At 40.1% G+C, this 53,406-nt stretch overlaps 1 protein-coding gene across 1 annotated transcript; it reads right to left on the reverse strand.

Moving 5' to 3' along the window:
* Positions 1-2,450: 2,450 nt before the first annotated feature.
* On the reverse strand, positions 2,451-48,787 carry LOC110591371 (alpha-fetoprotein-like). The gene is made up of 16 exons (XM_021702284.1): positions 48,703-48,787; positions 47,509-47,560; positions 47,228-47,369; positions 45,459-45,670; positions 40,054-40,186; positions 36,722-36,819; positions 35,558-35,687; positions 30,356-30,570; positions 28,586-28,718; positions 26,877-26,974; positions 24,102-24,240; positions 21,372-21,598; positions 12,697-12,829; positions 5,924-5,960; positions 4,826-4,853; positions 2,451-2,547 (listed from the first exon to the last, which is right to left on the reverse strand). Exons 1-16 carry the CDS (start codon positions 48,785-48,787, stop codon positions 2,451-2,453), a joined length of 1,959 nt encoding a protein of 652 aa, XP_021557959.1.
* Positions 48,788-53,406: the final 4,619 nt, after the last annotated feature.

Below are 53,406 nucleotides of genomic sequence, written 5' to 3' on the forward strand. Positions count from 1 at the left end.
TCTGTGTCTGGAGGTCTGCGGGAAGTTTGGAGGCCCAAAGAAAGAATCGGGTACTGCTGCAGGTGTGCCTGGACTAGGAGCTAAAGGGGCTTCCTTTGCAGGAACCCAGTGCAACTCTGTGCATGATTTGGGCAGCAGCGTCTACGAAGCTGAGGACGGGGAGCAGAGAGCAGAGATTTGTGCGAGGGCATAGACCTGCACTCAGCTCCAGGCTATGCCGCCACAAACAAAATAAAAAGCTGGAGAAGGGGTTGGGGACACAAATGGGAAAGAAAGCTGCACAGGCAACTAGCCCTGGAGAAAGCACACTGGGCAAAGCAGTGGAGGAAAAAAGTCCACCTCCCAGAAGCCTTGCCAGTCCGCCCCTGGAGTCAGGAAAGCCCAAACTTCCTCCTACAGTGTTTCTTCAGCGCCCTCTACTGACGAAGCACATCATGCAAAACGTAAAGGAAGCACATTTAAAGGGTCCATATCCATTTTCACAGAACCAACAGCTGTGAATGAATTTGGAGCCCAGAGTCAATAAAATACTTTTGGTCTATTAGCAAAGATTAAGAAATGATACTAAATACTCAATAAATTACAATGAGATAACCACTCCAGCTACTGGTAGAAATACGAATGGATATAACTTTTCTTGAAAGCAATTTGGTAGTTCGTCCTATAATTCAACTTATAGGATCTTATATTGAAATAATCAGGCATACAAAGACATTATGCAAAGATACTTATTATATTGCTATTGTGGTAAAAGGAAGAAAATAACCTAAATGATCAAAAATAGAAAGAAATGATTAAAGAAGGGAAAAAAATTTCCCCAAGAATGGTATGCAGCTATTAGAATTATGTTTCCAAATAAACTTTAATTATAGAAGAAAATTATTCTTACATATCTAAGTAAGAATATACATACAAATACTCAAAATATCTCTTACCCGTAAAATGTTTATGTGTGTGTGTGTGTGTGTACACTACATACAAACCAAAAACACATTAAATATGGTTATATCTGGGTTATAGAATTACGGGTGAATCATTTCTTATTTTTCCATGCTTATTAAATATTCTATAATCAACACACGTTACTTTTCAAATTTGGAATAGAAAAGTTATGATTAGAAAGTTACCAACCAGGGGCGCCTGGGTGGCTCAGTTGGTTAGGCGTCTGACTCTTGCTTTCCACTCAGGTCATGATTGCAAGGTCTTGAGATGGAGCCCCACATTGGGCTCTGTGTTCAGTGTAGAATCTGCTTGAGATTCTTTCCCCTTCCTTCTCCCTCCTCCTCTACTCCTCCCCCTGCTCACACACTCTCTCTCTAAAATAAATAAATAAAATCTTTAAAAAAGAAAGTTACTAACAAAAAGTAGCAGTACATGTAAGCACAGAGTTCTACTAGATGCAAAAACATCAAAGTATTTAGTAAGACATTAACTTCACTTCTGTGGTAGTTTTAAAATATATTCATAAAGCCTTTGATATTCCTCCTTTCAAGAGGTAGGACCTAATCCTCCTCACCTTGCAAATGGACTGGACTTAGGGACTCAATCCTAATGAATAGAGGAAAGCAGAAGTGACAGTGTGTGACTCTGGAGCTAGGTCACATAGCACTGTGGCATCCTCCTTGCTCACTCTCTTGGATCATGGGCTCTTGGGGAAGCCAACTACCATGCTGGGAGCAGCCCTGGAGAAAGGCCTGCATGATGGGAACGGAGACCTTTGCCAAAGTCTGCAACAACCAAGGCCTCCTGGCCCCATGTGCTGGCCCCAGTCAAGCCTTCAGATGACATAGCCCCATCTAACCGTTTGACTACAACCTCCTGAGAGACCCTGAGCCAGAAAACCCAGCTAACCCACTCCTGGATTCCCGATCCTCAGAAAACCTGTGAGATAAGAAATGTTTGTTGCTGCTAAATTTTAGGGTAATTTGTCACATAGCAATAGATAACCAATACAATTTCTGAGACAAAAATTTATTCGGAAGCATCTTTGCATAATACGAGAACATAAACTTTTGTCATAAAACTCTTTATCCTTGTTCTCGGTGACTCGAATATTTCACTACCAGTTACATATTAGTTCAAATTCGATCCCAGATAATGTTAATACTTACTAATGGTAGAGGACCTGTTACATTCATCTTTGTATACTTCACTGTACTTAATGTTGTGTCTTGTGTATAGGATGCGCTTGATAAAAATCAACTGAATAAAAGACTTAATGACCTAGTGGATCAGTGAGTAAAAGAGTGAGTGAATGAGTTATAGGAAATATTTTTTTCTAAAAATCTCCTGTATACATGCCTCCTTTTCACAAATCTGACCCGGTAGCTAAAGAAATATAGAATCTTTTCTGTCTGGTTTCCCCAAATTTGGTGGTATGTTTTATTATCTCTTGGCTATATGAAATATTCAGTTAGGCAGTGTTGCTATGGAATTTTGTTTAGGGCCATTCATGTCGGTTTCAGGAACTGAAGGAGAAAGAAGTCCATTTTCAAGGCAGTTGATGAGGTAGAAAAGATGGCAGGCGTAAGTGTGATGTTGCTGTATCTACATGTGAAAGGAAAGGAATGGGATGCAGTTAGGACAAAACCCTCAATGGCACCCATTTGTCTTCTAAATAAGAATAGCTAACGCCTATTAGATTGAGCCATTTGAAATTGTCAAGATTTAACCTACAAAAGCAGCAATTTCAGATTACTCACACCAATAGCACTTGCCACTTGCCAAGAAGTGTTTTAAGCTTTACATATATTAGCTGATTTAGTGTTTATTATAGTCCCACGAAGAAATGACCCTTTCAACCCAATTTTATAGATGAAGAAGAAAACCAGCCATGGAGAAGATAAGAGATTTGCTAAGGTCTCTAGTAGAAGAGCTAGGTAGGATTTGAATCACGCTCCAGAATCCACCATTTTAACCGCTATCATCTCTGACCTCACTCTCAACTACACTCTCTCAGTCGCAGTGGACAGGTGACAATCTACTTCAGTGGACAGTTGTGGGAGTTGTAGGAGCAACACGTGCCAAAGGTGGCACTTTGCATGTAACACGTGTGATAAATTTTAGCTGTTGTTGTAATTAAACTACAGTATGCCCCCAGCCACCGTTGTATCCCTATCTTCCACTAGGTCTTACTGCCCACAACTACTTACCTTTTGTCTTAAAACCAGCCAAACTGAATCACTCACCATTCCTCGAAATACCTCACACCCCACCACATCTCTATCTGTTTAAACCCTGCCCAGTTTCTAGTCCTTGGCCATGGTCACTCCCTCCGTGACTTTTCCTGGTCTCTGTGACAATGTGTGATCTTAGACTCCCGGGCATCACATTATCAGTCAGCTCTGCTCTTGTGACACTGAGAGTTTGAAATCTGCCTTTTGTTATAATTCCTTATGTGATTGTGTCTTGTATAAATTCATTAGTTATCTGGTTTTAGTATATTCGTGTCATGCTCTATAGCACCTAGCAGTGTATGGAATACATAGGAACTTAAACGTTTCTTTGGATCTAATTTGCTAATGTATATGAACATGTTGAAATCACTGGAGTGAGGAAAAACTCTTTAAAATCAAGTGAAGTGGGGGCACCTGGGTGGCTCTGTCGGTTAAGCATCTCACTTTGGCTCAGGTCATGATCTCAGTGTCCTGGGATTGAACCCTGTGTCAGGATTCACCCTTAGCGGGGAGTCAGCTTGTCCCTTTCCCTCTCCCCCCCCCATCCCTCATCCCACTTGTGTGTGTGTATGCTTTCTCTCTCAAATAAAATAAAATAAATAAATAAATAAAGTGTACTATAATGAGGATTAAATTTTTTTATAATCAAAATAACTCACTTATTTAGTAAGCACTAAAATATTACTGCTTAGTTTTTGTTATACACAAAAAACAATCTGGAAAAATAAAAGTCCAAATGATTAAGTTCATTATGTCATTTATGCCAAGATTTCTGGGGAGAAGACTACTGTTACAAATCATCACTGAAAGCTCAAATTAATAAATATCAGGGTCCCTGGTTCCATTGTCAGCATCATATATATAGGGTAAAAATAAAAGGTGAAGAGATGGGAAAAATGGGTTAAGGAGGTCAGAGGTCAATTTAAAAATTTAGAGAAGAGAGCACACATATCAAAAATATATAATATATATATAACATATATATTATATATATACATACATATATATTTTATATACATATATATTAGAGAAAAGAGATATGAGAGAGAGAATGAGATGGACAGGAAAGAAGGAGAAACTGAATGAACATGTGAGGAATTCTTCCAAGGCTGAGGCTTTAATTGCAGAGTCAATGGTTAAGGGAGACAACTGTTCACGGAAAGAATCAGCTATTGTCACCTCAACACTGTGAAGAGAAAACCGCCAACAATTTGCAACGAGTGCTTCAGAGAGATTTCTCTGGCATTGAGTCTCCAGACAATGATGTTCCCTGACATGACAAAGGAGCACTAATGCCCTAGTGAAGAGCCCAGTTTCTGGAGCTGAATGGTCTAGATTGGAATCCTGGTTCCAAACCACCAGTGAATACCTGGGCAAGTTACTTAACCTCTCTGCACTCAGTGTCTTGGTCTGTAGAATGGGAAGGTTAATAATAGTACATGCCTCATTAGATTGTGATGAGGACCAAATGAGTTTTTCCCAGGTAAAAACTTAGAACACTAGCACCATGCTAGTTAGCACGGCAGCCGGCGACAAAAATGAGCCGGAAGTTAAGTCTAACTATGTGTCTTTGGGACACAGGCTGTTGCAAAAGGAGACTTATCTAGCACGTAGGAGACTATGTACGGCCCACAGGACCTATTCCTCACCTCAGTCCTGACCTTGTGGAGCTTTGCTAGTAACTCAAAGACTCTTGGCAAACAGAATGTTAAATATTTTCTTGATTTCATAATGCGCTCAATGCCGTAGGCACAAGGCAAAGTCCTGATTAGTTCTAGTCTAACTGATGGCGAAAGAAAGAGGCAAAAAGAAGGAAAGACATGTTTTCACCAAGCTCCACCCGAAGGTAAACTTTATGAAGATAGGGATTTTGTTCTGTTCTGTTTGGTCACCCATATGTCACGAGCTCCTAGAACCGTGCCTTGTACACAGCAGATACCCACTAAAAATCTGCTCAATGAATGAATGTTATGAGTGGTTCCAAGTACCTTCCCAGTTCCACACCTTCAAAAAAAAAAAAAAAAAGTCAAGGCAATTATAAAGGTAACTTATTATAGAGCACATTCCATTTAGTTCAATGATCATTTCCAGGAGTGGTATAGACAGAAACTTCAAAGCTGCACTTGGGTCTTTTTCATTTTGGAAACCCAGCAGCCAGTTCCCAGCGAGATGTGACAGCCCACTGCATCTACCTGAGGTTTTGAAACACCCCCTTGATTTCATATTTCTGGTGCTGCTCCTGAGAAGCTGAAAGCTTCTGGGAGAAAGGAAGAATGGAAGCTGGTTGTATGAGGGTTACAAGAAGTAGATTTCTCTGCTAAGTAGGAAAGGAGAGATTTGGTGTAGCCTGGCGAGGATCCTTGAGTAACATTGTGAGTGGCTGAAAAATGATGTTGTTGATTCGTATTTTGGATATTAGACATGAGTTTCATTACTCATGAAAAATAAAAGGCAGGGGGCGCCTGGGTGGCTCAGTTGGTTAAGCGACTGCCTTCGGCTCAGGTCATGATCCTGGAGTCCCTGGATCGAGTCCCGCATCGGGCTCCCTGCTCGGCAGGGAGCCTGCTTCTCCCTCTGACCCTCCCCCCTCTCATGTGCTCTCACTCTCTCATTCTCTCTGTCTCAAATAAATAAATAAAATCTTTAAAAAAAAAAATTAAAAAAAGAAAAATAAAAAAAATAAATAAAAAAAGAAAAAGAAAAGGCAGATCTCAGCAAAGACTCTATTTTCTGGAATCATTTGCCTCCCAAGAGAGACTGGCACTTTTCAATCAGTTTGGACCCCTAGAAAAAAAAAGCAAATAAGTACATCTGTAAGAAAAAGAGAAACAAAACAAAACAAAACATCTGAACATCTATGGTCCCCAAATAGAAAATCTTTAAGACTTACCTGTTATATGCCTGAGAGGGGCTCTAATGTGCCCACAGCTCAAGGTCTTAGACTTTCTCATGGCCTAGTCTCTGAGCTTAAGGACTTAACTAACTGCAATGCCTCTCCCACTCTCAGGACCCCAGATTTGGAATAAATAAAAATTTGCTGTTTCCTCACAAAAATATGAGACTTGTTAGCTGCAGGGTAAAAACATAATCAACATCAGCCTCTCATTGCGTTTTAAAACTTCCCTAGGCGAATCCCATGCTAAAGCATTATATAACCAGGTATAAGAACTCAAGAGGAACAAAATCACCAACATTGATCAGACTATCTCTACTGCCTTCATACCTATTGGTATTGACCTCTATGCTAAGTCCAGAAGTTTTCCCCAATTTTTACCCGTATAGTCTTTATTCAAATAAAAGTCATTTGTGGAAGCCCAGAGAAATCAATAAAAGTTAACTCGCCTTTAGCGAAGTGGGAATGGGACCCCTAGAACTCCACTGCTAAGATTAGCGCATGCGCGCGTGTGCACGCGCACGTACACACACACACACACATCGTAGGTGATAGATGATTTGCACTCCTAAGAGTTCCTAGCACCCTGTGGGACATGGTTAGAAGTCGGTTAATTTAGTCCTTCTTCGTACCCTCAGACCACACCTAAATCATCTAGAGACTGGAACCTATTTGTTTTTAAAAAGAGCACCCCAGTTTAAGGTATCTTTGTTGTTGTTGTTGTTGTTTTTAGATTTTATTTATTCATTTGAGAGAGAGAGAGAAACAGAGAGAGCATGAGCAGGGGAGAGAGGCAGAGGCAGGGGGAGAAGCAGATTTCCCTCTGAGCTGGGAGCCCAATGTGGGGGTCGATCCTAGGACCCCGGGATCACGACCTGAGCTCAAGGCAGACGCCTAACCATCTGAGCCACCCAGGTGCCCCGGTATCCTTGTTTCTATGGCAACCCATGACTTTTTAAATCCTTCTTCGTGGGAAATTTTCCCATAAACTTAACCTCAAGACCCTCATATTTAATCTTGCTCATTGGCTCTGAACCTAACAATAGTGGGGTAAGTCTTATTTCTCCGTATCTGTCCTTCCAGACTTTATTTATTTCATAGTTCCTCAGTAAATTTCTAATTTGTAATGAAACTAAATGTTGGGGTAGGGGGGCGTTTCTGGTAAAGGTAAGGTAGAAGAAAGGCATCTGAGAAACTACTATAATAATGAGAAATGTCCTGCATGAAATAAGGGATGATAACGTTACATCTTGAGGCAAAGTCCAAGGAAGATTTTGAAATATAAAACATGGACTCATGATGTAATGCAGGGAAAAGACAGAGGAAACATTTTCCTTACACTGACATCAAATTAGTCACTCTGATTTCCTATCATCCTGGACATGTTGGTAGACTGCTATCATGTCACCTAAGACTTTGGAAAAAACATCACCAATTTCTCCATATCCCTGTGACATGCTTTTCAATCCTGTTACCATTCTAGATACTCTCTGGACATAACAATTTGCCAGTGTCCTTTTAAAATGTATTGTCTCTCATCTCTTCCAATATCCCAGTGCAATCATGATAAAAATATTATTTAAAAAAGAAGAAAGCCTTATTGATGCTAAAAAGAAAAAAATCAACATAAGATATTGATGAACTATTGAGAAAAAAAAAAAGTCATCAGTATGATATTGACCAATATTTCAAAGTACAAAAATAGGAGCTCAGAATAATAAAATGATGATATGTCACAGCAGTAGAAGACCAGAAAGTCACTGATTTCTGGGTTGCTTTTGGTTCTTGTCTACTGCCCAGCCTGTTTTTCTAACTTCCTAAAGATTCCTGTAGCCACCACCATGCTTTCAATAAACTAATCTTTACTTAGCCAGAATTTGATCCTATTATTTACACCTAAAGAACTCCCATTGACATATCAGTAAAAATACTGTTCAAATAATAGACAATATTAATATTTTAAAATGCAAGCACCCAGAAAGTTTATCTGCCAGGTGCCCATTCTGAAATAACACAGACAGACAGACATATGCACCTATATGTTAAGAATGTGGCCCAGCAAACCATAATATAATCCAAGAAAAAACCATAAAATAGTATTTTAGAAATAGTCCAATTTACCCAGGACAGCCATGAATCAATCCTAGAAATAACTAGATCCAATTGAAAGATTAAGTCAGAAGACTTTTTGAAATATACTTTTAAGAAGGACAGAATATTCTCTTACAAAAACTATATTATTGAGAACCTGAAGCATTGTAGTGGTGTAATGAAAGTAGGTGCTTTTTATTTGCCAACATAGAAAAAGAAAGACAATTAGTAACTCTCAAAAACAGAAGGATATAGTAGGGAATCATAGTCCAAATGTGCAAAACTAATAAAAGTGGCATGATTTTCTGCAGCTTAGGTAAGAAAATAGATTTCGTTTAATCTCTACACCTTTTAACAGGGTAAGTCATTCCATTGGTCAATCCATTCATGGTACTCATGTAAATTATATTCCAAGTAAACACATAATTAAATATACTATTTAATGGTTTCCGGTTTTTAGCATCCACTTATGAACAAAGCATATGAACCTTATATTTAACATGCAGATAAATAAACCCAGACAATGTAGAAGTAATAGTATATACAGCTTTAAAAAGAAAAGCTGGCAAGGAAGTCAAAGGAAGTTTAGACACATTAACTATTTTTGGAGAATCATTAGATGCTGACTGGTATTAAAGGGCCAAGAAATAAAATATAACCAATAAAAGAACTAGAAATACTTTTAAATAAATTAAGAAAGCATCTATGGTTAAGGTTCTTGAAGTTAGCGTAAGTACACTAAATTCATTATATGATGTTAATATTTTAAGAAACTATTACAGTGATGATGGTAATCACTGGAACTAAAAGTGCAAACTTAAAAGTGGTTACCTTTTGGGAATGGGAAAAGCACCCTGCTCTTCTGCTTGAACTTTTACTGTGTTCAGGTATTACCTACATAATTTTTCAAAGTGTGCGTAATGTAGTATAAGAAACTGAACATGGGGCGCCTGGGTGGCTCAGTTGGTTAAGCGACTGCCTTCGGCTCAGGTCATGATCCTGGAGTCCTGGGATCGAGTCCCGCATCGGGCTCCTTGCTTAGTGAGGAGTCTGCTTCTCCCTCTGACCCTACCCCCCCTCATGCTCTCTCTCTCTCTCATTCTCTCTCTCTCAAATAAATAAATAAAATCTTTAAAAAAAAAAAAAAAAAGAAACTGAACATGGTAACCGGGAATGATTTGATCCACATAGGTTGGGATTATCATGTTGCTTCATCTGATCCTTGTTTTTTCTCTGGAGACACATCCAAGATTGCGGTAGCTCTGATAGTAGACCCATCAAATTGTTAAGCACAGACGCCTGAACTGACATCTTTCCACATGAACCTGTGTCAAGTCACATCTAACAGTAGAATCTTGCTTTTTTTCCATTGTTAAATTTCATGTATTATTTTCAAAGCATTATTTCAACCTGCCCACATTTCTGCTAATTCATGTTTACTTTCTTCTATATTATATTCTGTTGGTTGATAGAGAAATATCTCAGGCTGTCATTATCATTCCCCACTGACCTGGCAGAAAGAATTTCTGTGAGTCGAATTTTCTTGCTGAACCTGCTGATGTCTACAATTCATGTTATTATTTCATGGAATGTGAGATGCCTTTTCTTTGGATGATCCAAATTCACCCTGTGGAGCTGAATTTCTTATTTTTCTCTTATATATATATTTCAGTTGTACTCTTGCCAACATTCCAACATCGACTTTGGTCCACCCTTTTTCTCCAAAGAATTTGGCTTGCTTCTTAAAATACGTCTTCCATCTTGTCTAAAAATGCTTTATCTTCCCAATAGCCATAGCTAGTAAGACAGTCTTCAAACCTGCCCACTTTCTCTTTTAACAGGCAGAACAGGTTCACATAATCGACTATTATAATCTCCGAAAAGAAAACAAAGAAAATGCCTGTAGGTCCTTGGGGCGGTTAGTCTTTCCTAGCTAACTTGGAACATGCATAGACTGCCAGTTGGCTGAGTCTCTTCACTTCTGGGGTCTTGGTTCCATGGGGTTCCTGGAGTATCTAGGTATTATTCCTTTGCACTATAGTCAAATCTAGAACCCTTTATTAAACATAGAAGTACAAAGACACGAATTCTTGACAATAAAATTCTAAAACAGTTTGATAATCTATTCCCACATTTTTTGCTAAGCCTGTTCATACACCATAAAGTTATTTTTTAAATATTCCAGTCTTATCTTTATATTTAATATCCCCAAATTCTTTCCCTTTCTTTCATAAATATGTTATTTTCCAATCGTTTCGTTATTTCTGCTACTGTCCTTGGTGCCAGCTTCTTACTGAGAGTTGGGCATATGAAATATGGGGAGGGAAGGGGGAACAGTGTATGATTAGCCGCTTGCACCTTAGCAGAGTGATTCTTAAAGTGGTCCCCAAACCAGCAGCGTCAGCAGCACCTGGGAACTTGTTAGAAATGCAGATTAGCAGACCCCTCCCCAGAACTACTGAATCAGACACCCTGTGGGTGCAAAATGCTGATTTTGTTTTAGTAAGCTGTGGAATTGATTCTGATGCTCACTAACATTTCAGAATCACTGCCTTAGGATAATCAGCCAAGGGTAAACTTGACCAAACTTTAGAGATAGTGCATAATTACAGATAATAAGCATTTTTATCTGAAGAAGTAATTCTGGCAAATTTTAATGAACATGATATATTCTTCAGATAGCTTCTATTTTCTCCTTTAATTTGGAGGAGAAATCCTAAAAGAAAGTAGAGAGGGGAGGGGAGAGAAGGGGAAAATAGTTGGGCTTTCCAACCATTAAGTTAAAGATTGCTGTTAGGCAAAAAGTGTGGGGAAAAACACACAGAAATCTTCCTATCATGCTATTCACCAATAATAGTTTGAGCAAATAATATTCTTATGCAGGAGCAAGAATACTTCAAGAAAACTCGCTTGGGAAATCGCAGGCACAGGCCCTTCTTCAAAGTGTTGATCTGTGTGGCTATGGGGTTGTTACTCAGGGGGAAACATGTTTTCTGAATGCTTTACAAAAAGCAAAAAGGCTTTAAAATAAATAAATAGACTCTAGCAGAGGTGATTACTTCGATTTTGTCTATCAGCGAGTCTGGAAGTCAGTAAACTTTTTCTGTGAACAGCCTGATAGTCAATAGCTGGGGCTTTGCGGTTCATAGAGTCTCTGTCACAGTTGTGTCTCAGTCTGCAATTTCTTAATTCAGCCATTGTAGACAGAAAGCAGCTGTAGACAATACGTAAATAGATGGGCACGACTGTGTGTCAATACAACCTTATTTATATAAACAGGAAGTGGAGTCGATTAGCCCAAGGGCTGTAGTTTGCCTGCCCTTGACTAGACCATAGACATATGATTTTTAACATAGACACATGTACAGTTTAGCTGAATAGGTAGAAAAGAGCCACTGAAGGTAATTAAGGATTCATGAAAATTGGTACCTGCGAAAACATTTCCCTGGGCCACTGCTAAACTTAACCCTGATCCAAACCATCCCTAGTCTGTTTGCACTATAAAGGCTGCTTTATTTTTTTTACCTACAGTCTTGCATTCCTCTACTCAGATACTATAATCTACTATTTCTGAGTTTCTGTTCCTCAATTCATGCCCCTGGGACAGCAGTTTGTCCTAGGTCCCCTCCATGAATTTTTTTTTTTGAAGATTTTATTTATTTATTTGACAGAGAGAGACACAGCGAGAGAGGGAACACAAGCAGAGGAAGTGGGAGAGGGAGAAGCAGACTCCCTGCCGAGCAGGGAGCCCGATGCAGGGCTCTATCCCAGGACCCTGGGATCATGACCTGAGCCGAAGGCAGACGCTTAACGACTGAGCCACCCAGGCGCCCCCCTCCATGAATTTACATGAATTTTCTGTGCCACATCCTACCATGATATTCTTAGAAATTTAACTCCTACTTAAAATGAAAATCATTTACTTGTTAACTGTATGCAAGTAGATGAATTCCAGAAAACAGTCTGCTGGGAGTCAGTTTGGTGGGTGTGCACAGATACTCTGTTCTGTCATTGTTCTCTCCTCTCTATTCTTCAACCCCTATTCTGATGATCTTCTGGCCACTGAGAAAATGAAACCCTTTTCACTGGTTCCTTAGTTAAGCCCCAAACTACATTTGGTGACTATTCCTGACTGTGTCCCAGAAATTTCTAGAACAAAACTACAGTTTGCCCAGACAGGTTTTTAAACTGCTATTTCTTTAAAATTTTATGACATTGCAAGGACACCATTTCTCTACAATTACCCAAGTCTTCAGTCCATCCTCCCTCCTCGCACCCCGAATCCTAAACGTCTCCACTCCACCTGGTGTCATGACTCTGGTATTCATCTCTGTCTGTGTCTAACCCTGCTAGTTTCCTCAAGTAAACATAAATATTAACATATCCTAAAGCCGAATATAATCGATTACACCAATCCATCTAGACTGTGATTTTCTCCTCATTCACTCACAATTGGAATGGAGAACATATATATATTTTTTTTAACTTCAGTAAATCCTAAGCATGCTAAGAGAATAGACAAGGAGACAGAGATACCTCTTCTCGGAAACACATTTCACTCGTCTCTGCTTGGCAGCACTTCTCCACCAGGTGGGCGAAATCTGCAATCATTGATTGGAACTGCATCTCTGTTGCATATGGTTTCTGCTTCACAAGGTTGCTGAGGAGCCTGAATCAGGAGTGGCAAAAATACAAGTACACCCTGAGTTCTAGAAGATCAGCTTGCACACCTGCCTTACTGATTTAAAGCTAGACACCACCCACTCCTCTTCGTCGCCCCCACTCTGATGCTTAGAAGCCCTGAAAATGCCGTGCTGTGTTCACAGATTTCACACTGCCCATCTCCATCTTCGTGTTTTACCCAACATACTTTCCTTCCAGGACACCTCTTTTACATAATTCATACATTACATTTAATTATTTTTATATAATTATTACTAGGGTAAAGATCTTTGTTTTCTATTTTCATTGCATTGGATGGTAAATAGATGATATAGTAAATTAAATCGTTTTTTCCTAGAATATTTTGTTATGAACATTTATTCTGAACCACTAACTTCCAAATAAATATTACAAGTGTAACACACCTGAAGTTGAGGGTCTTTCATATGTAATTAATGATAAGCCAATAAACCAATTTCAAACTATAATGGTTTGATAATCATCTCCAATTTTCTTCACCAAAGAGTTTCCCCCACAACTGTAGTTTCAACCACTTTGAATATTCAAAAGTGTAACCTGGTTTCTGTCTCTCTAGTTAATAAAATAGTATTTCAAATCTTCCAGTGTTTCCTTTTCCCTCTCTCTCTCTCTTTTTTTTTTTTTTTTACTGTTTTAGACCAAGACAGATTTAACCACAGAGAAAATATGGCATGAGGGGTAGGAAAAATGCACTTTAATCAGTATTTTACTGTTTAACCAAAAACCCTTGCTTATTCTTCGTTTTCAAATTCAAATTGATAATACCCCGTGGCCTTATTTGTGCCTTGAATGGGTATAAAAGAAAATATCTCAAAGCTCTAAGTAGCTATTTCTCTGATAATTTAAGCCAGGGGTCCAGTAAACAATTGCAGATAGTAATTATTTTAGGCTTAGAAGTATAATGTTATAAATATATCATATCACAAGACAGAAAACTCCAAAGCCCCAGTTGCCTGGGGTGGGCTGCTCACTCGGCAGGGGGCCGGCACAGTCTGTGTCCCGCTGTCATCAGTGGGGGAAGACGGAGGGGAGGGACCAGCCGGTGAGGGGGGAGGTGCCCGCTGTGGTCAGTTTCACCCTCTGCCCCACACACGCCCTCCTCTTCTCCCAGCTGTCTCAATGTGGGCGGCTGACCCAAGCAACTCGCTGAGCCATTTGACTCCTGGACTAAGAGGCCGCCACCTTTCGCCGCCCAGCAGTGACCAACGGCAACGTGCCCAGCATACAGGTGGCCCTAGCTCAGGCACTGTGCAGCAGTGAGCATGGTCACCCGCAGGGAAGGCAGGCGCCGGGAGCAAAGTGGAGGACATGGCTAAAGCAAACTTGGCCCTCTGCAGCTCTCAAGACCAGCGCAGTCGAGCAGTGCCCTCGGGACCTACAAAAACAGCCGCACCCAGAGCCCATAGCATGCCGATCCCATTAAACAACAGAACAAGACATCCAGCTTAACATGGTAGCCCGCTGGACACGCCTCTTTGAACTTGCCATTTCGACTCCACCCTCTCCCACCGCCCCCAACGCTCACACCCCCACCCTGCCTTGAGGATAGACAAGCTAAAACAAAAGCAGGACTAAAAATATTAGGAAAGCACAAGCTAATGATTTTTTTTTTTTTTTAAGATTTTATTTATTTATTTGTCAGAGAGAGAGCACAAACAGGAGGAGCGGCAGGCAGAGGGAGAAGCAGGTTTCCTGCCAGGAGCCTGCCAAGCAAGGAGCCCAATGTGGGACTTGATCCCAGGACACTGGGATCATGACCTGATCCGAAGGCAGATGCTTAACCAAATGAACCACCCAGGCACCCCGATAATGATTTCTTTTCAGCAACTACCTCAAAAGGAGGCTGGTTTGAGGAACACATAATCGTTGCCCCTCAGCTGGCCGACAGAGCTGAAAGAAGCTAAGAAGATTTTAACTACTCCCACGTTTGCCTCTAATTCTAAGTCCTAGGAATCTAGGGGGGAAATCAGATATGGGAACAAAGACTTAATGTACAAAAATGCTCATTGTCACAATGTATACTGGTTAGAAATTGAAAACAATTTTCATGGCCAGCAATAAGGAATGGTTAAATTCATTATAGTACCCAGATGGTGGAATAGTACCGTGTCATTAAAATGTGGTTTTGAAGATTAATTAGTGACCAAAATGCATACATTATAATTTTTTAAAACTATATCAAAAATCGTGGCAACAGCCAACATATTTACTATGATCCAGGCAATGTGCTGAGAATTTATATTATCCCATGTAATACTGTCAGTTACCTCTTTTTTTTTTAAAGATTTTATTTATTTATTTGACAGAGACAGAGGTAGCGAGAGCAGGAACACAAGCAGCGGGAGTGGGAGAGGCAGGCTTCCCCCCCGAGGAGGGAGCCTGATGTGGGACTCGATCCCAGGACCCTGGGATCATGACCTGAGCCGAACGAAGGCAGATGCTTAACGACTGAGCCACCTGGGCGCCCCAGTTACCTTTTTAATAAGGCTCTATGTCATCTCCATTTTGCATTTGTAACCGTGATTTCAGACCCCCTGGGAATATTATAGTTTTGGGCATATACAGCAAACCAGTGAGGTCAGCCTCCCTCCCAGAAGGCAGGAGGATTGGGAACCACTTGGGAGAACTCCTCCTGAGACCGGAAGTCAGCCTCACAGACTGCCACCCAGTAAGAAAGGCTTGGTCAGTGGAGGACGGGAATGATTTCGTGATTCCCCAACTGAGCCTTCATTAGACTCATTTCTGAGTTACATGGGATCAGGATTCCTATTCGAAAAAGTGCTGTGAGAGAACTTTCACTGAAGTCCTGCCGACCATGAAGACATACACAGCACTGCCCTGGGGCCCGCGGCAAGTGGGTAATAATCCTGGGAGTCAGGGGAAAGGGGTGATTTTCTTTTCACGACAAAACAGAACACAGCTTTGTCATTTCAAGGGACCCCATCTGCAGCTGAGCAGGAGACAGCAGTACCTGGAAGGCAGGACGGTCCCCAGGGGCCCAGGAGTGGTGCTAGGGAGAGCACGCTTGGAGAATTCCTGAGGGTCAAGGGAGTTTCCTCAGCTCTCCGCTAAGCACGGACTCTAGGGATAATTGCTTGGAACCGAAATTTTGTATAAGCAGCTAGTCGCAAGATTGTGCAAAACTCATTAAATATTAGAACCATAGACTGATGGACAAAGGGCAATTGTGGGAGCGTGCGCTTGTATGCATATGTGACATTATATATTCTTATACTACACATATGTTTATAATGGGCACTTCTGCAGTGTTGGAATAAAAGTGTTAATGATTTTCTTCTCTCTGTATTTTCTAAATTTTCTGCAATGATTATGCATTACTTTAATAGCAACAGAAATCAATATTTTAAAAAGAAATAGAATAGTATAAACATTATTTTTTTCTCTCCAACTCTTCTGTACATAGTTAATCTTCTAATTAGACCTAAACTTGATCTCACTTGAAAGAAAATGCTGTACTTGTTTTTAAGTATCTCTGTATAATTCAAGTCTGTATGGTTACATATATCATCAAACTAGTTTCCACTACCTTTGAATAATCATTATCAGTGTTTAAGAAACTAATTAGTAAAAGTGAGAAATACAGGCTATTTTCCATTGGCGTTTGGTGCAATTTGTCTTAGAATGTATTTTCCTACAAAATGATGTGGAGATTCACCGACCAATCCTTGAAAGCATAGGCTTGCTGAAGGCCCAGGTAATAGAAACTACCTGTCACGGGAGCCTACACTGTGGAAATACCCCATCTCCAAACTTGCAACTGGGGCTTCTATGAACTGGCTTAGGGGGTTCAGCACCCAAAGGGCAGGAGCTAGTATAGGAAGGAGACAGAGTTTACTACTAGTTCATGCAAAATCTGGACTTCTCTTTCCTTCTTTTGTCATAAAAAGGGCACAAACTTTGAAGTCAAACTTACTTTGGTTCGACTAAGTAGTGTGATGGTGAGTGAAGTACTTAACCTCTCTGACCTTTATCTATAAAAAGAAAATGTGAACACCTACATTCCAAGGCATTTGTAAGGACCCAAAGTAATGTATTAAAGGGCTGAGTACAGTAACTGGCATAGTCCAGGCAATAAATAATTGCAAAGGTAATAGTAATGATGAATAATTATAATAATAACAGCACATCTTGCTTCCGTTTCAAATTATCGGTTGTTTCCAACCATGGTCTCCTTCTTCCTTGATTCTCTCAATAAATGGTACATTGTCACAGCTCTTCTCCTGTGTATTCATTTATTCATTCAGCAAATGATTGATGAGCATCTTTACAATTTCCCTGAGGATCTGAGCTGTAGATTCAACAGTAACAGAGAAACCTAATGGGAGAGGCAGGAAAGCTCCCTTGTCTATACCCTCTTCTTCTCTCACTTACAAGCTGTGGGATCCAAGTGCCTTCATGGCTTGGCCCCTCCCAAGCCCTCTAGTCTCACTGCAAAAGTTTCTCTCCCTTCCCTTATTTATGCCTCAGTCACACTGAACCACTCCACTATGCTTTCTTCTTTCCCCTGCTGGGTGGGCTGATTTCCAAATACACTTCCCCAGAGGAACCAATAGGAGGAAGACGAGCAAGACTGCTGGGTTTCCAGAACATCAGCCAACAGCTGCTTATTTAAACCAGGAGAAACATCCAAATTGTACTGGAATAGGCAAGGGGGAAAAAGTCTCCCATTATGAGAAGATAGAAGGTCTGGGAATGAAATTCAGAGCAGGGATATCAGGAGGTCGTGTTATCCCTCCTTGGAACTCCAGACATAAAGGCAGTCATTTCTACAACTGGGGACTCTGTGACACTTAGAAGCTTGACTCCCTCCCCACAAAAACTGTCAAACACTTGTAATCTGCTTGCAGTTGAATTACCTCTCCTGCCCACTTCCTCTCTCTCCCACCCTGATCACCCTGCCTACCAACCTGACCACTGTTATTTAAAAATAGTTCCCTTAATTCTATTTTTTAGCTTAAAATTTTTAATTTACCTTTTTACATCTTAAATCCTATTTCTAATTCAATACCATCAACCTGTTTTCAGTTTTTCACTTCTATGATATTAATCTTTCATTTTCATTAAATTTACCCACCATTTCATTTAAAGCACATTCTAGTCTTTATATACTTTCTTAAATCTTCGCATTTCAACTCAATATTTTTCATTGGACCTTAAATTTTTTTTACTTTGAACTTCTATTTCCCTTTGACTATCTCTATCTTATTACATGATCTCAATTTCTACCTTCTCTTCTACCTTGCTCAATTATTCTTTCCCCTCCCGAAGCCCCTTCACCGGTTTTTTTGTTTGCTTGTTTTTGCATTTATGCTGTGATGGTCAGCCCGAATTATAAATGTATGAAAGCCATAGAGAGCCCTTGCCACTATCCCAGAAAGTAAGAGGTTTTTTGTTTTTTTTTCCAATTTGACCCTTGACTCTTGACATGGATTCTCACAGAATATTCCAGAAATCTCTACGTTAACTGTTTCTATGCTACTGTTTTCTCCATACAGAGAACACAGTGAATTCACTAGAATAAGGATGATTCCTAATATTTCATACTTTTTATTATCTAGCCCTTATCTAAGAGCTCAGTGTTTTATTTTATTTTATTTTATTTACTTACTTTATTTTAAGAGGGAGAGAGAGAAAGTGCAGGTGTGAGTAGGAGGGGAGGGGGAGAGGAAGAGGGAGAGAGAGGATCTTAAGCAGGCTCCATGCGCTCAAAACCCTGAAATCTCGACCTGAGCTGAAATCAGGAGTTGGACACTTAACCAACTGAGCCACCCAGGCGCCCCAAGAGTTCAGTGTTTTAAAATTATAACCAGTATTATAATTCCTTGATTAGGGCACACTAAAAGCTATATGTTGGTAGTTAAAGCATATGTGCTTTGAGCCAGATAGCTTGAGTGAATTTTCCAGCTCAACGACCTATTTACCTGTTGCATGATCTCATACCAAGTCTTCTTGCCTTCTGAGCCTCAATTACCTTATAATTAAAATGGCATATAATATTATCTACCTTATAAATTTATGGTAAGGATTTGGTGAGATGCCATACATAAAGCAGTGCCTATCTATGCCCAGAGAACTTCCTCAAGAGAAGGCAAATGTGCACACTAGAAGAGACCTCATTCTCCTACATTCCCACATCCAGCCTGAGCGAACAAAAGAATGGCTGACTAAATGTTAACAATGGTCGTCGGGGGTTTCCTGGGAAGTGTTAAAGTCTAGTTTAGGACTGGCTCACCTTGACAACTGCAGAAAGGATTCCAAGGGTCAGCTGGCTTAAGAATTGCAAGTGCTGTGATAGCAAGCAACAGCCTGTGATTGCTGCCTGGGAGTATGTGTCATTCCGGAAGCCACAAAAACCTTGCTTCACTTGGCAAGATATATTGTTGGACTCGGAATATTTAGACCCTGCAAGTGCATGTCTTAGAGTAAATAAATGAATTAGAAATACAGGAAGCTACCACTTCTAATGATCTTGGGGGAGAAGGAATAATGAGGACTAGGGCTCACTTGCTTTCTCCTGAGGACAGGAGCAGGGGCACTAGAAGGGAACTGCCCCACCGTTGGGGGGTTGGAGTGCTATCAATGCATGCTGCTGATTCAGGGAAACCAGAATTTCACCCTTTGGCTTTTCCTAGAACGGTCACCTTTGGTCATCTCCAAATGGGGCCTCTAACAGCACACTCACCAGAAGCCGAATTCATTCTAGGGGAAAATGCCTGGACCATGGGAGTATCTTGGCTCCAGGCTCAGGAGTGGAATGGGAGTGAAGAGATGGATGATTGATGCTGCTAAGAAAGGAAATTCTTTGTCTACAGCAGCAAACAAGAAGTCTCTTTTCTAAGAGCTGACAATAACTGTTCCATTCAATCCATCTACGCAGGAGTGGGGAGAATTGGGGAAAATGCCAACCACCTGTGAGATCTTAATCACCTTATGCTCTCAGTGGCAAAGGGCAAATCGGCTGCTCTAAAGTTATGTGTCCTGATGCACTACTTCCAAAGCCAAGCCGGTGACACCTCAGTCACCTCAGCCTCAGTCACACTCAGAAATCTGAGTCTCCCAGGTCACTTGTCACCATGCTGAGGTTTCTACACCCCTAATCTGACCCATCTCCTGCTCTCCTGGTCCTCTGTCTCCTTTGTCACTTGAGGCTTTCTCAAGAAAACGTCCCTCTATCCACAGCTTCTCTTCTGAACTTCTCTGTCTTGCTCTATAAGAAAACATGAGGCTCCCCAGAGGATACAGCTTCCCCCAGGACCTTTCAAGGGGAGGCTGTTTTGCTTGAACTCCTACCTTAGTGTCTAGGTCTCTTTTACTCCCAGGATATCCCTTCTTCATCCTCTTTGAAAAGCCATAGCTCCTTTGAAGTTCACATTATCAAATTCTAACATCCCTCATCGATACTTATTCCTGCCCCATATAGAAAGTCTGGTCATTTTCCCTCATTTTTGATGACTTCAGACCCAGTGTATCACTTCTCTTTCCACTATTATCTTGACATTTATCATTTTCTGTAGTTTCAACAACTGTATTAATGATCCACAGGCAGCGGATTGATTACAAAAATGGACCAATTATCCATCTTTATCTGTATCCATGTCCTTTACAATGTGATGTTCCAACTCTTTCTATCAAGAAATGAAGTCTATTTCCATACCCTACTTTAATCTGGGCTGGCCCTATGACCTCCCTTACAGCATCGGTGGCATTGCATGGTTCCAAACCTGGGCCTCGCGAGACCTCCACACATCCACCTTCTCCCAGCTACCATGTGAAGAAGCCTAGGTTAATCTGCCAGAGGACAGAAGACCACGTGCAGCAGAGACAAACCGTTCTAGCCAAGGCCAGCCTTGGCCAGCCAGCTCCCAGCTGACTTAGCAACTGACCATACACTCTTGAGCAAGCCCAGCTGAGAATGGCTGAGGCTGGCCCAGGTCAACAGACTCATCCAGTCAACCCACAGACTCTATTGCTGACTTCATCCAGAAGCCCTTTCTACATAGAACACATGTTGGGAAACTTTGCTCGAATGTATAGACATTGTATTCTATTGGCAACATTTCTCACCAATAGGCTTCAGTATTGGAAAGAGCAACCAAATCCAAATTGCACTTTGCAAAGTAATAACTTATATTCATAAAATTTTCTAATTTATAAATGTTTTCACATGCATTACATCTGTATATATATACACACACATGTACAAATGTTCCAAATTTCCCATTTTAGGAAAAATAAATTAATGTACTTCTCTGTCAATATTTTCTGATCAATAGACTTCAATCTCATTAGCTGATCTAATTGGGGTAGCAACCATGATAGCCATATTGCAAAACTGCAGGAATATCCTCCATTCTACTTGACCTCTAACATAACATTTAGCTGATCCATTCATTATGCAATATTTATATCTGAGCCCAGTTTACAGTTCTCTATACCTGCTCCCTTGTGGGCAGAACAAATTAAAGAACAAATTAAACAAGTATTCTTACTTTTGCTTTTCAGTTTGGAATTCCTCCTCCTGAGCTTTGCACAAATTCTCTTTAAGGTTGATGACTTGGTCACAGGATAAAGGCGGAGAAATATAAGTTCCATTGACTTGCAGATCATCAAAGCATGGCTTCCTGAAGGCGTAGGAGGCATCACAGCAGTGGCCCACACCAGCATTGATAGGCTCTGCCTCATGTCTTCTGCATAAACCTCCAAGAATTAGTTTTGCCTTTCCCACAAGAGAATTAAAATAAGAGCCATAAGGTTTAGGTCATTTTTTTGTGTTTTGTTTTGTTTTGTTTTGTTTTACTCCATAGAAAATAAGACTCATAAAGATTCTCAAATTCTGGTTTCTTCTAGTTCGGCCTGGATTTCACTGTTTGGGAAAAAGCAGGAGTGTCAGATGCAGCCTCGTTCCCAGATTTGTCCTCCCTCTTCCCCTCATCCTCAAGTTGAGTTCACTTGGACTCCACCTCCAGGTTCCTTCCCAGTCCAATTTGTAGACCAGTGTTGACTTAAGATAGGAGTTTCTTATGCTCTTTTAAATTAAAATCAAGCCTCAAGTCAACACCACTGCTAATTTGACTCAGAAGTATAATTGATAAGTGGAGTTCTTCCTTAAGAAGCTCAAATCCAATTTGTTTCTATTTTCTGAAACTGGACATCTGTAAATACCACAGAACTTGGCGTATGGTAAATGCTCTATGAATATTTATTGAATGAATGAATGAATGAATGAATGAATGATGAAAGAAATCTTTGGATCCTAGTTCAGTTATCACCTTCATTTCTTTGTCCTCTTCTAGAAATGTCACCTTGCTTTGCTCCTTGTGTGTCTGATTCTTATCCTGATGTTGTCTACAAGCCCGCCTGTATGCCTTTCCAAGTATGACTCCCCAAATTCCCAATCATTTATGTATTTGGGAATGAAGTAATTGAAGCCAGTAAGCATCAACATTTCATGTATGAGTTTATCCATTTCAAATGTAACCAAAGAGATCACCTAAAAATAAGGCTTTAGAAACATGTAAGTCTAATTGAAAGAGTTCTCCAAGGAAGGCATGACTAGATAACAAAAATTGATGATAAAATAAAAGTTAGACAGGGCTAGATAATAAAATTTTTTATATCTTCAATCAAAAAAATTATGTTTTATCACAAGAAAGACCAATTTAGCATAAAGGAGATGTTTTATCAAGAACATTTAGGGCAGAGAAAACTGTCACCAAATAAGAATTCAGTAGTGTTAAAATAATACCACTTGAGAGAGACCTGGAGACTACATCTTGGAGACATGAGCATACAGGTCCCTGGAGGGATGTTCTCCATTGTGAGGGAGACATAATTTCTCATTTCTCAGGATAGCCTGGAAGAATATCCCTTAAGACCATCCCTTCCCTTCTTCTGATTCCATTTGCACAACTACCCATATTCTCATTCAACTTCCTAAGTATTTTGATTCAGGAAAAAGTGTACTCTAGTTATTAGGCCCAATTATTGATGCCATTGGAAAGACATTTCTCATTGTAAATGAACACAGTGGTGGTATTCTGTCTAATAAACTTAACACTTGTGAGTTTGATGTGAGATAATAGACAATATAAATATTTGATCTTTGACCGCAGTTCCTGACAAAGGTCTTCTGAAGCCCTTGTAAATTCCTAAGTGATAAGGGAATTAACAGCATCTTTTGTTCTAATGAGGTGACTCTGGGTGGGCTCCTGGATGGGGGCTGGGTCCCAGAAAGACCAAGCCATGATTAGAAGCTTGGAATTTTCAGCCCCACCCCACCCCCCATTCTCCAGAGAGGAGAGATGGGCTGGAAATGAATTAATAATTGATCATGTATACATAAGGAAGCTTTTTAAAATCCCAACAGTTTGGGCGTTGGAAAGCTCCCAAGTGTGTGAACCCATCCATATATTAAGAAGGTGACACATCCCAATTCCACAGGAACAGAAGCTTCTGCAGTCAGGATGCTCCCAGACCTCACCCTAAGTATCTCTTCATTTGGAAGTTCTCATTTTCCTTTATCAAATATTTTACCTATCTGGTGAACTTAAGTAAGTATTCCTCTTAGTTCTATGAGCTGCTCTAACAAATTAATCAAACCTGAGAAGGAGATCCTGGGAACCTTAGATTTATAGCTGGTTAGTCAAAATCACAGGGGACAACCTGGACTTGCAAATGTTATCTGAAGTGGGATGGGAGCAGTCTTGTAGGACTGAGCCCTTAACCTGTGGAATCTGACGTCATCTCCAGATAGAGTTGTCAGAATGAGTTAAATTGTAGGACACCCAGCTGGTGTCACAGAAAATTGCTTCTTGTGTGGAAAAACATCTGGTGTCAGAGGTGTGGTGACTGTTTTTTGGTTTTGTTTTGTTTTTTCCTATACATTTGATTAGGATGACTTAGTCTAAAATCAGCATTTTCTTTGAAGTTGTTGACAAAGTCAATTTTGTTGGCTTGAAAATCCAAGAGTTAGACCGTGGAGTATGATCCAGGTAAAGACTTGTTGAATCTGACATCACCACCATTAGAGAAGTAATAGTCTTACCTCTGCTGCTAATCGAGACAATTGGCATGAGCTGGCCTAAAAGAAGGTGGTCTGGGGATAGAAATATTAAGCTCCATTGACAATTCATGATGTGTCCACAAACATGAGATTGATTGCTGGAGGCTAGAGATTAGGACTTCAAGAACAGGCAAACATGAAGTCAAGACGGACTTACCGAGTCCTCCATGCAGGCAAATTGTTGCTCATCTCTCAGTGGGCAACATTTGGTGGCAGCGGCTGCCATGTTCTTTGTGAACGTAACCAACTCTTGAGCAGATAGTTGTGGGGTTTTCTTAGTATAAAGGATTATGAGCCTGAAAGAATAATTTCCTCTTACTCCTGGCAATGACCATGTGCCTAAAATGAAGAATTCTAGAGTTTCCTCAGTATTTGACAATCTCTAGCTTAGGTTGAACAAAACATTAAACAAGGTTTAATTCTTTTTAGTCCTTATTCCAATGACCCAAGAACTTATTCAATATACCTAGAATTCTCTTCACACCTCACACATTACTCCACCCTGATCCTTTGCTGGGGGGGGGGGGGTACTTATCAAGGATACTGTGAGAGCTAATTTGGATGGCTGCAAAATCAGACTTAATAAACAGCTTCTGAAATAAATGTATACACAGGCTCTTACAGCCTGTGTTGGTGTCTACAGTGTGTAGGAATAAGGGGGGCAGCAACAATCAGCAAACAGGCCCTAATTTCACAGGGCTCACATCCTAATGGGTGAGATAGCAGGAACACTCAATGTAGTGACAGGAATTTAGAGTGCTGTAGCTGCACAGAGAATGGCATCTAATCCCATCTCAGGAAGGTCAGGCATGCCTCCTGGAGGAAATGGCAGGTGGGCTGAGATCTAACAATAACAAAAAATAAACCTGGTGAAGAGGAGTGAAAGTAGGAGGGGAGACATTGAATGTGATTGTGGTTTTGTTTTGTGGAGTTTGGGGGTGGTAATTGGGGATTGGAGACAGAAAGAGGAAGAAAGCTTAGTTACAGAATCAGATTTGCTTCATTTTTAGGATAATTATAGTTGCCATATAAAGAATGAATGAAGGTGGGCAAGAAGCAACATGAGGGAAGTAGTAGTTGAAGGCCATTCCAGAAATCCAGGTGAGAGACAATGATAGACTCAACTAGGATAGTGGTGGTGCGAATAGAGGGATATGAGGAAGATTTTAAGGAGAAAGACTCTACTGACCTGGATTTGAAGACAACAAAAAATCAGAATCAATCATTGCTTTTATATTATAATGGAGCTGGGGAAAGAATTTAGCTGTAACATCCAATGAGCAGGCAACCTAATCTGGTGGTTCTAGTGTGTGACTCATGGACCAGCAGTTATCAGCAGCCCTGGGGACTTGTTAGGAATGCAAATTCTCAGGCCTCATCGCAGACTTACAGAATGAGAAACTCTGGGGATGGGGCTGCGTTTTAACGAGTCCTCCAGGCAATTTTGATACACTCTAAATTTTGAGAACCACAGATCTAATCCTTAAACTAGACATTAGCAAATGAACACAATATAGAAGTAATAAGCCAAATATTCTTTCTGAAAGAATAATTTTTTTCTGGATCCATTATTCTGGATATTAATTTTATGTATGTATGTATGTATGTATGTATTTATTTATTTATTCCTTTAAGATATCACTTTAATTCCTGCACAATTTTTGTATTAGTTTGAATAGACTAGGTTTTGTAATAACAAAAAATGCAACTTTGTTGCATGGTTTCAAACCACAAAGGTTTTTTTCTTGGGGCGCATGGGTGGCTCAGTCGTTAAGCGTCTGCCTTCGGCTCTGGTCATGATCCCAGGGTGCTGGGATTGAGCCCCGCATCGGGCTCTCTGCTCAGCACGGAGCCTGCTTCTCCCTCTCCCACTCCCCCTGCTTGTGTTCCCTCTCTTGCTGTGTCTCTGTCAAATAAGTAAATAAAATCTTAAAAAAAAAAAAAAGAAACAAAGGTTTATTTCTTATTCAAGCCATATGTCCAGTGCAATTTGGCATGGTGGTTTTGCTTATCTGGAACCAAGGCAGATAGATCAGCTACCATCTCAAATGTATCTGGATATTGTGTCAGAAGGAAAGGAGAAAATAGAAAAATATGCGCTGGTTGTTAAAGCTTCTGCCCCCAAAGTTTTCACATTTCATTAGCCAAATCAAGTCACGTGGTGTGATATATATATGTTTTTTAAATGGACACAATATTTTGCAGATCCTCCAATCAAGAGGTTGAGTCTATTTCTCTACCCCTTGACTCAGCTTGGCCTTGACTTACTTTGGCTAATGGGACAGTAGCAAATGTGATGTAAGTAGAGTCTTAAAACGACATCAATTTCAAGCTGAATTTATGGGTGAATCTGTATCTATATCAAACTGATTTTTTCCTCAACACTCTACTAAATAGACTATTACAGTAAGACCCTAAAGATTACTAAAAATTGGCTTTTGGTTTTTGACATAGTGATCTTTGAAATATCGTCTCTCTGCACACAAGAGGCTTATGTATTCTCTCTGGCAAATAGCTAAGGTATCTATTCATCTCTACCCTCCATGGTGAAAGTACTAAATTTACTATATGACCAGACTTGAAACTGACAAAAGGATCCTACCACTGCAGGCAAAGCCCTAACTAAATGTCTAGGTGGGAGGGAGAAGACCCCAAAGAGACAGCAGGAAAGGAGCCAGGGCCTGCTTGTTTCCCTAACTTCTGGATATTGGCCGGAATCTGGAAACTGGCTTGGAAAGCCATGTAGAAACACCTAAGGCTATGTGGACATCTGTATTATCAAGACAAAGATAGCTAGGTTAATTTTGAACTCATTTTTTCCTTGGCCTCTGAGATTTCAAGGTTGGTTGTAGAATCTTAGCAGCTCTCAGCATCAGGAGTTAACACAAACTCACTAACAAGCATAAATCTGGACAATATCTTGGAAGCCTACCAGTCATGGAAGTTAGCATCTCCTAATTTCTCGTGTAAATCACAGTGATGTTTTACACGCTCACGGCTTTCACGAACCACTCTTTGGAACATCTCTTGCTGGAAAATAAAGATAATCAGTGTTATCACTGTAACAATATATCTTGAGGTAAGATTGCAAAACCCTGATAGTTTAATGTAACTGTTTTCCTAAGCCCAGGGCTTTATTGACTTAGTGAGCTTGCAAATCTTGAAAAACACGTTCTGGTAAAACAGGAATGGCCATGTACTTTGTGGAGAAAAGAAGTGGTACAACAAGATTGATATTTAGTTTCTGATGATATAAATTCATTTGTGGGTTGATATGGTGTATTATACAAGCATAAGGCAAATCATTCATCGAGCCAAAGAGATCTTTAAAGGTAGTTTACAGATCTAAGTTTGATTGGTCAGAGAGTGTTGGTTATATTTCATAATACAACCTTTTTACATAAACAGCACAGATACAGAGATACAGATATAGGCATAGAAATACAGATACGTGTTAAGAAGTCACAGTTTAATAAAAACATGCAGCAGCCTTTAATATGGTAAAGCACTCCACAAATACACAGTGAAGTGAATCAAATGGAAATCTCGGAACTAACTGCTAGTTCAAAGAGTTCTTCAACTGTGCACATAAAATTCCAGTGGGAAAATACAAGTGACCTTTCAGGCTTAGTTCTTCAGTAGGAGGACAGGTTATCATCCTAACTAATCTGACCCAGTGTACCTGATCTTACTGAGCAGTGTTTGTTACAGTGAAAATTTTACCAGATTTGCAAACTGTTTGCCTGGATTTAACCCTTAGCCTTGTCCTTACTGCCTGTGTGAAGTTGGGCAAGTCTTTTAAACCTTCTACAACTCAATACTTTCATCTACAAAATGCAGTTAATAATTCTGGCATTACCTATGTTACTGGGCTGGTGTGAGGATCAAATAGGACACTGGTTGTAAAGTTGCTTTGTGAACTCTAAACATCCATGCTCCTGCAAGGTGCTATTGTCATAATGATTATTGTGGAGGTCTACTGGGGATGCTGCAAAAGGGTGCTTAGCCACAGGGGAATAAATTACCTTCATTGATCCTTCTTTCTGGGAACAGAAATGTGATAGATATACCTGCTTGAGCCCAGACAGGACAAGAGATGCCTTCAATACTCTACCACTACCCCACCCTCTGTAAATATGTAAGCCATTGCTTAGAATAATATAAGCCAGAACCAACCTGGTTCCTGGTAATCCACGAATAAGTGATCATCTAGTCACATATGTAAGGTCACCTGCTTTTTTCATGTCAGATGCACAAACAGAGCTGTTGCCTGTGAACAGTATGATTTCTGGCCTGAAACAGGGACAGTTTCCAGGACTACTTAGTGGAAATAGTCAATCTTCTCATACCCTAATATGCTGTGCTTTCATGCCATCTGCTACGGGTCCCAGCAGACACTCATTAAAAGGGAAGATGGCACAGAGAACGTTTCATGAAGACAGTGACTCACCTAGGGACCTGCTATAGTATGATGATGGGGCCTTTGGTTTAGATGAAAGTCATATTTGTTGTGCAGTGTTGGCAATTAGCAAGAAGGCACACAATCCTTTTACAAAATATGGCACTACCAACAGCCCAGGAATTTTTCCTATGTCGGTAATCACTTATGAGTAACAAGCTAAAAAATAAAAAGGCATTTACCCCATGGCTATAGCATTCCAGAGGATTTTCTAATTTGCAGCATTTTGCCAATAAATTTTGATATACCGTATCCACTCTTAAAATCACAGGAAGTGCCAATTCTGAATGTCTTCTTGAATATTCATAAAGAAACCTGTATCCATATCAAACAGTAAAATTCAGAAGCCATGAGTTTTCCTTCAAAACCTAATTATGATTATGAAAAATATTCAATATTTTCACTGATTTTAGGCATTTGGAAACTTTGGGAGGATGGCAGGGAGGTTTAATTGACTACATTTTGAGATAAAGAAACAGAATCAATAAAATTATGTGATTTTTCCAAAGTCACACAGGAGTGGTGTCAGATTCAGAACTTGAAACCAAAACAATCTGATAAGCTGATAGTTTCTGGCTCAGGGTCACTACTTACTTTTATGAGAAATTAATTTCCTGTATTTGGATGGGAGCACACTTTTCTCAATCATCTTTGAGGCTAGATTTTATAAGTATTAGAATTTTTTTTTGATAGAAAGTGCTAGCTAGGTATTAAATCATCATCTTCCCCTCTTTTCCAGCTAAGTTTTCAAGCTGGAGTGGTCCAAGCATAATCTATACATTCTTCTGGGTTACAAGAAAGAGAAATCTGGACCCTAGAATGTTTACGAAGGAATCACAAGCACCTTTGAAGTGATCTTATCCAACCCCTCAGTTAGTAGCTGGAACGCAAGAGCCTAAGGAAATTAAGTGGCTTGACCTACATTCCAAAGTTTGTGCATGACAAAGCTAGTCTTTGGAAATCTGGTCTCCCAACTCATAGCTTAATGTGATTTCCAATAGGAAGTTGTGCCTATCGACTTTTCCAGTACCAAATGCAAGTTTAGGAATGAGTGGGTTCAGGCAGTGACATTTACTTTTATAAGCCATATCAAATGTAATTTCAGAAATATAGCTCAAGTCATTCTACAAAGAGCTTTGAAGAAAACTCAAATTCTTATGCATTGTTGGAGTTTAATTGCTCCAAATAATGCTTCACAAAGTGACTTTGGAAATACTTCAATCACACAGCAGTATTGTTTTAATATTACATATTGAAATCAGTTTGTCTTGCACAAATTAATATGCATTTCGGAATGGACACCTGAGATGTTAATATTCCATCTCTCTAATCTTTAAATGCCACACCATGGCTTTGGTAGTAGGTATTAAATTAATTAAAATAGAAGAGCTCACCAGGTATACCAATCTGAAGCCATTCCTTAGGGATGAGTACCTTAGAGCAAAGTTTGCAAATACTTGACCCTCACTGTGTTTTTAAAAATTCTGTATTAGTTGTCAACACTTAAAAATCAAGCAGCTTCCAGCTTCTTTCAAAATGCAGGGTTGCTGGAGGGGAAGGGGGTGGGAGGATGCAGTAACTGGGTGATGGACATTAAGGAGGGCATGTGATGTGATGAACACGGGGTGTTATATAAGACTGATGAGTCATTGACCTCTACCTCTGAAACTAGTAATATGCTATATGTTAATTAATTGAATTTAAATAAAAATAAAATAAAATAAAATAAAAGACCCAACTACCCCAAGCCTACATTCCCATATGCTAACAAGTGGCTGGAGCTGTATAAGTAGCTGCCACTTTTGACTCCACCAAGCATCTCCTCTTGAACAATTTGAGTCACTCATTTACATCATGGGTTAGCCTCTGTCATCATTCAAGTCTACAACCCTTCCCAAAAAGTCCATAAATATAGTACTCCATTACGAAGATTTTACAAAAACCTGTATTACTCTTGCAAGAAATCATCTGGCTTGTTGGAGAACTCTGTGCATACAAATCGGTCTTCTGTAAATCTGCTGAGTGGCAAAGATGGAAGATCAGGTTCATCGTCATTTTCTGAGTTGATAACGCATTCCCCTTGGAATGGCACTGGCAGTGCACAGCATGGGCTGATTTTGCTGGAGAGGACCGACTGCTTGGAACAAGTATAGTTCATAAGCTGGCTCTATAAAACATCAAAAGGAGCAGTTGTTTTTGATGGCTTCATTCTGAACTTATTTATTTTATTTCTTGTTATTACTAGAAAACCAGAGAAGAACTTGGCATCTTCTATTGCTTTATCCTTGGCAAACTGAGACACCCAAAAGGTCATGTATAGTGACTTGTTCTAATAAGGAAGTCTTCTCTATTTGACCTCACTCAAGTGTCACAAGCTCTTTTCACATCTCTCTTTTTTTTTTTAATATTTTATTTATTTATTTGACAGAGAGAGACACAGCGAGAGAGGGAACACAAGCAGGGGGAGTGGGAGAGGGAGAAGCAGGCTTCCCGCCAAGCAGGGAGAGCGATGCAGGGCTCGATCCCAGAACCCTGGGATCATGACCTGAGCCGAAGGCAAACGCTTAACGACTGAGCCACCCAGGCGCCCCTCTTTTCACATCTCTTAAGGAATTTAAGGAGAGGCCGACTAGAGTATTGTTTCCATGGTTGGCCCCACAAGATACAAAGGAGAGTTTTATTGTCTTGTTATCAATGTTATTGTTTTAGGATTCCAGTTTAGAAAACATTTTGTCTCTGTCATTTACCACATATATTGCTATAATATTACTATTATGCTTACATATTTAACATATTTACTTACACACACAAATAATTATGTATGTGTGGATATGAATAAATTAATCTCTGCACTTAAGAAACTCACAGTCTAACTAGAGAGTCAAATAATTAAACAACAATCATAACGCAGTATAATAGAAGTTGTAGGAGAAGTGCATATGTGACCCTTTGGAAGAAAAAAGATGGGCAATCCAGACTGGGTGGAGGTCAGAGTGAAGATCTTAAACAACATGAGTCCTGAAGGACAAATAAAAGTTACTTGGAAACTAAGGAAGAGGAAGAACATTCCAAAATTATTCATCTTTATATATAAAAAATCCTGGAAGTGAGATTATATGACATATTTGGGGAAATGATATGTAGGATCTTTGGGGGTTATTGAGAAAATGTAGTTGAGAAATGATGGGGCTTACTCTGGAAAACAGGGCGGAAGTTCCTCAAAAAGTTCAAAATAGAACTACCCTACAATCCAGCAAGTGCACTACCAGGTATTTACCCAAAGAATACAAAATACTAATTCAAAGGGACATATGCACCCCCCCAATGTTCACAGCAGCAGCATTCACTATAGCCAAACTGTGGAAGCAGCCCAGTGTCCACTGATGAATAGATAAAGAAGAGGTGGTATATATATATATAATGGAAGGTTACTCAGCCGTCAAAAGAATGAAATCTTGACATTTGCAATGACATGGATGGAGCTAGGGGGTATTATGCTAAGCAAAATAAGTCAGTCAGAGAAAGACAAATACCATATGATTTCACTCACATGTGGAATTTAAGAAATGAAACAGATGAACATAGGGGGGGGAAAAAACTCTTCATGATAGAGAACAAACTGACGGTTGCCAGAGGGGAGGTGGGCAGGGGATGGGCTAGAAGGGTGATGGGCATTAAGGCAGGCACTTGTGATGAGCACTGGGTGTTGTATGTAAGTGATGAACCACTGAATTCTACTCCTGAAACCGAAGGCCAGTCATCTCGGACTACATGTGTAAAATAAAAAAGGAAAAGACCAAGAACAGATCTACTGGGAATACCAATTTTTAAAGGGTAGCAGAAGAGAAGAAAATTGATGAAAGAAATTGTGAGAACACAGAGGTTCCAACTCGAAAAACTTCTCCCACCACCTATCATCTTCTAGACACACGTTTGCAGTCATCACTGGAAAAATAAATCATTGCAGTGCTTGACAGCTTTGGCTCTGAAGTCAAACTTCCTGAGTTCTAATCTTGACTTTGCTACTTCCCAACTTTGTGACCTAAGCAAGCTACTTTGCTTCTCGATGCCTCAGTTTTCCTCATCTATAACATGGGGGTTAAAGTAATACTTCCTAAGCTTGTGGGAACTAAATGGATTAATAATTATTAGGAACAAAGAAAGGAGCCTGGCCCAGGTTAAGTACTATAAAAATGTTTGCTGAATAAAAGTGAAATGCTTAGAATTAGCGGCTGCATGCAGAAATTATTTTTTTAAAGTTTGTACTATAGCAATTATTATACAACCCCAGAATGTTGGTCAATAGTGCCTTGAAGTCAAAGAAAGAGAGAGAACCCTACAACGTAAAATTTAATTATGTTGACTGAGTGATATAATAGACTTATAAGCCCTATTAATTCATATCACCTAATATTAAAAATTAACATCTATTATAAAGGTTATGTGCTTTTTGGAATGGTGTATGGATTATATACCTTTGAATTATAAGTTCTAGAAAGTTTCTTATACTTATCAGTGCTTATATCATTCCCTGATGCTTCACAATATCACACCCAACTCAAAAAGCATTAGGAGAAATACTCTAATAATAAGATCATTAAATCAATATGAAAAATAAACAGTAGAAAGGGTGCATTTATCATGATGAGGACTGTCACACGGGTTTCTGTCTCAATCCCTGCTCCAGTTTCATGGACAAGTTCTTGCAAACCTTCACAAAACAGGTCATTCTCAATATTGTTACATTATTTCAGAGATTTTGAAAGGGAAAACAGTGCAATTTTTGGAAGGTAACATAACTGAATACCAAAACCTGAAAGTTCTAGATCAAGTTCATGTAAATGCAAATACAGAAATTTGAAAATTATGTATATATAAAATCCAAAATATAGCAAAATGAGATGGATGTAAACAATCTAAAGATGGTTAAAAATTAAGAAATCTTTTAATATGATTCACCAATGAATAAGTTAAGTGGAAATCAAATGATGATCCTAAGAAAACAAAAGAACATTTACTAATGTTAAGAATCCATCCTAATTAAAAACAGAACAACCTTGGGATGCCTGGGTGGCTCAATTTGTTAAGCATGGGATTCTTGATTTCGGCTCAGTTCATCATCTCAGAGTCGTGAGATCAAGCCCCTTGTTGGTCTCCGTGCTCAGCGCAGAGTCTGCTTGAGATTCTCCCCTCCCCCGAACCCTGCTTATGTGCACACTCTCTCTCAAATAAATAAATAAAATCTTTGAAAAAAAGAAAAAACCAATCTCTAAAATAAGAATGAAAAATCTCTTAACACATACACAATACCTTTCTCAAGTCAGTAACTTTAAACCTGTTTCCATGAAAGTCTGGACCAAGATAGGAATGCTAGAACCATTTATAGTTATTATTTTATTTTATTTTATTTTATTTTATTTTATTTTATTTTATTTTATTTTATTTTTTAAAGAGTTTTTATTTATTTATTTGACAGAGAGAGAGAGACAGCGAGAGAGGGACTACAAGCAGGGGGAGTGGGAGAGGAAGAAGAAGGCCTCCCGCTGAGCAGGGCGCCCTAAACGGGGCTCGATCCCAGGACCCCGGGATCATGACCTGAGCTGAAGGCAGACGCTTAACCGACTGAGCCACCCAGGCACCCCCATTTATAGTTATTTTATATTGCTTGCGAATATTAGCTAATACAATGAAATCATTAACAATTGTTCTGGCATTCCTGACAAGGTGTAGAATTATAAATGGAGTTGCTGGCTTGGCACAGGTATTGTTTATGTGCTAAAGGATATTAGAGATTTTGTTTTGTTTTGTTTTAATTATGACTGAGTCTGTCAGGCCCCCATTTTCTCTTTACTCTTCCCCCCAAGTTCACCTAATTTTCACATAAATAACATTCTAATAGCCTGTCCTGAAAAGCCAGGACTCCTTCTAAGTATGCAGGGGAGTGTTTCTTCCAGCACTAGTTGGGATTCCTGCCATACAGAGAGAAGTTCAAGAACAACATTATGTTGTGTATCTCCAGGATGAAAGGGGCGGTGACCATGGCCACCCTTCCCAGTGGTCGGGCTGAATATGACATGGACTTAACAACCACAATAGGTACCAAAGAAGAGCTGTGGTCTGACCCCAACTCTGTTCCAGCAACGTAAATGGTTGAGGACGTAGACTCCGAGGGATGCTACTGAGTGTCTATGCAATGCCTTTCTATTTTAATTCCTGTAGTTACTCATATCCCTTAATCTTTCATGGAATGGGACTAAAATAGTTGAAGGTGGGGGCTCCTGTCCATAAGAGTCATGGACATCCCCATGAAATTATGATACTAGTCCTTCTTTGTTGCTGCATTTTATTTATCATGATGAAACATTATTCAATTTTCTAACTTGCAGAATGAATAGCAACATGACTTGTAACCTCTGATTTACCAAAGCCTCATCAGGTTTTTGACAGTTACAATTTTTCCTTCTCTGGGATTTAGAGACTTTACACTTGGATGAGGGGCAGTTCGTGCCCCCAAACCTCAGGCCCACATCTTTTTCTTGACATTTCTTTTTTCCTCCAGGCTGATGTGGCCTGGGGCTCTGGGTTGCAATTCTGGGACTTGCTTGGGATTCAAAGGTGAACAAAATATAAACTCAGTTTGGAAGGAAATTAGAGGTCAGCTCTAAAAATTAAAGAATAACAGAATAAAGTGAAGAAAGACAGGATAAGTAAGGAAGAAAGGGAGGGAAGGAGAAGTGGAGGGAGAAAAGAAGTGGGGGAGGGAGGAAGAAAAAATCATTGCCTGAGCTGGGACAAGACAAGAGGGGAGACACGACTGGTAATTCTACTGGTAAGATTGAGAAATGCTCATTATTTTGTTTTAGATTCACGACGTACCATGGTCACCTTTGTTTAAGAATTGCAAGTTTTGGGGCACCTGGGTGGCTTAGTCGGTTAAACATCTGCCCCCAACTCAGGTCTTGATCTCAGGGTCCCGGGATTGAGCCCCATCTTGAGCTCTCTGCTCAGCGGGGAGTCTGCTTCTCCCTCTGCCCCTCCCCCTGCTTGTGCTTCTCTCTCTCTCTCTCTCTCTCAAATAAATAAAATCTTTAAAAAAAAAAGAATTGCAAGATTTTCAAGACTGAGGTGAGTTTTAAGAAAGGAGAGGCTCTCACCCTGCCAAGTACACATGCTACTACATCTCCTTCACAGCACGTCTGATGCAGATTTTTAATATCCACGGCCAGCCTGGCAATTTCAGAAAAGTCAGCTTTGGGTTGTTTTTTAGTCAGCAGAACCAATTCCCTGAAAGAAAAATAAGTACATCTTAAACCGTATTTTGAATTCAATCCTTTCTAAAATTAGTTCTAGTTCATTGAGTAACCAAAATAATAGAAACACATTTGCAAATGTAGGAGGAAGAGAGTATATTTTAAATGCCTTCCATTTCTTCCACGATAGCACTCAGAGCCACACAAAGATCTAAATCACAAAACAAACACCATTCAATTCATAATCATGCAAAATATAGTCATTTTCATCATTGAAATGATCACTTAAGAAGCTGAGTTGCTTAGATGGATAATTTGGAAATTTATCTGACCTGACTTTCCAAGTAAAATTCTTCATCATAAAGACAATAATTCTAAGAGTCTTGGGTCTCCCTTGCTTCTCCCGTTGACAACTGAGCAACATCCCCAAAATGTCTCTGGCAATCGGGAAAATGGGCCTGCCTTATAAAGAGAACTAAGCTTCCATCCAGCCCAATGCTGTCCCAGATTAGGCAAGAAGGTGATATAAGGAAGGATACATCCCTTCACAGGTAAACTTGGACAGAAATACAATCTGGGCCAGGAAAGAGGCACACTGAGTAACATTAAATTCTCCTCACCCCACACTCTTCCATCCCCACCCACAAAACACCACTAGATTTTTCTGTTCTGCATGACACTAGAGCGAAAATCTTTCCTATCTTCCCAGAGAAAAGAATACATTTTGTCTGCCAGGTTTTATCAGGCAGAACAATTAAGAGCCTGTGGAACAATTAAGAGCCTGCATCTTCATGTATAGAATCTTTTGTGCACTAAGGCAGAGATAAGGGGTCTGAGCAGATGGAAGAAACTGAGGCAGGAGACAGTGGATAGAGATGAGGATTGTGTAGTTTCAAGCCCAGCTCTATGTGCCCTATTGAATAGGCAAGTAGCATAGCTGTAGAGAAAGGAACCAGGTTTGCATTGAGAGACATTATTAAATGAAAAAAAAAATGATTTTCAAATGAGTTTGATCAAATGGGGTGATCCAACAGCAACAGAGTTCACATATGTCAATCAGTAACTTACACTGCTTTGGCTACTTTGTGATTGAATTTAATCCCAATTTCACATAAATGGTGATGCCTCAAAGATATTTCTCTAACGTATTTTCTGATGGGTTCTAGCTGTAAGTAGAAAAACACTCATCAAAGAAATGTGTCTGTAACAGCAAAAGTCCCTCTTGTCGTTAGTAAACGAGAAAGAAAAGTAAAAGTTGTTTATCTCCTCAAAATTAGAAAGTCCTTATTGTCTTATTTAAAAGAGACCAAATGCAAAAGCACAATGTGGTTTGTTTGTTGGTTTGTTTGTTTTATAAAATAGCATCTTACTTCCCAGACATCACTTGTTCTAGAACCTCAAACATTTGGAATAAAAAGAAGACATGAAATTGAGCAACCAAAAATCCAGAGAGCCACAAGAATAAATTTCAATAATGTCTTACAGTTGTATTTTGTTTTTATCAAGTTACTAGCTCTGTCATCTTGGACATGTCTCCTACTGCTTATCTAGAATATATGCTCCAGTTTGGCAATATACATTAATAAAGCCCCCCCCCCAATATGTTCATAATTTTTAAACCAGGATTTTTACTTTGGAAACTATCGCAAATAAATTCTTCTACATAAAAAAAAACACAACTATTAAAAAAGAAGAACATGCATGTTTTGTTACAATGGCAACATTTTAGAGACAAATAAAATGTCTCAACAGCAGAATGATGGTAAAATAAATAATGGCACAGGGGCGCCTGGGTGGCTCAGTCGTTAAGCGTCTGCCTTCGGCTCAGGTCATGATCCCAGGGTCCTGGGATCGAGCCCCGCGTCGGGCTCCCTGCTCGGCGGGAAGCCTGCTTCTCCCTCTCCCACTCCCCCTGCTTGTGTTCCCTCTCTCGCTGTGTCTCTCTCTGTCAAATAAATAAACAAAATCTTTAAAAATAAATAAATAAATAAATAAATAATGGCACATTAATTTTGACAAAATGTATACTTCTAATAAAAAGTAGATATATTTAAATCTCGAATCAAAACTAGATATTCAGTGTGATCACAACAATGTACAAAATAAAATCTGTGAATGGAAAAATGAATAAAAGGAAATACACTAAAATTGGTATCTCTGTGTGCTGGGAATATTAGTAATATTTTAAAATTTCAGAACAGCTCTATATTTTCACTTAAAACATTATAATGACCATAGATTATTTTTACTTTGGCTAACTATACCTTACAGTGCTATTTTTAAGAACAAGTTAAGAAATATATACAAAGGCAATATTCAAACCATAAAACTAGCACAATAATTATAATTTAATTTAGTAATTATTATTAGATTTAACTAATTATATTTTATAATTAATTATAAATGTAATTATTGCTTTAATCTTAATTTTGTTGTAGTATACTCATTTAAAATCTAGTACAAACAAGCTTGTCTACTTCTTCAAGAGTCTCTGAAGACTTAACTCATAAACAACATTCTCTAATCATAAACACAATTTTTATACACTTGGTTATGTCATTTTCTCTGAGGAATAAGCAAGAACCATTAGGAATGGACATCCTAGAAGCAGCAATACTGTAAAGATCATAAAGTGGGGTAGAAGAGGGAAGAGCTCTTGGCTAACTTTATAGGGGCATGTTATACATTAAGGAAAATTCTCCACTGAGAAGTGTTAAGATTAAGAAAACTTAAAAGAGTAAGCACAAGTTACTTTAAAAAAAATAGCTTAACCTCCACAAAAAAGTTCATTCTTTAGAAATGTGAAGTAATGAGATATAAGTCTGCATGATCATTTGTTTTTCTGTTTTTCATTAATACAAACCTAAAAGGAGAAAAAGACTGTCCTGCTTAGGAACTCAGAATTGACTTCTGAAAAAGTCACTAGGGGACAAATGGAGAAGGAGGTAATATATTAAAGCTCTCTATGATAATGATAATATCTTTAATGATAATAGCAATAATTATTGAGTACTGAGCATGTGCCAGAAACTGTCTAGATACATTATTTAATTTCTTATCTAAGGTAGATGATGAGGAGCTCGATAGGAAAAATAGGTTGAGAGGAATAGAGAAATAGGGGTTTTGAGGAATATGAGATAAATTTGCACTGAGAAGATCAAAGAAAACAGTAAGAATAAAGTGGCACTGCATTTAGTCTTGAATTCATCAAAATGACTATCAAACTACTACTCATTTCAGTACAACCTTTGGAAAATCCATCTGGTGTCCTCTCTAGTAAAGATGGTCATTTTATGTTGATATTTGAAACCTTTAAGGAGATGCGTGAAAAGTACTTTTATCTTAGAACTAATCACTGATTTACATCTCTTCAATGAAAGAGAAAAGGCCACATGGTTAAAATTAAGTGTGATAGATTGTATTTTCCAATGATGGCTGCAGCGATATCTTCTATCCCGGGCTCTTCTTACAGTGAGACCTTGACAATCTTCCCATCAAGAGGTACAGTGTATATACTCTCCTGTTGTTTTTTTTAAGATTTTATTTATTTATTTGAGAGAGAGGGTATGAGAGAGAGCACATGAGAGGGGTTAGGGTCAGAGGGAGAAGCAGACTCCCTGCCGAGCAGGGAGTGAGATGCGGGACTCGATCCAGGGACTCCAGGATCATGACCCGAGTCAAAGGCAGTCGCTTAACCAACTGAGCTACCCAGGTGCCCTATATACTCTCCTTTTTAAACCGGTGAGGTTTTATGGTGTTTCAACCAATAGTGTATGACAGAAGTAACTTCTGAGGCTAGCTCATAAAAAGGCCATACAACTTCTGCTTTAGCCACTAGAATATGCATTCTTGAAGACTTTGGCTATATGTAAGCAATCCAGCTGCCCTGAGGCTACCATGCTGTGGGCAATCCCAAACTAGCCAAGGCAGAGAGACCACGTGGAGAGACCCTGAGACTCTATAAGAAGAAAGCAATGTTGAGCTAGCCCCCAGGTGCTTCAGCTCCCCAGAGTTCTACCACAAGAAAGATCATGAGCCAGAACTGCCCAGATGAGCCCTTCCTGAACTCCTGACCCACAAAAATCATGAGAGATAATAATATAACTGTTGTTGGCTTGAGTCAATAAATTTTGGGGTGTTTTGATATGCAACAATAGTAACTTGAATATTAAATACTTATGATGAAGTAATGTCTATGCTAAATCATACTTTTCAAATTGTAATAACAATATGAATTGCCTCAGTATCTTATTACAATGAAGTCTTATTTAGTAGATCTGGAGAAGAGCTTCAGATTCTGCATTTCCAATGAGCTGCCCGGTGATGCATATGCTGCTGGTCCACAGTCCACACTTTGCAGAGCAAGGCTCTGAATAACAGTTGACATATGAATATTTTACCTTTATCCGGAAGCATTCAGTTTTATTTTCTTCTTGGCAACATGACTGAATAGCTGTTTCATAGCAAGCAGACATGGTCAGAATAGTGGGCCCATACAAGAATGGATGCTTTTGAGACGTTTCATAAATGTACCTGTAATTTGGAAAATATAAGGTTGTGTTATTTATAATTCAAGAACATGTGCCAACACTGTTTCTTCATCTAGTTTTCTTGACCTGAACTTCTAGAATTTCATGGTGAAAGAGATGAGGTAGCATGATACATAAACACATCACATGTTCATGTCACTCTGGACAGATCACTGTGAAGTTAGTCAGACATTCACTGAATGCTCATGAAATGACCAACTGTAACTTCCAGGCTGGTGGGGAAAGAAAAAGTAACTAAAACTTGTCATTTTTATATAAGAAGTATAAGATAGAAAGTTCAGTAGTCCAAACTGAATTGTAAATGCCAGATTGTACAGCTGGTGCAGGAGGATTAAATTTAGAATCTATTAGTGATGGGGGAGGAGTCTCTCAAGATCATCCAGAAGTTCTTTCTAGACTAGGAAAGTTAAGGCCATTGTCCTCCAAGATATGCCCCTCAATATTTTGGTTTGTTACTAAGTCCCCTGTCTTTATTTCCCTCTCTAGTTCATTCATTCCTCACACTCGAAGAGCTGGGGCATCACCTCTGCCTTTCAGTTGTAATACATATATCCTCCTATTTTTGCAAAGCTTGCTCAAAAGACCCCACAGACACACATGCAAAAATATTCAACAAGATGACATTACAGGCAAAAACTGGCTCAATGCTCACACAAATCCATTTTCTTTTCCTGTGCGCACAGGGAGACTCCTTTTCCAGGCTCCCTTGCAGTTAGGTTGAGAACATGTAACTGAGTTCTGGATGATGAAATATGAATGAATATGCTCCACACCACTTTGAGGTGTGGCTGTTAATGTCTCAGCACAGTTCCCTGCTCTCTTTTTCTGTTTCACAGTGACCTGGGAAACACATGCTTCAGATAATAAAGAGGTGGAAACATCTTGCATTCCCGAGTTACCCCTTGGAGAATTCTCAGGAGCTGAGGCAAGTTAGAGAGAGATGAGCTGCCAAGTGTCAGAGTAGCCAACTAAAACAAAATAAAAGTAACACTCAAGACTTTAATCATTTATTGGGATAGTTTGAGCAAGAGGTTGAACTGGAGAAAGGGCTGACTCCCCAACCTCTCCCCCTGTCCACTTTCCCTCCATGATCCCATACCAGTACCAGCCGAGGATCAGGTAGAGCACCACAGACTTGGGGATGGCTTTCTCCTGCGGGATCCCCAAACAAAAGGCTCCTGTGGTTTTAAGGACCCTGGGGCAGGGGGGAAGGGGAGGGAAAAGGACTGGGAGTGGGAAAGCCCTGAGTGCTGAGCCAAAGTGCACCGAAGTCTGTCCAAGTTTCTCCCTCCATCCCCCCAGTGAGGAAGTCACAGCAGGGCTGGCCTAGGAATGAAACTATGCACAAAAACATGGCTGGTATGGGGGGAGGAAGGAACCCAGCCCGTGACTACAGCTCCTTCAGAGACTGAAATGTGTTTTGTCCCAGTCCGGTGTGGGAAGCGCAGCTTGCCCCTCTGAGGCCTGTGATCCATAATTGCCTACTGTCAGGCCTGAAAAAAAAAAAAAAATCATGCCCAGGATTCAACTAGGAGCCAGAGAGAGCCAAAGAGAACCACCCAATTTAGACTGTGATATGAAAAAGAAATAAATCTTTACTGAATCCAGCCAATATTTAGGATTTTAGGATTTATTTATAAATTTAGGATTTCCTTGTGACCACAGCACAGCTTAGTCCATCCTGATTATTATAGTACTATCCTTAATGCAAGTTTATGATGTAATATCTGTAAAGTAGGCCAATATCACCAGAAAAATGGTGACACCAGAAAACCAGGTTTTCAACATTGAAAGGAAAGGATAATGGAGGAAGTGATAGAAAGAATAGGGACTTGGTTCATGTTTTAACTTGCCCCCACCCCAAGTTCCTTGGATAATACATAAATCTGTATGCCTGCTCCTTTGGAATCTAACTCCAAGTCCTTTGGGGATCCCAGAGAAGAATACAGCTGCAGAAACCGCTGAAGTCAAATGAAAAATTTCTACTGTTGCCTTCCCTGGAATGATTGAAAAAGCAATTATATCTCATGACAAATAGCCAAGGAAATGCTTAACATATTTTAATAGAAATTCCTGAGTGCTACAGAGTCTAAAAGACAAAATCCCACCCAAGAAGGTGGCTAGAGTTTCTGGGGTCAGGGACTATATCCATATGTGACTTCATCAGAAGACTATTTCTTGCTGCTCTCTGACCAGATAGGGAAGAGTGGTGCCATAACAGAAGACAAGAGATTCGCAGGAGACCTGAAGCACTAACCAAACATCAACAGAGACCTTATCTAACAACTGGTGTGTAGCAATCCTGTGGTAACATTTCCTTTTGGTTAAAAGTACAAAATCTTTCTTGTGGGTGGATGACCGAGGTGGTAGCCATCAGAGTTGTTTACCAGAAATTTCCAGATCCCCTCCTTTCAGGCAAATGGTAGGATTGTGCATTCCCACCCCCTCTGAGGTGACGTATGACAATGGGACTTGCTGGTTAATGATGTGTGAGAAGAAATGAGGAGTGTTGCTTCTAAACAAGCTTAAGAAGCAATGCATGATTTACTATCATCCCCTTCCCTTGCCATAGTAATCAAAGAAGCAAGTGTTGAGATGGTGTCTTTGTCAACCTAGGTCCCTAAGTGACTATGATAAGCAGACCTCTTACCAATCTACATTGGACAGATAGCATGAGTGGGAAAAAAAACAAAAACAAAACACCTTTTGTTATATTGAGCTGCTGAAAATTAGAGATTATTTGCTACCAAACTAAAGTTAACTTATCCTGGGATTATTACTTTTGCTTTTTAAAAACGTATAAAAGAAAAAAATCATCCACAAACCATGGAGGGAGAAAAATAGGCCAAATAATTGAACTGAACATTATTCATTAGCAAGACTTAGAAAAGTCTGTCTGCGCTTCCCCCCAAAAAACCCTCCTCATTCTCACCAAGGGGCCCCAAACCCCTGGAAGTTTAGTCAATAGGCTTCTATCAGCAGAGTTTCTCAAGCCCAACTTGTAGAAACAGAACAGACCAGCAGAACTGATATTATCAACATACACATGCCTCCCAACATAAGGCAAAATTTTTGGTCAATATGAAATTTCATCAAAGTCATTCAATACCTCTGCTCTTTATTGTGTATGCTGAATTAAGGGTTTATTTTTGTGCTACAGTAACAGTTCCCTTAGAAGATATTCAATATGAGCCAATCTAATTTCAAATCTCCAAAGTTTAACTTAGTATAAGGAAAAGCTTTCTAATAATTAGAGCCATTTAAAAAATGGAATGTCCCTATTGTAAGGTAACATAGGGTCAAGCTTGATTGGAAGTCAGGTTCTATCGTCAGACTTACAATAGAAGCTTACAATAATTAAAACTGCTATTGAAAATTCCTTAGATAATCCAAAGGCACAATAACTATGGTTTTGTGTATTTGTAGACTATGCTATATTGTGAAAAATCTGAAAGAGCTGACTTTTCCAGCCAGCTCTGATGTATGTTACTGTTTCCTTGGTTGAGAATTAAATGAAGTTGTTGCTTTATAAGTATGAGACAAATAATTAGAAAATTATTTTTCCTTGAATAATTATAGTTGTCTGCACATAAGTTAAGATTAGCATTTAAAATAATTCCTTAATATTGACTTCATTGTAAATATTCAAGAGATAAGATTCACTGCATGAGTATTGGTTAGATTTTGTAATCTCTGAATATTCAACCCAAACCTGATTTTATAATTCTCTCTTAGAGTGGAAGCACTATAGTAAATAGGTAGCTGGGTCCTATTTTGGTTCCCATTTGGTTGCCCCTGATGTCAGACAAGTTGGAACCTGACCAGTCCTCATCCCTTAGTCCTTTCTTTCCCCCTTTTTTTTTTTTTTAAGATTTATTTATTTATTTGAGAGAGAGCGCGCATGCACACACACGCATGCAAGCAGTGGGGAGGGGCAGAGAGTCTTAAGCAGACTCCACCCTGACCGCAGAGCCCGAGGCCCGGCTCGATCTCGAGACCCTGAGATCATGACCTGAGCTGAAACCAAGAGTTGGACACTTAACCGACTAAGCCACCAGGCACCCCAGTCCTTTCTACCTAAGTGGCTAGGGCCAATTAATTTCTTCTTGAAGGCTCAGTAATGTCTGGGGCAATTCTGCCCCCACATGGGTGAATTAAAGGAGTTTACATTATTCAACATCAAGTCACCCTGTCTGCTCATTCATCTCTGGTCTAAAGTTTCATGTCTAAAATCTGAAATCAAATCACTACCATCCTCCTTGCCCTCTAGAACCAGCAGTCGGGTCATTGCCTTATTCCCGTTGTCTGAGCCTGTCTTGATAAGATGGCTAGAATTGCATTCCTTGAGAACTAAAGTTTTTTGTTTCTCTTATCATTTCTATCTCTCTAGGCATTGGTTTCCAAGCCACTTGCTCGCACCCCTTTACAAATAGACCTCTATGCTCACTAGAAAACAAAATAGGAGCTTGCCTACCCATTTGCTATAATGCTGTCCACTCCAGGTGGGAATTATAGAATCAGATTTTATGAGTAGAAAACTCATCTCTGTCTAATCTGCAATTGTCACTTATTCTTAGGTTCCCAATGACAGGCTCTCCCCATGCCCATCAGATACCCTCTCTGCTATCCCTTGATGAATCTCCCAAATGCCAGCCCCTTGTCAGACCTATTACCTGCTCTCTGTCCCCAGTACTCCGTTTATTATGCTCTGCTGTGCCTTTCAACATCATTTGCTACTGGTCTGACTAATCTAACCATTAAGGAAATGGGTCCTTTATATTGCCCTCGTAAAAATTATTTTTAAAATTTTTTTGTCCTAGGGGCGCCTGGGTGGCTCAGTTGGTTAAGCGACTGCCTTCGGCTCAGGTCATGATCCTGGAGTCCCGGGATCGAGTCCCACATCGGGCTCCCTGCTCAGCAGGGGGTCTGCTTCTCCCTCTGCCCTCTTCCCTCTCGTGCTCTCTGTCTCTCATTCTCTCTCTCAAATAAATAAATAAAATCTTAAAAAAAAAAATTTTTTTTTGTCCTAGTCATTTTTAATGTTTCTACAAACAGACATTTTCATGCCCTGTCAGGTTTACTGAGATTGTAATTGTCATTCTGAGGGAGAAAAATATATATTGTAGGTCAAATTTTTACCTTAATTCATGTCATAAAGGATTGTGTTCTCAGAAGCCCATATTTATATAAAAGATCAGTCTTCAAAATTGGAAAACACTCTTCTTCAGAGAGTATGGCAAGGAGAAATGACTTACCTCTCCTTCACTGACACTTGATTCACTTTGTCCATCTCACAGATCTGCTCAGGATTTGGAATTTGGAATATGTCACTGTAATCTGCATCATCTTTTTTGTATAATAGGAAGCACTTCAGTCTTGCTTTGTTATTTATATTGCAACAGTCAGAAAACTTCTGTTTGTCAGCCTTTCCTTGGTTATAACAAATGTGCTCTAGGAAGGTAGTCATCTGCAGGAGGAAATAATAATTTAAAGGGGAAGCACGTGTGATCTACATTCCTAGGAAAGTTAAAGAATTATTATCAAGAAAAGGCCACTGAGCATATGATCTTACACTCTGTATTTAATAATCCCTGGACATAGCTCTTTTGAGCAAAAGTTTTTTAGGTTTTTAAGTCTAAATTCCCACATGCTAGACATGGACCAAATGGAACTTATCACTCTCTCCTTTCCAAAATAATTGTGATTTCAAGTTCATTTTCATACAGTTGTTAAGAGGTATTAAACATAAGCCAAAATTCCAGAGCCTAATGAAATCAGGGTAATTTTTGTAACTATCCACCAAGAAATAAATGTCATTTGCTTCCCCTGCTTCCTAATTGTTTTTAGTTTGGTTTCCATGGGAAGTTATTTTAAGAATTGAACTCCGAGGCAGTGTGTATTCAGTGTCAAATGTTCAAATGAATGTAATAATTCAGTTAGTTTTCAAATACCTTTGAGTGGCAGTAAATGTGTGGGATGCTGTAAACTGCAAACAACATACATATCCAGATTTAGGGAATAAAGGTGGAAAAAAAAGGCCATCTTTTGAAGTAGAAATAAGAAGGAGTCACTATAAAATAAGTGAGACTAGTGACTGGCAGAAGCACTTCATTTCCAATGTCTTTGTAGGGATGCCTGGGTGGTGCAGTCAATTAAGCAGCTGACTCTGGATTTTGGCTCAGGTCATGATCTCAGAGTCCTGGGATCAAGCCCCACATAGGACTCCACGCTCAGCAGGGAATCTTCTAGAGGATTCTGTCTCCCTCTACCTCTTCCCCTTCCCCAACTCTCTCTCTAAAATAAATAAATAGATCCTCTAAAAAAATAAGATAAAATAAATAAAATGTGTTTCTAATTAGACTGATGGTTTTTCTATGTCTACTAAGAGTCTGGTAAGAGATAGGTTTTAGCCCCAAGAAGATGGAATAATAATAAAAAAAAAAAATTACCAATCGAGAAGAAAACTGTTGATTTGTAGTTTAAAATATTTGGCATGAGACAAATGATCCAAAACATATGTAGATTGTACCAATATGTTAGTGTTCATCAAGAATTTGCTCATCATAAGATAGACACACTTTATGAGACAATAGTAATCCCCGAGATTTTCTACTAACTAGGAAAAAGAGCCCACAATAATATTCACTTCTTTCTTCCTTTTCATATACTCTTAGAAACTTTTTAAAATTAGTACTTTGATTTCCCAGGAACCTTTATATGATGATGTCAGATAATAGTATTCCAGTGGGAGAGGCGGAGCAACCAGCCAAAATGAACAAATTGGCCTCTACATTATAATTCATTCTCTTGAGCATTTGGTTCTCTGAGTCTGATCTCCCAGAGATGAAATGAAGAACTGTAGGCTTATAAACCTACAAAGGTTGTATTTTGAGTGTGATTGATATACATATTGTTGCCTTAAAATCCCCTACTTAATTCTTCAACATCCCACTTCATAACAACACCTTTTGGTTGGAATTTTAGTTTAAATAAGAGAGAGAAAGGCAAAACATGATTCACCTACCAATTGGTGAAAGCATTCTGACGGTGACTCATGTGCCTTGAGGATCTTGCACTTCTCTGCAAGATCTACCAACTCTTCAACTATGGTTTGTACTTCTTCATAAGTTAATTTCTGAAGAAACTGAGCAACCATAATCCTGGCGCTGAAACATAACACTTGTGAGAGTGTTAAAGATAAAATCGAACTTTTCCTCCATCATTGTTAGATCACTGCCCCCTCCCCATTCCAAAATGATTGTGATTTCAAATTTCAGAGGAGAGAATGTTGATAACAAAACTCACATGTCTCTTAAGTTCTCCTGCAGATAATTTGGGCTATTAATGTGGCGCAAGGCTGAAAAAAATGAGATTTTGTTTGCATAAGAGGATATTTTCAAAATTGAAATCTCCCTTTATAATTCTGAAATCCGTATTTATTCACTTACAAATTTTCAGATCTTTTTTATTTGCCACCAAAAATTAAAACAAATTTTACCAGACTATATCTTCACTTGTGTTTAAACTACATTCTGTGAATGACTTATTTCTATTCAAATATATTGTGTACTTAACATCTGTCATTAGCCCACAGATAAGTTGCATGTACTTGTGTTGACACGCCTGAATTAATTAACATGATTTGGTTATTTAACTCTTTATATTAGAAGTTACTAGCATATCCAAGGGATACTAAGAAAATTAAAGTTTAACATTGGGAGCAGATGTATAAACATTAGCACTTTGCCAGGCTTCATTTGGCAAAGACAATATCTCACCCATTTTGGATTTACTCATCAACTTTATTTTTTTTAACACCTCCACTCACCACACACACACACACACACACACACACGTTATCTATTGAAAACAATATCTTCTTATACTAACAGCTTCCAAAGAGCTGAGCCTCTTTCTGTTAAATAAAGAAACTATTATCATCTCTAATACGGGGAAAGGCTTTGGAGTCAGTTACTCTGAGTTCAATTTCTAGCTCTGATACTGAATGTGGCCTTGGGAAAATAGCTTAAGCTCTCAAAGTTTCTGTTTCTCTACCTAGAAAAAATAAATAAACTCTACCACATTGGAGAGTTGTTAGGATTAAATGGAAACATACGTGTGTAGCGCTGAGCACAGCACCTAGCACAGAATAGATACTGAAGAATGTAGCTCATAATATTATTCCTGCTACTATAAACACAGTTGCTTTATCCAAAATCATTTACCCAATTTCAAACACAAGTTTGAAATGTATCTTTCCCTCACCTAGAGTGGAAGTAAGGCTAAAACGAGATCTTCCCGTGTGTGTTGCCTCAATATATTAGCTCTCTTTCTGCATCCCTTCCACAAATTAATTTCTAGCAATTTCCAATGACTCTGTTGACAATGATAAGCCCTGAGGAAGATAAGCCTTTCCTTATATTTTAGTAGATATTTTAGTAGTCATCATGCCTTATGTCCTGGCACATGGGATGTATAGATTGTAAATAGGATCCCTACCTGCAGCTAGTAAACTTCTCTGAAGAGTTTGACATTGAACGTAGCTGAAGAAAACAAGAAAACATATGGGTCTAAGAGTCTTCATTGTTCCAGATGAACCTTTAAAGAAGGTGCTCTATCATCTGAAAGAAATGAAGAATCCTTTTTATACTCTTTTCAAGGAATTACTATTAATAATTAACCTTTTCCTGGTGAATATTTTTTCTAGGCCAGTACGACCCTGATAAAATTGAAGAAATTCATGACAATGGAGAAATATTGCTAATGGATGGCATTCATTAATGAATACTGGATTTTAAAATGAGTCATGTCAATCTACTTGTTTTTTTTCAAGATTATACCATGTAGGCCTTGTAGTAATCAATAAGCACCTTTGGTACAGATCTCATTTCCTGGGAATGCCTGTTGACACGGACAAAGTTCTGAAGTGGCAGGAGGGAAGGTAAACATGTACTACCACAAGTTCAAATAAATGGCTAAAGCCCTGGTTCCAGTGCTGGGCACATTTTCAAGTCCCTGGGGGTGGGGGTGGGGGGGTGGTGCATAGGCCTTGGAGCAAACCCAAGGAAATGGGACCTAACTTACTGAGTGTTTATTGTAAGGCTGGTGCTTTATATGACTATTTTTAGACAACAATATTCTTATTTCTTGAATAAGAAATTAAGATTCAGGATCATATAGGCCTGCCCGCCATACTAGGTAGCCACCTAAAAGTGGCACCTGGAAGACTTGAGTTCTGGAAAAGACCAGGAACACATTGTGCAGTCTGTCGAAAGGCCATAAAGCTGCTGACAGCACTGGCGAGGGTGAACTGAGACAAGTGCATGGGCAGCCTCTTGGCCCAGTAGCTGTATGAGATTGAGAGCATCACGAAACTCAAAGGCAGACATGAGGATGACGTGGAGCTGCCGGACCAGCGAAGACATCAGGATGCAAATGTGCAGATGAAGCACACCCTGGTGCTGAAGGTGCTCTATGAGAAATGGAAGTTGATCATGAAATTGGGCCTTTTCATCTCTCAATTCAAGGAATGAACTTTTTCAATGACCCAGGACAGGCAACCAGGAATCACTTCCAAGTGCATGCAGCTCTTGAGGCTTATATCTGAGGCAGACCCAGAGGACCTGGATTTGCCTTGCCAGGTCAGGGCCTGCCCACAGGACTGAGAAGCCAGCCAAAAGCAGCACTTGGGAGCCTCAAGTTCTGGGGAGGCTTGGGAACACACCACGCAGCCTGTCTATAGGGTACAGGTGGAGGAGTCTGGACTGCTTTGCAAGGACGTAGCTTGTTGGGCTATGGGAATATCCTTCACTAAGAGACATCTGGAAGCCTTGACAAATCTGGACACCTTGCAAGGGCTGATTCCAGCATGCTGACCATGGTATCCTCAATGAGAGACAACTGGGAGTTGTGTTTGTTACAGTAGCCTGGGACTTCAGAAAATAGGCAGACCTGAAGCACTTGGATCACCCTACCCCCATGTTGGAAACAGGAAGAAACAGAAAATTTAAGCAGACCAATTACCAGCGATGAAATTGAATCAGGAACCAAAACCTCCCGACAAACAGAAGTCTAGGGCCAGATGGCTTCACAGGCAAATTCTACCAAACATTTAGAGAAGAGTTAATACCTATTTGAAGCGGGAGAGCTAGGTTCTTGTCTCACAGAGTACAAGAATTAATCTCATGGACAAAGGAGAGTGAGCAAAGCAATAGAGTTTTAAGTAAGGATACAGAAAAAACTCTCAGGAGTGGGAGGGGTCCTGACAGGGTTGCCAATGTGGGCCTCCACCAACATTCTTTTATCTAAACATTACCTTAACATTCTTGTGACGTCTTGGTTTGAGTAAGGACTGGTGATAACATCTTTAAGAGCTTACTTCTACTTTGGGGTCTGGTTATTCTTTGTTGGTCACAGTGTGACTGCCATAAAAAGACCCCACCTCTGACGCCCAGGGCAGGGTGGTCTGGTTTGTTCCCTTATCTCTGATTTCACTGTGCCTCAGCATTTCTGGGATTTTTGGTGAGCCTATTTCTTCCTACCTAGCCACAACTGCTCCTTAGTCATATTCTCCTCAAACTACTCCAAAAAATAGAAGAGGAAGGAAAACTTCCAAAATCATTTTATGAGGCCAGCACTACCCTGATACTGTTACGGAGCCTGGACTGGATCACCCGGCAGAAGAACCAAGGGGCATTTGGAGATCTTGGAGGATAGGAGGTTTATTTAATGCTGGCGGGCTCCGAGAAGAGTGGTCTCCAAAGGTCTGAGCCCCGAGCACAAACAAAGGGGACAAATTTATACTCTTCTACTTCCACATACTTGGCACTTTTGGAGCGTGTGTGAAGCAGGGCAGGGAGAAGAACCAAGATTGGTGTGTGCAGGAAGCAGAGCAGGGAGAAGAACCTGGAGAAGCCCCGGGGCAAGGACTGGGACTCTCTCGCTGGCTCGGTCGGCCATCTTAGGACACAGATTTTCCTTATCATTCCTCCTTCTGATGCCCCTTTAAACACCTAGTTTAGAGGGCATCATTCTGTTTGAGTTCTGAGGGTTGACTGCAAGTCTTGGGACAAACATGGACTTAATCATAAACTTAACAGCACGCCAGGTAGTAGAAGACCAGGACTGACTAGGGCCAGGAAAACCATGGTGAAATGTGCTCAGGAGTAGACAGCAGAGGGCCAGTAAAAGTGGGATCTATGACCTTAGGTAGAAGCCTTTGGGGGAAAGTCCAGTCAGGAGGGGCAACAGTGTAGAGTCCAACTCCCAAGATGAGGGAAATCATGCCGATGAGAGCCAGGGACCATGGTGAGCAGGTGTCCATCAGTCGGTGGGGTCTCATCGAAGGTGAAACCAGAGTGGGTTCGTGAAGTCTGGCCGGACCCTCCACTGGCACAGCTCCTCGTCCGAATGATAAGCTTTCTTCTTTCTTCCAGTCTTTGACCCAAACTGAGTCCCCTGTCTGGAAGTATACCTGAGACCCTAAGGAGATTGGGGCCCTCTCAAAGGTGTCATTTATTTAGGGTGGCCCCCAGGGCCTGAAGCTGCTCCTTTATCCCTTTATCTCCAACCTGATGCAAGTTTCCTGGAAGGCTTCCCAAGCACAGGGGAGGCCGTCCATATATTAATTCAAATGGGCAGAAACCTGATGTCCCAGGTGTGCAGTGAGCATGCAGGAGAGCTAGGGGTAGCTGATCCAGCCATGGGAAGTTAGTCTCCTGACAAAACTTTGCTAAGGTTGCCTCGAGGGTGAATTCATTCACTCTATTTTCCCTGAACTTTGGGGCCGGTAAGCGGTGTGGAATCTCCAGGTGATGTTGAGAGATCTGGTCAAGACCTGTACAATGTCTGCCACAAATGTGGGTCCATTGTTGCTACGGATTGTTAATGGCAGGCCGAACCGGGGCATGATCTCCCGCAAGAGGACTTTAGCTACTTCCCGGCTTTGCTCCGTCCTGGTCGGGAAGGCTTCGACCCACCCAGAGTATGTGCATACTATTACTAGAAGATATCTGAACCCCCTGCTTGACTGCACATCTGTGAAGTCTACCTCTAGATCTTCAAAGGGGGTTGCTTCCATCCTCTGGACACCTGGTGGGGGCCGTGGTGCAGACCGAGCATTATTTTTAGCACGTTACACATCGTTCACTCGTTGCTCGGCATAGTGCTGGCAGCTGACTGATGTAGTAGTGCTTCTTGAGAAGGGCCTCTAATGCGGTTTTTCCCAGATGAGTGAGTCGATGGTGTTCCTTGACTAGATGCCCTCCAGTTGCTGTTGGAACAAAGATGAGCCCATCTGGCATCATCCACCATCCCTTTTCAGTAAGGGTGGCCCACTCAGCCATGCGCATTCCTTTTCCTTTTCAGTGTAACTGGGCGGAGAGACTTCTTCCAATGCTGTTAGGGCCATGGGGAGGGAAGGGGCTCTGTCCATGTCCTCACTGGCTGTGGTCTTGGCTGCCTTATCTGCCAGACGATTTCCCCGCGCTATGGGATCATCTCCTTTCTGGTGTCCCTTACAGTGCAGGATTGCTACTTCCTTTGGAAGCCAGGTGGCTTCGAGGAGTCTCAGTATCTCCTCCTTGTTCTTGATAGCTTTTCCTGCTGCGGTTAGGAGGTCCCTTTCCTTGTAGATGGCTCCATGTGTATGTACAGTAGCAAAGGCATATGGAGAATCAGTATAGATGTTGACTCGCTTGCCTTCACTGAGGGTGAGGGCTCGGACTAAGATATATAATTCAGCCCTTAGAGCTGACCATCCAGGTGGTAATGCCTTAGCTTCTAGGACTTCAGTGGTTGTGGTTATGGCATAACCCGCTTTCCAGACACCCTCTTGTAGGTAACTGCTGCCATCACTGAACGGCATGAGCTCTGGATTCTTTATGGCTTGATCCCACAGATCTGGACGGCTCATGTAGACTTCATCAGTCACCTCGGAGCAGTCATGTCTTGTTCCCCCTCTTCCGTGGGGAGAAAGGTTGCTGGATTTAATGTCCTTACTGTTTCAAGGGTGACCCGCGGGTTTTCACAGAAGAGCCCTGGGTATTGTGCTAGCCAAGAGTTGGAAAGGAAGCAGTGTCCCTGTGCATTCATGAGGGACACAAATGCATGAGGGACCTTGAAGTTAAGTTCTTGCCCCAGGGTAAGTTTGTCCGCCTCCTTGACGAGTAAGACTGTGTCTGCCAGCGCCCTGAGGCATGGTGG

This window comes from Neomonachus schauinslandi, chromosome 2 (assembly GCF_002201575.2).
Source record: "Neomonachus schauinslandi chromosome 2, ASM220157v2, whole genome shotgun sequence".
NCBI lineage: Eukaryota > Metazoa > Chordata > Mammalia > Carnivora > Phocidae > Neomonachus > Neomonachus schauinslandi.

Excerpts from the sequence above, each read along its gene's own strand:
- LOC110591371 (XM_021702284.1), bottom strand. The coding sequence starts at position 48,787 with ATGAAGACTCTTAGACCCATATGTTTTCTTGTTTTCTTCAGCTACGTT. Across the intron at positions 24,241-26,876 it reads GATGCTAACTTCCATGACTG|GCTCATAATCCTTTATACTA; the intron begins GTAGGCTTCCAA and ends TTATTCTTTCAG. Across the intron at positions 21,599-24,101 it reads TTGCCTGCATGGAGGACTCG|GCAAAACTAATTCTTGGAGG; the intron begins GTAAGTCCGTCT and ends CTTGTGGGAAAG.